This window comes from Arvicola amphibius, chromosome 6, assembly GCF_903992535.2.
Source record: "Arvicola amphibius chromosome 6, mArvAmp1.2, whole genome shotgun sequence".
Taxonomy (NCBI): domain Eukaryota; kingdom Metazoa; phylum Chordata; class Mammalia; order Rodentia; family Cricetidae; genus Arvicola; species Arvicola amphibius.
Genome location: NC_052052.2, coordinates 151730428 through 151799831, shown reverse-complemented (window position 1 = coordinate 151799831; position 69404 = coordinate 151730428). Strand labels below are relative to the sequence as shown.

Below are 69404 nucleotides of genomic sequence, written 5' to 3'. Positions count from 1 at the left end.
GATGAATTCTATGTACAATGTAATATTAAAAGAACATTAAAGGAAATCTTTTTGGCACATGCTGCAATGTGAGTGAACCTTGAGGACACAGTGCTGAGTAAAAGAAAGAATTTGTGATGAGTTATGGTGGCACATGACTTTAACCACGGCACGCAGGAGGAAGAGGGGGGTGGATCCCTGTGAGTCTGAGGCCAGCCTGGTCTACAGAGCAAGTTCCAGGAGAGCTAGAAATACACACAGAGAAACCCTGCTGTAAAATAATTCTTCTGCATACTGTGAATATGAATTACTCTCATTGGTGAATAAGGAACCTGATTGACTTCTAGCAAGGCGGGATAAAGTTAGGTGGGACAATCAAACTGAGGATACTGGGATGAAGAAGGGTAGAATCAGGGAAGATGCCAGCCAGCCACCAAGAAAGCAGGCTGTGTAGAAAAAAGAGGTAACAAGCCATGAGCCATGTGGCGAAGCATAAATAAGAAATATGGGAGCCAGGCGGTGGTGGCGCACGCCTTTAATCCCAGCACTCGGGAGGCAGAGGCAGGCGGATCTTTGTGAGTTCGAGGCCAGCCTGGTCTACAAGAGCTAGTTCCAGGACAGGCTTTTAAAAAGCTACAGAGAAACCCTGTCTCGAAAAACAAAAAAAAAAAAAAAAAAAAAAAAAAAAAAGAAATATGGGTTAATTTAAATATAAGAGTTAAATAGTAACAAGCCTGAGCTATCGGTCAAGCATTTATAAGTAATCTTAAGCCTCTGTATCAGTTACTTGGAAGCAGGAGGTTTGGACAGGAGAACTGTCTACAAAATCCTGTCTTGAAACATAAAAAAATTCACAAAAATACATATACTATATGCATATACATATACTTTTTGCATATCCATATACCATTTGCATATTCACATATATATACATCCTATATGTAAAATATAAGGAGCAGTCAAGTTCATAGTAACAGAAAATGGCATACTGGCTATCACGGCTCAGGGAAGCAGGGAAGATGCTCCCAGGGTTTAAGTGTGAGATGGCAAGAGTTCTGGAAATGCATTGCACAAACATGGATGTATTGGACTGGAGAGATGGCTCAGCGGTTAAGAGCATTCCCTGCTCTTCCAAAGGTCCTGAGTTCAATTCCCAGCAACCACATGGTGGCTCACAACCATCTGTAATGGGGTCTGGTGCCCTCTTCTGGCCTCACGCATACACACAGACAGAATATTGTATACATAATAAAAAAACAAACATGGATGTATCTAATATTACTGAAATATATACTATAAGGTTAATATACTGGATGCTGTGCCTATTTTACTAGTTGTATTTGTTTGTTTGTTTGTTTGTTTGTTTTGAGACAGGGTTTCTGTGTAACAGTTTGGTTGCCCTGAAATTTGCTCTATAGGCCAGGTTGGTCTTGAACTCAGAGATCTGCCTGCCTCTGCCGCCCAAGCACTGAGATTAAAGGTGTGAGCCATCACTACTCGGCTTACTAGTCGTCGTTAAATATTAAGAGAAAGGAAGGAAAAAAGGAAGGCAGCCAGATAGGCTAGGTGATCTAAAGGATAGGCACTTAGGGAAAAAAAAAACTCAAAATCTTGAAGCTCACAGTGCCCTAGGATGAGCAATAGTCAATCTCACAGTACGGATTTGAATTCACAATACAGACTCAAATGTCAACATAAAGCCTGCTGTGGAATAATCTCTTTTTGTTTGTTTATTTTTGTTTTTGAGACAGGGTTTCTCTGTAGCTTTGGGGTCTGTCCTGGAACTAGCTCTTGTAAACCAGGCTGGCCCTGAACTCACAGAGATCCACCTGCCTCTGCCTCCCATACTGGGATTAAAGGCATGTGCCACCACTGCCTGACTGAATAATCTTTTTGTACAATGTGAAGATGTTACTCTTATTGGTTTAATAAAGAGCTAACTGGCCAATCACTAGGCAGGAAGACGCTAGGTGGGAGAGCCAGACTGAGCAAGTGCTGAGAAGGAGGGTGGAGTCCAGGAGACACCAAGAGAAGGAAGATGAATATGCCATGTTTAAAAAAAGGTACAGAGACACATGGTAGAATGTAGATAAGAAATATGGGTTAAGTTGTAAGAGCTAGTTAGTAATAAACCTAAGTTATCAGTTGAGTATTATTCATAGTGAGTCTCTATGTTGGTTATTGGGAGCTGGCTGGTGGGACAGAAACTCCTTCCTACAAATGGCAGCCAATGTGTGGTCACATAACATCCACATAAAGTCTGAGGAAGTTAAAAAAAAAAGTTCAGAACATAGAGTCAAACACAGTTTCCTGGTGACCACCCTCTCTCAGGTAGGCTCACTGCTAGTAGCAAACAGAGGTGTAGTTCTTTAAGAGGTCCTGCTACCGAGCACTTGTATGGAGTTTATGAACAGGGACAGAACACTGCTCAATTACATGAGACTAGGGAGACATGCCTAAAACAGTGTGGAACCAAAAACTACCCAGAGCTGGAGTGATAAACATGGCTCCTGCTGGTACCTCTGCCATGGGGCTAGGCTCTCAGGGAACTGAAGGGGAGGGGTCAGTCACCAGCACATGAGTTTAACTGTGCAGCTCATGCAGACAGAAAAGGTTACAGATGTGCAATAAAGCAGATCCAGATGTGAACTCTATCTAAAAATGTTAGGATATGTTTAAAAATGAACATAGGCTTAAAAAAGAAAAGAAAGAATAAATACAGTCATAGAAAAAAAACAGTTTAGAATTACTGAAGTCTTTAAAGAAAAAAATAAATTAACATAAACGAGCCAAAAAATAAATTAACATAAAGATAAAAAATACACGGGAAGCCTAGATCCTGTATGTTATTGTGTTGCTTTGAATTTTTTGATTGCTGATGAACAAACAACAGCTGCTGAGAAACACTGGATTATGGAAACTGCAAAGTTAAAACAACCTATATATTTTAAAAGTGTCTTAACTTGAAAATGGAAGTCAAATTGTGATTTCCTTTTGGGAAAAGGTTATGCTTTTGTTCCCACAGAACATGAAAAGCTATGGTTTCGTTTAGGGTTGAAGATCAGGTTTGATCAAAGAAGACATCCTGGCTATAGACATAAAGAAGTAAACCCAGAAAAACTACAAGACATGTTTTGTATATTTTACCTAATCATAAAACAAAAAATAATCTTTGGCTAACTTGTGTATAACACACAGTGTATATTTATGTTGATACAGATATATATGTTACCTTTAAAAGTTTACATGTTTTCAGAACAAAGGGATCAAACAGCAGTGAAAATGAATGGCCCAGATGATCCAGCCTCTCTGAGTGCCTCTGCATCCAGAACAGCTACAAGGCTGCTGGTTGAGATGATGCAGCCTCACAGACTACTCCAGGCAGGACTTGACCATTATCCTGACTTCTTTAGGATCCCCAAACATGCCAGGACACCTAGAAAGCACCCCTAGAAAACAATGTCCATATTCCCAAAAGAAGGGTTATGGATATTCATCATCATTTTGGGGTGTTGTTTATAAGCTGTTATTGGTAATAGTTAGGAAAAGCTGAATAAAAGAGATCAGATTCAGGGATCTTTTCTGAAAAGAAAAAGGGGGAATATTAAAATGATACAATAAAAGGGTAGATTACTAAATCTGTTTTAATTCAAGAAGCAACTGGTTTTTGTTTTTGTTTGTTTGTTTGTTTTTTGTTTTTGGAGACATGGTTTTTCTTTAGCTTTAGAGTCTGTCCTGAGAGTAGCTCTTGTAGACCAGGCTGGCTACAAACTCAGAGAGATCTGCCTGCCTCTAACTCCTGAGTTCTGGGATTAAAGCAATGTGCCACCACCGCCTGGCAAGAAGCAACTATTAATCTCAAAATATTTTACAGTGGTATGGATTTTGATTTACTGAAACAAGTAGCAAGTTACTTTTGTTTTACTTTATGCATATTTCTACTCTTATTTGGGGTATTGTGCTTATGCAGCTCATTTAAAAATGAAATATATGGGGCAGGAGAGATGAATCAATGATTAAGAGCACTGACTGCTTTTCCAGAGGTTCTGAGTTCAATTCCCAGCAACCACGTGGTGTCTTACAACCATCTGTAATAAGATCTGGTACAACATATATGGTGTAAAAACATATATGTAGAGAGAACATTGAATATATAATAAATAAAAATATTTTTAAAAATTTAATACACAATCAAGAAATAGAGGTTCATAGCTGGTCATCTATAATAATCAAACTTACGTTATATCAGGTATGTTTTCAAGGTTAAACAGATATGTTTACATAGACAGAAGGTCTTCAAATACTTCAAAACCTACAGAATATGACATTTAAGATGTTTATTATCCTGAAGCTTTTCATAACAGTGAGATACATATGCTCCTGAGAGCACCAATCTACTTCAGAGAAGATGATGGGCATTGAAGAAATGCCATATGGAGTTTGCTTTCAATATGGCAAGGCTAGTCATTTAGGCAAGAAACTGCTCTTGCTTTGTTCAGCTGTACAGACTGGATATACAAGAAAAAGACTGTTAAACTTTCCCAAAATGAGGTAGGACAGTCTTTTGAGATTCCCACTTTACAGAAAGAAGAGTCTGCCAGATATTCTATGCCTATATGCCAAAGATGGATGCCCCAATGTTACAGAGGAATTTTGGGTGACCATTCTAATAAATGTGTAATTACAGAATCAGCCTTTTCAGAACTCAATGTAGTTGCTCATTGAAATCCTGAATATGTATCTATGGTATGGTGCACATACTTTAATTTTCTAAACTCCACAAAATCAAACACATCCATTTGCCAAACTTCATTTCTTTGAGTACCCTCAGGATTACTTTCTGTAGGTAGTGGACTTTGGTTATACAGGGAATAAGTAGGACATTTTCTTAAAAGTTCCTTGGCTTGTGGCCAAAAGAAAGAAAAATCTTTCTTTAAACCTTTGTTATTGGGCTGGAGAGATGGCTCAGAGGTTAAGAGCATTGCCTGCTCTTCCAGAGGTCCTGAGTTCAACTCCCAGCAACCACATGGTGGCTCACAACCATCTGTAATGAGGTCTGGTGCTCTCTTCTGGCCTACAGGCATATACACAGACAGAATACTGTATACATAATAAATAAATAAATATTAAAAAAACAAAACAAAACCCTTTGTTATTAACATGGTATTTAATATGGAATTCTGAGGATTACTTTCTTTCAGTAGTAGAGTTTGGTTATACAGGGAACAAGTAGGACATTTTCTTATAATTAATTTCCTTGGCTTATTGCCAAGTGATGGAAAAAATCTTTTTTAAACCCTTGCAATTGACATGGTGTTTTCCTATGAAATTCTGAGGCTTCTAGCACATTTCCTCTAAAGAGTTGATCAATTTCATCATTACCTTGTGCTAGAGGGCCTGGTATGATGTGGGATTCCCCTCTGTTTGCTGTGAATACCATTGGTGAATAAAGAAACTGCCTTGGCCTATTGATAGGGCAGAACTTAGGTAGGCTGAGAAAACTAAACTGAATGCTAGGAGAAAAAAGGGTGGAGAAAAGGAGAAACCATAGAACCACTGCTGGAGAAAGACGTGCTGAAAATTTCTGGTAGGCCACGACCTTGTGGTGATGTGCAGATTAATGGAGATGGGTTAAATTAAGATGTAAGAGTTTGCAAATAAGAAGCTATAGCTAATGGGCCAAGCAGTGATTTAATTAATATGGGTTCTGTGTGATTATTTTGGGGCTGAGCAGCTGAGAACCAAAAAAGAGGCCTCCTCCAACAAGTTGGTGCCCAACTTAAAAAGGAATCCTAGACACAAAAGAACAGAGTTAAGCATGATTTGGTAGCAGCATTTTCTTGGGTAGGCTCTGTTTTCTAAAAGCAAGCAGAGGCATGGCTCCTTTAAGAGAGGTTTTCCTGATTCAGTGTTAGCAGAAAAAAGCCATGCTGTTTTGAAATGCCAGCTTTCTGGGCCATGCTGCCAGCGTAACCTCTGGCTCCTTCAGGAGGCCGAGCATTTAATAACCTTTTAAAGGCCCTAATCCTGCTCTAGGAGGTCTACGACAGGATCAACCTCTCCCTTATTATCCTTGCCTAGACCTTGATTAGGTAATAATCCTTGTTGAAACATTTGATTAGTAAAAGCCATGCTGGGAGAATATAAATATACTCCCATTCTGGACATAATATCTCGGCCCCATAAATTCACAGGCAAATAAGGAATAATATACGGCTTAAAAGTTCCTTCATGGCCTTCCTCATCTTTCCAATGCAATTCATTCCTACTCTGTTCAGGATTTCTAGTCTGACCAATTCCTTGTAGATGTGTGATAGTCTCCCTTTTTGGCCACTTAGAAGGCCACTGGCTGTCGGTTATAGCTGAAATATCTGCGCCAGTATCTAGGAGGCCAGAAAATCTTCCATTTATAAACAAAGTGAGTTCTGGTCCTTAAGGGCCTATTGTCTGTACCCAAAATGCATCAGATGAATCAAATCCATCTTCTCCTCTCATTTCTTTCTCTGATTATTGGTTTGTACAGTTGGAAGGGATCATGGGGAAGAAACTTGTGCAGCAGGAGCTGCCTAAATGCAGAACCAACCAACTGATAGTGAGGATTTAACTCCAGCAGTGTTTGGAGCCCAGATGCCTGTGGAGTTTGCTACAGAGAGGCTACAACAGAAAAACACAGACCAGCTCAGAGGGTTTGGGTGGGAGGAAGGAGAACCTAGCCAGCAGGGTGGTGACTCAGGCCATGTGTAGCTCCGGCCTGTGTCAGCAGCTGCAAAGTCACAAGGAAGTAGCTTTTTCATAAATTTGTGCCCCTTGTCGGGTGCCAGAATTAGTCTTAGTAATAAAACCCTGGAGTCAGATATTGGGGTAAAAGCTAGGGGCTAGCTCCACCTGATGATCTTCAGGCAAGCTTTGCTTGTCAGAACACAAAGTATCAGCTTTCTAAATTCTGGGATTAAAAGCACACCCTGCTATGCCAGGCCAGACTTCTCTCTCTCTCTTTTTTTTAATGTAAGCTATCTAGCCTTAGGTATTTAACAGAACCAGTACAACACTGCAGACAATAGACCCATATCTATATATTAACCTATTTAATCACTTAATTAACTAATTAATTTTAGACAGGGCCTGTCTATATAGTCCTGGCTGTCCTAGAACTCACTATGTAGACTAGGCTGTCCTTGAACTCACAGAGATCTGCCTGCCTTTGTCCTGGATGCTGGGTTCAAAGGTGTGGCTACCATGCCTGGCTAATTTTAGGATTTATTGTCATCCTCTAGCACATACACACATCATGCCTTCCAACTACACCACCGGCCTGTCAGTCACTAAGTTGTCATCTCAGTTATCAGACTGACTGTCATGGTATTACAATACTTGTGCTCAAGTAATCTTTGTCTTAATTGTTGTGAAATAATCTCTTTGTACGCTGAAGATGTGCCTTAGCCAAGCTTCCCTCTGATTGGTTTACTAAAGAGCTGAATGGCCAATAGCTAGGCAGGAGAGGATAAGTGGGACTTCTGGAGAGAGAGAGGGAGAGGTGAAGGAATCTAGGCATGTGCACGGAGATGACATTAACGAGACTTGGAGCACGTCAGATATACAGTACAGAGAAGAGGCATCCGGGCCACGTGGAAAAACATAGATTAATAAATGCTGGTTAATTAAGCTGTAAGAGCTAGCTGGATAAAAGCCTAAGCTAAAGGCAAAGCTTTCATAATTAATATCAAGACTCTGTGTTGTTTGTGAGTTGTCGCCCCAACGACAAGTCTGACTACACTGAAGGGCTCCAAACACAGAAGAGCGATGCCTGTAACTTTACTACAATGCATAGTATAGTTAATTATAGTATAGTTAACTGTCTTTGGTCTTACTCTCCAACTTTTTTTGTTGCTGCTGTTTTGTTTTTTTTTTTGTTTTTGTTTTTATCCCCCTAAATTACACATGTGTATCTGTGTGAATGTATGGACAAATGAGGATGGGTGCCCTCTTTCTGGGGCCAGGAGGTTGTGAGGCATCCAGTGTGCATGATGGGACTTGAACACAGGTTGTCTGCAAAAGCAGCGTACAATCAAAACTACTGATCCATCTCTCCAGAAAGAAACATATACGTTACCATAGCATTTATCCCACAAAACAACATTTTATAGGGGCGGAGGGGTTACTACTATAGATTTCAGGCATCCGCTAAGGTCTAGGAATGGCAAAGCACGGCTGCACGGCTCCAGAGACTGCACTGTTCTAGATGGCAAAACCTGCCAGTCTGCCAGTCCGCTTTAACAGCAGCACGTGAAACTGGAGTCTATCAGAAGAAATTTGTCAGAATGTTCAGTCGATTCTATCTGAGCTCTGAAGCACTGAACTACCTCAGGGCTTCCTGCGTGATAGGCAAATACTCTGCCCTTGAACTATGTCCCCTTCCCTCAGTTTTTTGAGACAGGGTTATACTAGCAGCTCCTGCTAGCCTGGAACTAGAAACCGAAATCTGACTCTGAACTCACCAACCTCTCCCTAAGTTCCTACTACTGGTGGCTCTACCATTTTTTAAAAGCCACCTTATCTTGGCCGCACTAAAGACGTAATGGTTATATGGCAGTAATCAACCAGAGTCTTCTAATTATCTGATAGCGACACTAATGTCTGTCTGGGTAGCACCCTAGGGTAACGAACACACTTGGAAGCAGAAGTTAGAGAGGATCAATGTAAGTTGGAGGCCAGTCTGGTGTACAAAATGAATTTCAGGTCAAGGCAGCTACTTTAATGAGACAGTGTTTCAAAGAGCCAGAAATAGACCAGGAGAGATAGCTGGTGGATAAAAGCGCTTGCCATCAATGCTGATGGTCCTAAGAGCCACAGTGTGGAGGGAAAGAACTGATGTCCTCTGACCTCCACATATACCCAAGTGGTGTTCACACACACACACTTGAAACAATAAAATGAGATGAATAAAATATGATAATTTTTAAAATTTGATTTACTTCTTCGTAGTTAACGTTCCAGATTCAGTCCTGGCTGATGCTATCAATATAAATTCCGTATCTACCAGGAAGTTTCAAAGTTCCATTGGTCAAAGCCTAAAACAGACTTCACTTGAAACTTAAAAAAAAAAAAAAAAGTTTGTTCCATGTGCCTGTATGTTTCTCCCCCACAAAAATGGGTGGAGATGACATTTTAACAATTAAATGCTTAACTGTTAAATATTTCTAATTCTCCTTTTAGTTTCCTTAAAGTCCTCTGCTGCAATACCACTTTTTACGTGCCCTAATCGTTCCATTTCTTGTCACACCGGTCGTAATTATATATTTAAGTGACCACCGTTCCCACCAGACTCAAGAAGGAGCTGGGTCTGGGTCCTCCCAAGCAAGAACGCGGGGACTTCCAATGAATGACACATTACAAGACGCACGTTTCCCTTGGTGTCCTTCACTTCAAGCTGACCACGAGCAACCTTGGGTCGTCATTTTGCAGCCTCCACGTTGCTTCCTTGCAAAATGAGAATAATTCGTACCTGCCTCCAAGGGCTGCAGGGAGGAGCCAGGCGATGAGTGTGAAAGTATCGCAGCAGAGATTAGTTAATCCACTCATCATTTAACGGTCCATTAAGCTACTAGGCCCACTATCACAGAGCCACAAGTGTTTCTCCCTCAGGTCGTAGCCTAGGACGTGTTCCCCGGATAGGATCTCGCCCCTGGGCTGATCTCGGACGGAACGCCGGGTAGTGGCCTTATTAAAAATGGCGCAGGAGGCTTCAGTGGCGAGTGCGGCGGCGCGGACTCGGCGTGCCCTCTGACCTGCTGGCAGCGGGCGGGGAGGGGTGCCGGGTGCCGCCATATTGGCTGTTGTCCTGTGAGGGGAGCGGCGGCAGCGAAGGCGGCGGCGGCGGCGCGAGGGGAGCCAGCGAGCGGCGGAGCGGCGCGGGAGGTGGCATGACGCGGAGGCGGAGCAGGCCGAGCGGCGGCGCGGGCCGGCGGGAGCGGGCGCGGGCCGCGGGGCTGCAGAAGCCCCAGGCGCCGGAGCCGCAGCCACCGCCGAGCCTGGAAGCGGGAGCGGGTGCAGGGCCCCCGGAGGCGCCTGCCGAGCGGGATCGCGACAGCCCCAGGGAGGAGGACGAGCCCAAGCTGGCTCCAGGCCCTCAGGTAGGAACGAGCAAGACGACTCCGACTGCTCGGCTGCTTTCACCTCCCCGGAGCGGGAGCGGGAGCGGGGCGGGATTGGGCATGGACACGCTATCGGGCTGGGGCCAGATCCCAAGTCCGGAGCAGACGCTTTCGGTCCCCTTGCCGGGAATGGAGGCTGGACCCCTCTCCAGAATCAAAGCTCAGCCAACCCTCTTGCGACCCGTGTTCAGTCCCTACTCCGGAGCTAAACGTTCTGGCCATCCGGACCGCTGGGACTGGCGTAGGTCCTGAGACCACAGCCCGGTTGTCTGCCCCCCACTTCCCTTCGGACCCATCCGATTCCCCCGGCCCCTAAGAGGTCATTTCAGGGCGCTGGAATCTCGGGGCTGCAGCCTGGGTGCGTCCCCCACTCCTGCCCCCGCCCCCAGAAGCTTCGTTCCTCTCCCAGCTCTGTCTGCAGCCACTACCCTCAACAGCTGTACCTCTGCATCTGCCTTCTGGGACCTCCCCCCTTTCCCCACCAAGCAGAACAGTTGGAACAGACAGGCAGGCTGCCCCAAAGACTGTTAGAACAACTCCGCCAAGGAAGAAACCCTTGTTCTCCCTACCTCCTATCCCGTAGGGTGTCCCCCACTGTCCACCCCCGCCCCTCGCCAGGCCCCTAGTTTGGTGAATCCTGTGAGAGTTAAGAGTATACGGGAGGATTCTCAAGCTTCCAGCTTGCCACCTGAAAGGTCACTTTCTTTTGAGCGAAAGAGAGAACAGGAGAGGCGGGGGCGGCGGGGGCCACAGTTGCTCAGGGAGGGTTGTGGCACCCGGGGCTGGGTGGCTTGCCCTAAGCTTGCTCTGACAAAAGAGTTTTGAGTTGGTTTTTTGGCTGAGCCTGCCGAGGAAGGCAGGCCCCTGCAGGAGTCTTGGAGGGTCGGATGCAGCGCCCGGATGAGGATGAGGCGTGGCGGAAGATGCGTTTGGCTCTGCAGACACTGCATCGGGCAGCAGGGGACTCTGGGAGGCTGGTGCAGCCTGAAGGCATGGCTCTTGACAGCCTTCTAGTAGAATCTCTGGAATTGTGCATGTGAGTGGGGATGCCATTTGGGGTACCATTCCTGGAAAGCTTTCCCTGACCTCCCCAGTTACACCAAGTGCCCTCTGTGTCCACAGCCCTCTTTGCTCCCCTCTGGTGGCACCACTCCTTCTGGGATGAAACTTGTTGGTGTGTCTGTCCCACACACTGAACCGTAGTAAACACAAGGGCCTCGAGGATGGCATGTTTGTGATCCTCTGGCCCTATTCCAGGCTTTGCCTAAACACAGTAGCACTCAGTAGATGACTAGGAAAATCAGCCCAGAGTCTGTGCCTAGTGCAACCCAGTTTTGATGCTGGCCTCCTTTGTGTCTCGTATCATGGTGAGATTTTTAATTAGTGAAAATACCACAACTTCTTGAATGTCAGAGCCTCCCCATCACCCTGCCTTGTAGCCCTAGTCAAATAAGACTAAGAAGGTAGACTCCGCCTCTGCTGGGTCTCGCTTTCAGCCTCTTGTGACCACCCCCTTACCAAAAGTGTTGTTAGCTAGAAGAGAGGGCTGTGAAGCTGTCTGTTGTCCTCTTTCGTTCCCAACAGATAGACACTACTTCAGGCTACTGCCCCATAGAGAGGCCAGAAAGTTGGGATAGTGTCTTAACATTCAGTTTTATTGAAATACAGCTTTCCCTAAAATTACAGCCTTTATTAATTCTTCTGATCCAGGTTTTTGTAGATTCTTATCTACTCTACTGCTTGACCCAAGAATTCATTTCTTTATTCCTGCCAGGTGGTTGACCCGCCTTCCTTCTAACCTTCCCAGCTCTCCTGTTTCTCCTCAGCATCTAGCACTAATACGATGTATTAACCTCTAATACAGTTTTTTGTCTGTTTCCCTATGTAACTTGTGGGATGCAAGAGCCTTGTCAATCACTATCAGATCCCTGTTCCTAGTGATTAACAAATATTAGTAAACAAACTAGAGGTATGACTACAATTACTGTGTTATTCAGACAGAAAAAGAAACCCACAGCAATTAAATATTTACATAAATGATTCCCACTTGGAGATAGAAGGGAAAAATCCAACAAAAAATTCACTCTTACAGTCTCAAGGGAACTGGAACATCAGCAGACTGCTTTGATTTTGCCCCACTTTTTCCTGTGGTAGAGATGAGATTCAAGAAACAGTCTTTTGTGCCCTGTTCAAAAGTACCTAGTGTCAGGGTACGGGTTGGTCATTGCTTCTTTGTTAACTGACATGACTTTCTTAAGGATCTTGGCTCCTGACCCCACTCAGCTCTGTCTGGATGTAGTGGATAAGGAGTGAAGTTCAGTGTTAATATTAACTGCTGAACCAAATCCATGGGTGACAAATGAGACCACTTTCAGTCCATAGACTTATTCGAAGTCCCAAACTCATACACTGTTTTATTTTTGTTTTTAATCTTAATGTAAGCTGATATTCTGAAGCAAATGTGTGGCAAGGTGTGGCGATTTGTGCCTGGAATTCTAGCACTTGGGAGGCTGAGATAGGAGGATAGCTTTGACTCAAAGCTAGCCTGAGCTACACAGGAAGTTGCAGGCCAGCCTAGGCTACATCTCCTGTGTCAGTAGCAATAAGGAAAAGATTTTTCATGCTTGCATTTGTTACTCTTAAAACCCTAGAGTCTTGGTGAGTTGAACCCATATCTCTTCAAGCAGTCATCTATAGTGTCTAAGGGACGCATGCTTCCCTCAGGTAGCCTGTGCTCCAGCCTCTGGGCTCTTCCCATGCCTCTTTATTCATTTTCATAACCTGTACACTTCTGGATACAAGCCTTTAAGTTATTTGGGATCCCAAAAGTCCTTTCTGTTGTTCTAGCTCACTAAATCTGGCCTATTCACCCAAATTCCCCGACCCTTTTACTTCGCGATAAAGCTTAAACAGGTGCTGCCTTACCAGCAAAGCATGGTAGTAAGGTAGAGGCGGGTCACCTCCGAAAACCTAGAAGCAGTCCAAGTGGCAGTGAGAGCTGGTTTACTGACTTGAGTTCAACCCTGCTTTTCCTCCTGCTTCGTGTCTTAGAGCTGGTTTCTTCCCTGTTTGAGCCTCATCAACAACAGAATGTGAAGCAGCCTCTTGTGCAGTCTCTTCTGGGTGACAGGAGCTGCACTGAGTGGCCAAAGCCAGCTTTAGCGTTCCTTCTACCTGCTGATAGTAGTCTCACGCCATTCATCTGGTAGCCTGTTTGTGTGTTAGCACCCAGGAGGCTTGCTCAGGAGATTGGGTGGGTGGTAGTGAGCTCATCCTATCCTCTTCCCCTTGGCTTTCTGCAGCACCTTGGGACAGTCAGTTTAGTGGAAAGGGCCTCCAGAGACCTGGTTCTTCCACTGCTCAGAGTAAATCTGTTCCCTTGAGAAACTGGCCAAGTGATCAGTCAGTGTCTTTATTGAAACCATTTCTTTGTCTTTAATTCACTCAGCAAGCTTCAAAATGATCTCTGTAACCAGGGCCTTTGTTTGAGGCTCACAGAAGGCCAAGGTAGTTCCTATCCTTAGAACCTTCCCCTACTGGCTCAGGCCTATATCACGTTCATGACCAGTAGGAGGAAGTGATGTGAGGGCTAACCCTGCTATCTAGGTCTTTGTAAGCCAGAAAAGACTCTCAGTGCAAAAATGTCAATAACCTCTGAAGATAAAGGTTTGCCCATTCAGTTTTTTAAAAAAGTAATTTCCTTAAACTGTCTCAGAGTTATTAGTTTAGTGTCTGCTAATAGATGGATGATTAAGGTCATAACACCTTCACTTCCTGTTTCTACAGTTCTTTAGAGCAGAGACCATTTTAATTAAATCATGTTAGGGTATGTGTTATATCAGTGTGATCTTTATTGCTCAAAATATGATTGTTTCAACCTCACCATGCCATTTAGTCTGCCAACACTGAGTAACCCCACAATGGCAGACTCTGGACTAATTGCAAAATCAGAAGTGAGTGAAACCTGGCTCCTGTCTTCAAGGAGCTTATATTGTGTAGCATGTATGTATAGTAACTGCTGCGGTACCAGAGAAGGCGCCATGTCGGCTGCCTTTGAATAAAGGCTCAAGTCCTGCATCCCCTTAAGTGGCCTTTGGAAGCATTTCAGCCCCCGTGGTTTGTTTATCCCTTTATAAAAATGACAGTAAATCCAGGTTTACTGGGTTAATGTTAGGAACCAACAATTCCTATCTGTCAAGCACTTAGCACAATTGTAGCTATAATTGTAAGTACTTGCTATCTGGGATCCCAAAACATGGTAACCCAGGGAAAGCTGAGGCAGAGAAGCTCTTCAGAGCCTGTCTTCATGGTCAAATATTTCCAGAAAGTAAGGTGGAGAAACGAGGTTGCATCTACAACAGTGGTTCTCAGCCTTCCTAATGCTGCAGCCCTTTAATACAGGTCCTCATGTTGAAGTGACTTCCAACCATAGAAATATTTTTGTTGCTATTTTATAACTAATTTTGCTAGTTACAAATCATAATGTAAATATCTGCTATGCAGGATATCTGATATTCACACCCTACAAAAGGGGTTCCTCCCAAAGGAGTCACAATACATGGGTTGAGAATCACTGGTCTGCAGTGGCTGTGAGCACTGCTTGGGCTCATTTGGAGAGCAGGAAGAGTCAGACTGATGCTCCACTCAAGTGGTTTGCACATCGAGGAGTCAATGAAGTGTGTTAAGCAGGAGGGCAGACTTGATGTGATAAACCCTCTGTGATACTGCATGACAAAGTGATTCTCTCTCTAGTCCATGTCTCCCTCATGCTAGCCCTAACTAATGTCCAGATCCTATGTTCTTTGTTCAGCCCATCCCAGACCTCCCCAGCTAGGGCTGGAGCCCACCCAAGATCCATTTTTGGATTGTTCTAGGAGATGCTAACTTGAGGAAGCCTACATTGTGGGGTTTTTTGTTTTATTTTTTAAAGGGCTGGAGGCTTGAGGATATAGAACAATAGTAGAAAACTTGCCTAAGTTTAAGGCCTTGGGTTTGGTCCTTAACATCACTTACAAAAACTAAAACAGGGACTGGAGACTTGGTTTGGGGGTTAAAACAAACACTACTCTTCCAGAGAACCTGGATTCAGTTCTCAGCATTCGCATGGTGGCTCACAACCATCTGTAACACCAGTTCCTGGGCTCTAGCACTTTCTTTTGGCTTCCGTGGGCACCAGACACACATCTAGGCAAAACATATGTTGCAAGGAGAGTGAGGGTCCCTTTGTCTCGACTGCCCGTCTAGCTCAGTTGGTAGAGCATGAGACTCTTAATCTCAGGGTCGTGGGTTTGAGCCCCACGTTGGGCGCCAGGTGTGCTAGGAGTTATGGCGGTCAAACACTTAGAAGAAATCCCACACTAGCTTAGAAATAAGAAATGGGCATTTATTAAGGGGTAAACTCACAAATCAGAATTCTCCGCTTGACCGGTTGAATCATGCGACCCAAAGGAGCAGCCCACTGGCATGGCATGGAGCAAGGGGAATGAGCGAGAAGGGGTGCACGTGCTCGGCTTTCCTGTGAATAGTAAGAGAGGCCATGCCCCAGTAGGTGGGCTAATATAAGCTATAATATTCCCTGCAACCTTCATATGCTCATATACACACAGAAAGAAACTGCCTTCCTCCACTTCTTTGGTTGTTTACTTATTAATAATATTCAACTGCTAGTTTCTTATTGTATATTAGCCTACTGTGTGCCTCTGCTGAATAATTGGAATACAGTGATTCTTGGAACACATTGTCTGTCCTTGGAAATCCCGTGGTATTGTAGAGACGACGGGTATTATGAGCTACGGCCATGCATGGTGGTAAATGCCTGTAATCCCAGCACTTGAGGCAGAGGCAGGTGGATTTCTGTTGAGTTTGAGGCCAGCCAGGGCTACATAATGAGACCCTGTTTTTTGTTTTGTTTGTTTAAGATAAGAGATCACCTCTGTTTTAAAGAAATACGAAAGCATAGGGTAGTCCAGAACAGAGCCCCGTTCATTCTGACCATGTACTTGGAGGGTTTGAGAAAAAAAGAGGCGGTGCATTGTGTAACTGGGGAGGGGAGTATTTAATGATCCTTCACAGGCAGGTAAGAACTAAGGAAAGGCAAGCTTGTGTACTAGGAAGGGTTGAAGTTGTCACTTCTATATCATTCTTATTGTTTACACTAGGTGGCTGTTAGCTGAGTAGCAAGAGGGACATGCTGCAGTTTCATAAGCCGCCTATCTTCCTTTATCCTCCAGCCAAAGCTTTTGCTCCCTTTTTGACCATCCCCCTTAGAATGAAAGAAGTAGGTATTTCTATTCTGAAAAGGGGTGTGGGGAAACTAAGGCAGGAAAAAGGGCCAGAGGAACTGCAAACACTGAAGGTCTTTATTAGGAAACAAGGGCCATGTTGTATAACATGGGGGTTCAAAATGTCTTGAAGGTCACTGTTTAGTCCTCTGTCCTATGCTTCAAGTAATCCATTTGGTTTGGGCAAGTCTCACTTAGTAAGTTTCCCTGTCATTTCTTCCAGGGCAGAAGAGGAAAGAAACTAACGGGTATTGAGCACCTACTGTGTGCCAGACCCAGGCCAGGTACTTTACATAATTTATTTCCTTCTGTCCTCACAACTCTGTGAAGTGTGGTGTTATTCCCATTTCATAAATCGAGAAACCTGAGACTCAGAGAATTTGAATTGTGCTCCGAAATACTGAAAATGGCGAAACAGCGATTTGAACTTAGAACCATGTCTCCAAAGTTCATGCTCTTCCCTGTGAGAGACCTATCCTGGAGTTAAGGGTAGTAAAGCAGCATTGACCCAAGGATTCAGTTGAGCCTTCTCTTGGCTACTTGTTTTGAAGCAGCTCGAGTGGATCGGATAGGCTTGTAGGGTCGCTAGGACCGCAGACGCAGCCCCACCGCTCTGTCCTTATTCAGCTTGTACAACCAAGGAAGGTTTTGTACCAGTTGACCGCACAGCATGAAGCTGTTTTCTGTCTCCTGGAAGGGCCACACCTGAGTAAGAATTGCAGTAAAAGTTCCAAACCACTGAGGTGGGGTTTGCTCAGCTTCCAGAGCATGAACTGCAACTCTGATTTCTAGAATTCTGAGTCTTAGCTCTGGTTACCTTCTTATCAGAGCCATGCCTTCAGCATAACATTTCAGTAAAGGGACTAGAGTTGCCGTTTTAAATTCCATTCTTGATCTTACGTAGTTGAGACATTGAGCTGAAAGGGCATTAAAATTCCATTTATTTAACACCTGCTATGTAACAGGCAGCAAGTCATATGTGGTTTCTGAACATATGTAAATGGTCAATAGTAGTCCGTACCGCAGGAATATGGCACATTGTGACAGGTGCCATCCTAGAATTCCCTTAACTTAGCTTAGTACACAGTTCCCTTGACCTTTGATTTGGGTCTTACGGGATGCTAGGAATTTACCAAGGGCTTTTCCAGTGTGTAGCACAGTGGCTGACGTAGAAATTTCAGCTGCTATTGTCATCTACTTTACCTTGGTGTCAGGGAAGCTCTTGAAGTTTGGTATCTTGAGAGGAGAGTACTCTCATGGGCTATTTCAGAATAGAATTTGGAAGCTGTTGCAGGGCAGCTGGATAGATACAGCTGTGTCTTGGGAAATCTGGTGCAAACATATATGAACTCCTGGGACTGGGAGGAGCTCTTAGGAGAGTGAGACTAGGCTAATGTTGAAAATCAGTCTAGCTTCATAACAGATTATGGCACCCACTGGTCTGTTGATCAGGGTTATTTTCTGACACTTGCCAAACTTTGGGCAGAAAGGCCAACGTGAAAAACTGAGTCATGCCCCAAAAGCTGTCCGGATACACCACAAGCCATATAATATTTGACAAGGATTATTGCCTAGTACATAGTAGGTCCTGGGTCCTGGGTTTGATCTCCAGTACTGGAAAAAAAATAATAATTTAAGTTACCACATTAACATGAATTGCAGCTTTTATTAAAAATAATTATTTGGGGGACAGTGAGATGGCCCGGCAAGTAAAGGCGTTTACTGCTAAGCCTGAGGACCTGAGCTCAATCCCGGGACCTACACAGTGGAAGGAGAGGAGGACTCATGGAGGTTATCCTCTGATGTCCACACACATGGTACGGTGTATGTGACTCTGTGCATGTATACTCATATATACAATAATAAGTGTGCTATTTTTAAAAATAATAATTATATTTATTTTTATACATTGAATAGAAAATGTTCCTGTTCTAATTTTTGCAAACTTTTTAATAAAGTAAACCTGGGGAAGGAGGCTTGCTGTGTAAGTGTGAGAATCTGAATTTGAATCCTCAGCACTCAAATGAAAAGCTACTATAGTCATACGTACTTGTAACCCCAACAAGAGCTGGAGATGGCAATATGTGAAGACAAAAGGATTGCCAAAGCTTCCTGGTCCACCAGCCAGTTTAGCCAAAAATGACTAGCTTCAGGTTCAGTAAGAGACCCAAGCTCAAGGATATAGGCAGAGAGTGGTAGTGGTTACATATCCACACTCTCCTACACACACACACACACACACACACACACAGACAGAGAGAGAGAGAGAGAGAGAGAGAGAGAGAGCGCCGTGAGTTGGTTTTTGTATTCATTTTACATTAAAAATCCATTGTCTGGGGCTGGAGAGATGGCTCAGAGGTTAAGAGCACTGACTGTTCTTCCAAAGGTCCTGAGTTCAATTCCCAGCAACTACATGCTGGCTCCCACCCGTCTGTAATGAGATCTGGTGCTCTCTTCTGGCAGGCGTGCATGCAGGAGAACACTGTATACATAATAAATAAATCTTTTTTAAAAATCCATGGTTGTACATAACTTTAATTGAAGAGGCAGGTAAATCTTTGATTTTGAGGACAGCCTGGTTTACATAGTGAGTCCCAGACCAGCCAAAGATGCATGGTAAAACCCTGTCTCCAAACAAAAGTAAAAAAATAATATGAGCTGGGTGATGATGGTGCATACCTTTAATCCTAGCACTCAGGAAGCAGAGGCAGATGGATCTCTGTGAGTTCTAGGCCAGCCTGATCTACAGAGTGAGTTCCAGGACAGCCGGGGTGGTTACACAGAGAAACCTTACCTTGTCTCAGAAAAAAATAAAATAAAATCTGTTGTGCATCTACATTTCAGATAGATCCTTTACCAATAATAATTCTGTGAAATCATGCTTTAGTCATTTGAAAAGTGAATTTCATTTATCATGCCAAAAAAGTAACATTTATTAATGACACACTGATTTCCTCAGACAAGTATTGAAACACTCTAAAACTCATAGTGATACAAGTTTTCCGGAATTCTAAGTTGTTTTGTTTTTTGTTCTTGAGATAGATTCTCACTCTGTAGCCCAGGCTGGCCACAAATTCATGGTGATCCACCTGCCTCACCTTTCTGAAGTGCTGGAACTAGATGTATGAGCCACCATGCCTAACTTTCAAACTTGAATTTTTGCTTGATAGCTTGAAGTTTTATTATTGGCCACAAATACTTGACTGTATTTCTTGAAGTAATAGACTTGTTTTGTTTATATATTTATTTTTTGAGACAGTATTTGCTAATACTCATGTCTGAATAACAAAGACATTCTTTCAGGTTAAAACTGGCATTAGATGAAGAGAAGCAACAGCTTTCCCTGGGATCTGCTTATCCAGGAAATGCTGGTTGCCTCAGTTTACTGCTTCTTGAACGAAGCTGGTAAGGGAGCAGAGACACTGGTTCCAGTGGTTCCACATCCCAGCTTTCTCTGCTTTTTCTCTGCACATCTGGGGATGTGCGTACTATAGCAGGATTCCCTGTGAGCAGCCCCACTCTACAGAGACTCTGGCTTCACTTGAAGAGTGAGACCATTACCCTGAAGTCTTTTGACAAGACATAAAACCAACAGAACCACTAGAATTTTCCCTTCTTCATATTTTGCTTAAGACTAAACAAACCTATACCCCAGAGACTCTAAAATTTAATCTAAGGTGAGTGGGAACAATTAGTTTCTGCCCAGGGATTCTGGGTCTAAGAATTAGTTCCATGAGCCTTTGCGAAGAAAAAAATGCTGAGTGTTTTCGTCCACTTGATGACCATGTTTTGTTCAGGGATAACAATAGAAGCTTTGAGAACAGCAAGTTGAAAGCCTAGGTTCACTGATTCAAGGCAAAAGGAGCCATGTTTGCCAGGAGATTGCAGTCAGAAGAACCCCAAACCAAGAGCTTTTCTCAGCCATAGCATTAATTAGAAGAACCTGTAGCATTTCTAGGTCTTGGGATTCTTACCACCCTTAGCAGTTAAAGCAGAGTTGTGGGGCCAGCAAGAGGGCTCAGCGGAAAAGATTTGTGGATTCTTGGACCCACATAGTAGAAAGAAAGTCTGACCCTGAAAGTTGGTCTCCAGCCTTCAGCCATGTGCATGCATGCGCGCGCACACACACACACACACTGAATGTAATTTAAAATTTAAAGTTGGAAAGATGGCTTGGTGGTTAAAAGTGTGTACTGTTCTTGAAGAGGACCTGAGTTTGATTCCCAGCACCCATGTTAGGGTGACTCACAACTGCCTATAATTACTCCAATACCTTTGGCTTCCAAAAGCACTTGTAAACAATCATATAATTAAAGATAATAAAATAAATATTTAAAAAATAAATAAAAATTAAAGCAGAGATGAAAATATCAGAGACAGTCAGGTATGGTGGCACACACCTGTAGTTGTAGCACTCAGGAGGCTGAGACAAGAAGATTGTGAATTCCATGGCAGCCTGGACTATATAATGAGACACCCACCTTGGGTTTTTCTAGACAAGGATTTCTCTGTGTAGACCTGGCTGTCTTAGAACTTGCTTTGTAGACCAGCCAGGCCTCAAATTCAGAGATCTGTCTACTTTGGCCTCTCAAGTGCTGGGATTAAAGGTGTGTGCCACCACATCCGGCTGAGATCTTTTCTTAAAACAAGAAAAGAAACAGAAAATCTCCTCACCCCATAGCACATTGGGGCTTTCAGGGCAGCCACTCCAAATTGCATGGTCCTGAAAAGTATACTAAACTTAAGAGAGCACCGTGGATAGCCAGTCCCTAATGTATTCTCCTTAGGAACGAAACAGCCAAAGAGCCTAGTTTATAAATTGAGTACTTATTGTCCTGATCCCTTTAGCTGAATGTTTTTTTCTGTTGTCACTTAGCCCTCTGGGCAACTCTGGGCAATGCAGATGGTGTCCCTGCTTCAGTTAAAGCTTAATTAGCTTTCCATGTCCGCTTCTTCCTTTACTAGGAAAGACAGCCTGCCCTATAGAGTGACTTTTATTAATGGCTAGTTCATTTATTTTGTGGCTTAATTTAGTACTATAAAGAGTCACATTGTTTCCTTTCCTGGGAGCACACTGTAATCCTCGAAGACTGCAGGCTCCCATTTTTTCCCTGTTTGAAATTGGAACCACACAGGTAGAAGGGTGGGATAGAGAGGTGAGGACCTACCTGCTCTATAGCAAGCAGTTCTCGGGGATGGTCTCACCAAGACATGCTATGATGCTGTGAGGATACTTCACAGATCTGCTGCACTGTTTGTGCCCAAAATGAAGCTGGGCGTGGTGGCACAAGCTTTTAATCGTAGCATTTGGGAAGGCAGGAGGATCTGTGAGTTTGAGGGCAGCCTGGTCTGCATAGTGAGCTACATAGAGAGACCCTGTCTCCAGATTGAAAAAAAAAAAAAAAAAAAGACAAAACAGGAAAATAAATGAAATAACTAGCACAGTGTCCTGGATGGGCATAGGGCAGAGAGGAAATAAATGAAATAGCAGGATGTCCTGGATGGACACAGGGCAGAGAGGTAGTTACAAGAGAACTCTCTTAGATTGTCTAGAGCGTGTGGATTTGTGTGGGGCCTTTAAGGGAAATGGGGATAAAAGGCTCTTAAGTAGAAGACACTCTTTAGCAAAGGGAGAAGTAGGTAAGTGCAGAGTATTTCGGGGACTTAAGCATTTGATGTTGTGGAGTTAAAAGCAGAAGTTAAGCTGTTTAACAGAAACCAGACATAGAAGTTTATGACTAATCCTAGCACTTAGACGGCTGAAGCAGGAGGATTGTTACAAGGGCAGCCTTGACTACAGTGTCAGATCTGTTGGTCCCCAACCCTCCCCACACACACTAAAAAGCAATACCAAACAAGTCATCTTGCATTCATTGTATATGACAAGTTCTTATTCGTGTAAAATTCATTGACTATATACTGTTTCCTTAGTCCTTGTCATGGAGCTAGTGCTACCTGTTTAGCGCTGGTGGCGACTCTTTATCACATTTTGTTCTCAAAGCTGACCCTGTAAGTTAGGACTTAATCCCATGTTAGATGAGCAGAAGGGTAAGTAGGACCGGCCAGTATCGTCCAGCTTTAAGTGATGGTAGCTCAGGATGACTAGCAAAGCCAGTGTCCCCTGCACCACAGCACACCCACAGTTACTCTGAGAACAGTCACATTTGTCACATGCTCAAATTATAAGAATTCCATGTTTGGTTTTGAAAGAATATAGAAAACATTTTTTAAAAATGTATGTGTATGAATATTTTACCTGCATGTATGACTGTGCACCATGTGCATGCCTGGTGAGAGCAGAGGCCAGAAGAGGACATTGGACACCCTGGAAATGGAGTTAAGAGATGATTGTGAGCATCCATGTTGGTGTTGGGAATCAATCCCAAGTGCCCCAGAAGAGCAGCCAGTGCTCTTAGCCGTTGCCATCTCTTCAGCCCTGAGTGATCTCTGAGAAGGGCAGTTTTTGTACTGTGGGGTATTCATTATGCAATTGAATTATTATTCAAAACCATTAATTAGCCAGCATGATAACACATGCGTTTAGTCTCAGCATTTGGAAAGAAGAGGCGTGTGGATCTCTGAGTTCAAGACCAGTCTGACCTACATAGTGACTTCCAGACCACCCTTGGGCTACATAGACCCTATCTCCAAAAAAGAAAAAGAAAAGAAAACCTCACAAAAACCCAACATTTTTTAAAAACCCTGTTTGTTCTACTTTATAGACTGTAAAAAGATTTAAATACATAGGACCTGATTTTGATCTCTAGCACTGAGAGAGAAAAGATTTATTTAAAGAAGATTTTCACTCTTTTCAAAGTATTTTTCATGGCCAGATATGCTGGCTCATGCCCATAATCCCAGCACTTAGGAAGCGCTTAGCAGGAAGATGAAGACTTCAAAATCACCCTTTGATACATGATGAGTTCAAAGCCAGCCTGAGCTTCATGAGACCCTGTCTCTAAAACTAAAACAAGGAAGAAAACCCAGCAACAACAACCCATGTAATGATTTTAGGATGCTCGCGCCCAGGTGAGACAAGAGCTGTTGTGAAGCTCCCCATACTGGTGCTGCTTGTGGCACTCTTGCTGTTCACTGGGAACAAAGTCCTGCTTCTACCTGCACTGACTACAACTCACCTGACAGCTTTGAGAAATGCCCTAAGTACTGTTCTCAGAAAGTCCCCCTTTGGGGACTGTGAGACGGCTTAAAAACTACAGGAGCCTGCTGCCACATGGTGGAAGGAGAGCAACTTCAACAACTTGTTCTCTGACCTCTACACGGGTGCCCAAATGTGCACACACAGACACAACATATAAATATTTGCATTAAAAAGTCCTCCTTTGCCTTAATTTCTCAAATTGTTTTCCTCCTCCATCCTTCCCTGCTTGTGGGATGACAAATGAGCTAACATTAAGCAGCTGCCCTGTACACCAAGACAGCCCCTTGACAAAGTGTTTCAGCTTTGTCTTTTATAGATTCTACTTGTAAAATGTCTTCTCCGCCCCTCTTTCCATATCCCCTGTACTTCGCCAGTGTTTCATTATGCTCCTGGTGTCACTTCTGGTTCCTTTCTTTTTTAAGAAACCAGGGACCCAGGTTAGTATGATGGCAGCATGGCAGACTTAAGGATCTTCTGATGCCAACTCCTTGTGAGAAGGTGATGTCACATGAAACAACAATGGCACCCATTACAAATGCATTACCTAGTGGAGGGTAAATCTGAAAGTTATCCAGAGTTGTGGAGCAAACCACCATGCAACCTAGTGGCTTAAAACAGTACCATTTACTATTCCTCCTGAGTCTACTGCTTGGTGGGTATTGCTGCTGCTCTTAGCAGACCTGATTGGAGCTGGGCTTGCTCACAGATCTCATCAGCTGACTCCCTTTTCTCCAAGTTCTTCCTCTGGGACAGGAGTCTGGCCATTCCCTCATGGTATGGTAGAGGCACAAACAAGATCATGGTAGGCCTTCCATGCAAAGATACAAGAAGTACATAGACTATTCAGATTGGTGCTGTCAGCATAGCTGCTAACATCCTGTTAGCTCAAAGGAAGTGACGGAGCCATGTGCAGTGTCAGTGGAAGGAGACTAGAGTTGGAAAATAGAGGAAAACCATTAATTGGGGCTATAAATATAATTAGGTTCCCAGTTAGGACCCCAATATGAAAAGAAACTTTCAAACTTAGATGACTGAATCACATTTGTGTAGGGGAAGAAATAGGCCAAGTAATGATCTGAGCTATGGCCTATAGCATTCTACACAGCTCTGCAAGGTGGGTAGGAAGCAGAGCTCAGAGAAGTTAAATAATTTGCTCAAGGTCGTCGGCTGATCCAGGGTGAGGCTGAGATGAGGTTGCGTCTGTCTGGCCTGGAGTCTCGGTTCTTTTCAGCACCCTTACTCAGGAGAGAAGAGCACCAGGGTCTGTCTTCCTGCTTGTTTACCATGTCTACAAGCCCATCTCTAAAATCCCACTGCAGTCCAGAAACCACATGTCTGTTGTCCTTCCAGGTGAGGCCTGGTCTATAGCCTGCAGAGACCTGTGGCCCTTCCTAGGTAATTCAGAGAAGGAGAAGCCTCTTCTCTTTATTCTTTGATATTGAGGACATCTGAGCATGAGTTTTGGAGTCAGATTTACTGGGATTCAACCATGCACTAGCTTTGTAACCTTGGGCAACTCATTTAACTTCTTGAAATCTGTTTCTTCATCTTAAAAAAAATGGGAATAAGAACACCTTGTTTGCAGAGCTGTTACAAGGACTAAAGCTAAATTATGTTTATAAAATGCCTATCCCAGTGCCTGGCACGTAATAAGTGGTGTTATGAATACTGTTAGCATCATTTCTAAGGACAGCCTTTCCCCCTCCTGGGAACCCCTGTGTCTGTGTGTTGGACAGGTTCCCCCCACCTCCAGTCAGTCTGTGCAGACTTGTTGCCTGCTGTGTCACCGAGAGCGCAAAGGCTGGGAAGAAGGCCCTTCACAAAATGGACTGGTGTTGCAGGGTGAGAAGCTGCCCCCTGACTTCATGCCAAAGCTCGTGAAGAACCTCCTAGGCGAGATGCCTCTATGGGTCTGCCAGAGTTGCCGAAAGAGCATGGAGGAGGATGAAAGGCAGACAGGTCGAGAACATGCAGTGGCGGTAGGTAACAGCTGACAGGTGACCCCTGAATGGAGGGCTGCTTCCTTCCAGGAAGTCAGGCTGTTTCCCTGACCTCAGGAAGCTCTGTCCAAGCTGCTGTGAGAAACCATCCGGCTGCACTTAGCATTTGCAAGTTGGTTTAGACCTGAGGGAAGAAGACGTGGGCCTGTTAGTGAGGTGGATCTTGATCCTATCCTGTCACCTGATGCTGACACCTTCAGCCCTAAGGCTGTCTGGAAGGCCACCACTATGACAGAGATCAGTCAGAGGGTCTGAGATGTGCCTCAGTCCGAAGACATCAGTAATAGCTAGGAGCTGTGGAAGACTGGCATTTGTGAGCCATGTCAACCAGACTTCTTGCTTTTCTTCCCTGTAGACTTTCATTTACTCAGAATCAGTTCATTTTCAAGGCTTCTTGCTTGTGGCTGGAAATGTAGATCAGTGGTAGAATGTCTTGTGTGTGCAAAGCTCTGGACTCACTCCTTAGTGCTGGGAATAAAAAAGAAAGGAGGGTCAGAGAGATGTCGATGGAGCAGGGCCAGAGAGATGTCAGTGCTAATGCATCAGACACCTGCCACACAAGCTTGAGGACCTGAGTGTGAGTCCTCAGAACCCAGAGAAGGTCACATGTGGTAGTGCATGTCTTTAATCCCCATGCTCCTGCAGTAAAGTCAGAAGTGGAGACAGAATACTCTTTGGAAGTTGGTTGGCCAGCTTCTTGGTTACACAATGACAAACCAACAAGGAGACCCTGTTTGAAATAAGGTGAAAGGTGAGGACCTGCATCCAAGGTTGCCCTCTAACCTCCACTTGTACACTGTGACACATGTGCACATGCACTTACACCTGTATGAACACACATCATACACATACATAGGTATTCATCATAAACAGAAGAAAGGGCTGGGTGTGGCGGCACTCACCTTTAGTTCTGGTGCTTGGAAGGCAGGGGCAGGCAGATCCCTACAGAGTGGGTTCCAGGACAACCAGGGCTACATAAGACTAGAAATAAAAATAAAAAATAAATGAAAGACTCAGGCTAAAGATGGTTAAGAGCTCTGGGGTTTGATTCTCAGCACCCACGTGCTCTCATAAACTGCTATAATTCCAGTCTTAGGGGATCGGATGCCTTCTGGCCTCTGTCTGCATATGGTGTACAGACGTACATTCAGGCAAACACATAAAATAAAAATAAAGTCTCAAAAATTTTAAAAACAAATGGAAGGAGAAGGGATGGGGGAGCATGAGTGCTAAATCACACTTGTGATTCATGACCTTTCGTCTCGTTGGCAGCCCTCACACTCAGAAACGGCCCATGTTCATAGACAGGCTTTGCCCCACGAGAAGCTCTTTACCCACTATTCACACAGCCACAGAACTGAGAACACGGTAGTCCCTTCCAAGTACTTGCTTGGCCCTTGATTATAACCCAGTGTGACTTGTGCTTATTGGTTCAGTCATAACCTGAGGGCCTTAAGGAGCAGGTCAGTTCCACAGTTTGACCATGAGCCTTTTTCTTTCTCCTTTCCAGATTTCCTTGTCACATACACCCTGCAAATCACAGTCTTGTGGGGGTGACTCTCATTCATCCTCGTCCTCTTCTTCATCATCCTCATCTTCCTCCTCTTCCTGCCATGGCAACTCAGGGGACTGGGATCCCAGCTCGTTCCTGTCAGCACATAAGCTCTCAGGCCTCTGGAATTCCCCACACTCCAGCGGGGCTGTGCCAGGTGGCTCACTTGGGAGCCCTCCTGCCATCCCTGGTGAGTCTTTAAGCTTCGGAAAGTACTGGGCCCCCTCTGTAGATAGCCATTTGCCTCTACTTTGACCCAGTCAGTAAGTAAACATGGACCTGTTCTGATGGCAACAGGGACAGTCTAGACCTTGACTATCTCTGGAAGACCTGCAAGACTGTGAAGTTATGAAATGCTGCCCACAGGGGGAAAAAATGCCCTCATTGCCGTCATTGGCTTAACATTGGGTACAGGAGAAGTCCTCATACTGTCTGAGGAGCAAGTGGCCTAGGAAAGCCCTAGGAAGTGAGATTTAGATCATCTACATCTGCCCTCTGTACCATTGACAACCTGAGCCACCCCTGCTTCCTTGGCTTCCCACACCTTGTCTACCTTAGGTATAGCTGTAGAGCACTGTATTTAACCACAGGAGACTGGCAGGTGGCATGCAGGCTACAGGAGTCTTATAAACTTAATACTAATGCTCAGAGACCCAGAGGGAAAAGCCTTTGGATTGTTACTGTCATAATTCTTAATGGAGGATGGAGTTCTTCAAAATGGTGCTGTTCTAAAGTTACGTAAATTGAATGCATAACTCCAGTTATCTTGGTCCATGATGGAGTCACCAGAGCTTTTTCCTACTTCAGTCAGAGATCTGTAGCCTCCCAGGAGTCAGGTGTACATACCTTGGCTGCTCTGGTCCACGTGGCCCAGAGGCAGATCCCAAGGTTGCTGTGGCTTCCTTTCGCAGGCCTAAGGAATGCCTGAGGAGGTAGCTCCTAGAGGAACCCAGAGAAACAGCAGAAATATCCTCTGTTCACTCTACAGCTGAGCCACAGCCTCCTTGGCTTGGGATTCTCAAACTTGTCCAACAGACCTGATATCCATGTCCTCTTCAGGGGCCTTATGCTGAGAGACTATGCCCTCTGGTCACAGTAAACAGGATGATGTGGCAGTGAGCCTATGGGCTTCCCTTCCCAGGTCTGACCCCTTTTTCTCCCCTCCACCTACAGGTGAGGCTTTCCCTGTCTCGGAGCACCACCAGCACTCAGACCTCACTGCTCCCCCTAACAGCCCTACCGGCCATCCCCCACATCCAGCATCTCTGATTCCTTCTCACCCCGGCTCCTTCAGCTCACCGCCCCACCCACATGTGTTGCCCTCCACCCCGGCAGCACCTTTCCCTGCCCAGGCTTCAGAGTGCCCTGTGGCTACTGCCACTGCCACCCACCCCCCAGGGCCTTGTCAGAGCCCCCATCTGCCCTCCACCAGCATGCCACTCCTGAAGATGCCTCCACCATTCTCTGGGTGCAACCACCCCTGCAGCGGGCACTGCGGTGGGCACTGCGGTGGGCCTCTCCTCCCACCACCGAGCTCGCAGCCACTCCCTAGCACTCACAGGTAAGTGAGTGTCGTGAAAGGCACCACTCTGTACCCACTGGAGCCAGGAGCTATGGAAAACTTGCCAAGAACACTGTTAGGATGGAAATCCAAGTGCAGATTGGGCTGGAAGAAGTAGCTCAGCGCTAGAGCACATTCTTAGCATGCATGAGGTCCTGTGCGCAACCTTGGTGCCAAATTACATAAATTCTAAATTAAGGGTTTTTTTCATTATAATTTAAGTTTTGAACAAATCAGGTGTAGAAAAGAAAAGGGTCTTCACAACCTAAAGAGAAACTTCTATAACTGGCCTGTTTTCTTGAAAATACTTTGGTATATAAATGACATAATTAGTTCTATATTTGATAAATACTTTATGTAGCAATTTTTATTTTCTTCATTTTGAGACAGGTTCTTTCTCTTTCCTCCCCCTCCCCCCCAGACAGGTTTCTCTGTCCTAGTTGTCCTGGAACTTGATTTGTAGACCAGGCTGGATGGCCTCAAACTAGAGATCTTCCTGCCTCTGCCTCCAGAGTGTTGGGATTAAAGGTGTGCGCCGCCACCACCTGGCCATGAGACAGTTTCTTGCTGTGCAGCCCAAGATAGCCTTTAACTTGTGATTCTCCCGCCCTAGCCTTCTGCTGCTGGGATTACAGGTGTTTCTTACCACCTCTGGCCTACATAGCAACACTTCTTAAATATCATGATTATTTCCCTAACTAAGACTTAAGTATCTGTGGTTTTGGGGTTTTGTTTGTTTGTGGGTTTTTTATTTCTTTGTTGTTTTGGGGGGTGTTTTGTTTTTTGGGGTTTTCTTTGTGTGTGTGTGTGTGTGTGTGTGTGTTTCAAGACAGGGTCTCTCTATAAACCTGGCTGTCCAGGAATTGCTCCATAGATCAGACTGACCTCACACTCAGAGCTCCACCTGTCTCTGCCTCCTGAGTCTGGGACTGAAGGCATGCACAACCATGCCTGACTCATCCAGACTTTTTCCCCCTCTGAGACAGAGTTTCTCTGTGTAGTCCTGACTGCGCTGCAACTCACCTTGTAGACCAGGCTGGCCTCAAACTCAGATCCACCTGCCTCTGCCTCCTGAGTGCTGGGATTAAAGGTGTGTGCCGCCGCCACCTGGCTTTCATTTCCAAATTTTTAACCAAGAAAAATACTGTTGTGATAAGCGTCCTAAGCCTGTGTTTGAATAGATTTGGGCCCTGTAGAGCCCTAGGAGCTCTGTGATTCTGTTGTCTGTATCTGGATGTGAATTACTGAAGCAGATGACTTCTAGGCTGACACTGTCTATTATATATCTGTCTTCCAAGTCTGGGGTTTTGCTGCCCCACTGCCACCACTCTTGGCTTGTCATCTCACATGTCCGTCTCATGCTGTTGATGATGTCAGTGTTGACTTGGATCTTGCAGTTTTCACTTAGTAGTACTACTGGGTTCCTATGTTTTGTTCTTAATGCTCAGTATTTGGGGCTGGAGAATATTAACTGTAGTTCATTTTACTGGTCTCCAGTTGCAGAACATTTAGGTAATTCTATCATTTTAACATAATCAACATCTAAAGATATCCTGGCCTAAAGCTTTTTCCTCTTTTAAACTTTTTCGTCGCTGTTTCTTGGGAGGGTTCTTAACACACATTGGCAAACTGCTTTCTGCCATGCACACCTATAAGCCAAGCAACTGGAAAGCAGAGGCAGGAGGATCTAGAGTTCAAGGCCAGCCTCAACTGTATAGAAAGACCTAGAGTGAAGGGGGTGGGAGGAGAGAGCACACAAGAGCCTGTGAGTGTTGAGGGTAGATGCAGCCGGCCCTGAGTTTGAGCCCTAGCCAAAAAGAGAATAGGTGGGGGGACTGCTTTTTATAGGATTCTCTGAATCCATGTAACCACCAATAAAGAGTAGTGGTCTGTCTGTATCTTCAGAAACACTGGATATTTTAATTTTCCTAAAAGGTATTTTGCTTACTGTAATAGAATTGTGAACTTGGAATAAACTATAGGCACCATTGGCAACAACTTTTGCTGCCTTTTTCTAACCTCTACCGTGTGTTTGCTGACTTTTCTAACAGCAGAGTTGGGCTACACTGGCCTGTCCTAGACTGTCACCTTATTCTTATTTCCTCTAAAACATGGGACCAGCTTCTGCAGTGCTCCAGCTGCTGCTCACCCATCATAGGGCTCTGGTTCTTCCCAGCTCTGATTCTGGGACCTCTCAGCCTGTCTCATCTTTACCCTAGGAAAATGATGTTTGTAAGTTGCCCCAGCTTATTGCCAGAGTCCAGAGACAGAATGTAAGTGGAGAAAGCATGGACTCTGTACACAGGGAAGCATAGGTTTGTGTTTTACTACCTGTTGGACTGTGCTCTGAGCCTCAGTCTCCACAGCTGTTAAATGGGGAGTGGCACTGACTTTTGCAGGACTTCAAGGATGACGTGCTGAGTACGTTTCTGGGTCCAGGCAGTGGTTCTTGTAGTTTATAGTCCCCAGGAGGCACATCTGCTATTTCTCATCACAGAGCTCTTGGTTCAGGAAGCTCTCTACCTACTGAAACAGATGCCAGATGCAAATGTGTTGTGAGGACCCTGGGAAAGTAGGAGTAAAACTGTTTTCATTGATTATTTGGGACTGTACCAGAGCCATCAGCCCATGAGTTTGTTCAGATTCCTGTTCCCTAAGCCCTTGGGGTGTAGGATTGCCCTGCTGTGTGATGGAACTCCTTCAGAATTTTAAGTAGCGTACTGTCTATCTACCTATTTGAAAGAAATAATGAATAGCCTATTATCACAAGGCTTGATAAAACAGCAAGCTAGAGAGGTATCCACACAGTGCCCTCAAAGAGGTGTATGCAGGAAGCTTACACAGAGTCAGTCTTTGTACTGTGACGGCCTAAGAGGCAGTAGAGACTCTTCTCAGGCTCTGTTGTTTGCAAGAGGCCCTGATGTGGCCAGTGAAGGGCAGTGGAATGAATGGTGGCTGGGGATTGGGACACTTTTCTAGGCTCCTGCTGTATTCTGTGCCTGCACCACTTACTCTCACCTCTGGGCCCTTCTCCGTTGCAGCAGGGACCCTGGGTGCAAGGGGCACAAATTTGCACACAGTGGCCTGGCCTGTGAGGCAGATGAGGGTCTGGGCGAGGAAGAGGATAGCAGCTCTGAGCGCAGCTCTTGCACCTCGTCCTCCACCCACCCACGCGATGGGAAGTTCTGTGACTGCTGCTACTGTGAGTTCTTCGGCCACAATGCGGTGAGTGAGCCTGCCTGGGCAGAGAGGGCTGGGCAGCCAGGGGCAGAGGAAAGACCCCTTGCTCACGGCAGTGACTACTGCACTGGGACTGAGAGTCCTTGCACCTACAGCTGCTTGCTTCCGCCTCGAGGCACACTTGTGAGGTCGGGTTTGCTTAACGTTTTGTTGGCTGTGTTCTTCTCGTGGTTTCTCTTAAGACTGACTTTTTTTCTTTAGGCAAAAGGAAAGGAAGTGGCAGAGAGAAAGCTATGACTCTGATGAGTATGTACACGTGTGTAATCCCAGAGAAGTGAACGCTGGTACATGGTGAAGGCAGAGTGAAAGCAAAATGTTCCCCAAGTGTGACAGCCAGTCGAGGTACAGGCCGTGAGCATAGATGGCGCCAAGAAAGAGGCTCAGATCAGGGTACATGCTGTCTCTAGACAGGGGAGCGATTCAGAAGTCTCAGAAGGAGAAAAGGAAAAGGTTGCTGGCTAGGGAAGAGCAGTTGAGGATAAGAGAGGTGGAAATAATTCAAAGTTACTAGTCACCTGTGAGCTAGGCATTGTTATCTTCATTTTAGAGGTGACAAAATTGAGGTTCACAAAGACTCAGTGACTTACCCAAGGTCATACAGCTTCCTAGTGATAAAGCCTGGGCTCAAACCTCCTTCCCTGGCTCCCCAGTCCTTGGTCACCGAGCTCTACCCTCGTCTTCCTACCTACCACTGCTTCAGCTCAGAGCCTATTGAGGATGAAGTCATTTGGTGGCTGATGCTAGAAAGAATAATGGTCTGGCTTCTCACCACGTACTTGGTGCCAGCGGGTGGGAGTGCTATGGGCCTCCCAGGCCTAGGGTGTAATGTCAGCAACTCCCCTCCCCCAGCCACCCGCTGCCCCGACGAGTCGGAATTATACTGAGATCCGGGAGAAACTCCGCTCGAGGCTGACCAGGCGGAAAGAGGAGCTGCCCATGAAGGGGGGCGCCCTGGGCGGGATCCCTGGGGAGCCTGCGGTGGACCACCGAGATGTGGATGAGCTGCTGGAATTCATCAACAGCACGGAGCCCAAAGTCCCCAACAGCGCCAGGGCTGCCAAGCGGGCCCGGCACAAGCTGAAAAAGAAGGTGGGTGTGGGGGGGGGAGCTCAACTCTACTGCTTCTCCTCCCCAAGGAATCTCTCACCAAGCCCTAAGACCTCTGGGGCATGATTGGTGCTGGCTGCCAAAAAAAAAAAAAAAAAAAAAAGTTGGTATGATTCAATTGCTATGGGAAGGTCTAGATGAATCCGGGAGGCATCAGGGACAAAACTTGGGGCAAGTAATTGGACAAGGAAATGTCTCAGACAGAAGCTGCTTGCTCAGGTCCTCCAAGCTAAGGACTTGCTACAGTTGGTCATTTATTCATTCATCAAGTACATCCACAAATACTGGGAGCCAAAATGTAACACTTAAGTTTTTACCTGAGAGCTTAGTTCAGTGAGGAGACTGACACAAAACGGGACAAGCACAATAGAGGGTGACAAGTACCAAGAGTAAGGGACATACCCTCTCCTGCCCATAAGTGGCTTTACAAGAGGTTGACTGACCCTCTGAGTCCCAGGCAGTAAGGACAGACTCATCAGGAGGGCCTTGCTCCTGGCAGCAGGCTCAGCACGTCTCACGGGCAGGGTGGTAAAGCTGAAGCTGAAAATAGAGAAGTGGGGCAGGCAGTGGAAGAAGAAGATAGCCTCAGAGGCCTATCGAAGAGCAGCTTTGACTTTAGCCTCCAGATTGACATCAAATAGAGCACTTGTCAGGTCTGTATTTTGATTTCAGTGTGGTAGTACAGAAGGCATGTGGGAAGATGAGGGCAAGAAAACTAGGTTTGATACCCCAGGTGAGGGGGACATGCCTGAAAGTAGGACTGCAGAGAGATGTGAGGACAGCAGAAGTTACAGGCTTGGGTATTCTAATGACAGCACGATGGCACAGTTGGGTGTCTCAGCCAGTATGCTGATGGAGCCAACATGGCAGTTGCGGAAGACTGGATGCAGTAGGGGCACTTTGACTCAGGTTCCTATGAGCCATTCAAGAGCAAGTGGGGCCATAACACTAGGCGTTGCAAGCACAGAGGTGTAATTGAAGCCATGGGAATGAAGCAGTCCTCAGTGGAGGATTAAACCCAGAGAGCTATTCCTGGACAGCCCTGCTGCTAGATGAGCCCTGGGGTTGATGGCTTGTCACCTGCGGCTTCTTTACTTCTTCGCCTGCCTATTCCCAGCTGCGTCTGCACAGTGCCTCATGCAGGAGCCACCATCTGAAGAGATTTGGTTTGACAGCCAGCTAGTTTTATTTCTTGGGTGGTCAAACAACCCTAGAGCTCTGGAAGGCAGAAGTGATTCTCCGTTTTTCCAGCCCAAGGACAACCAAGATCCTTCTGCAGCCTGAAGTAGTGAACCTGTTGTTACTGTCAAAGAATGTTCAACCTTCCCACCCACTTGCTCTGCAGAGGTGTTCAGTAGGTTACAGTGGTCTTTGGCCTCATTAAGCATGTCCCCAGAGGGCATGCTCGGTAGTCCCTAGGTCTGGTGCCTTTTATAAACCTGTGCACCTTTCCTGAATGATGTCTCTCCAGGGCTCAGTTCAGATGTTCCCGGCTTTGCAACCACCCTGGGGGAGTCGGTTGCTCTACTTCCCCTGCAACTTATTTATCTCTCTAGGCTGCCGTTCATCTCACCCTTCTGATCTTAAGCTCCCTGCACAGTCACTGTCTACTAGACCTAGCCTGTAGGTAAGGACAAACATACATAGGTGGTCTCAGTGCCAGATCAGCCTCCCCGCTGAGGTCCCTCTGCTGGTTTTAACTAGTTTGGCTGCCATCAAAAATCCAACTTCCCCATAGGAATGTAGTGATGACTGCTTGCTCAACCACCTCGGGAGATGGGTCAAAACATCTGTTCACTTTCAGACATTACTTTCTTTTTCTTGCCTTTAGGGACTAGTCCCTGATCCTTTGAAGCTGCACCCTTTTCTGTGCCATCTGCAACCTCACAGCCATTCTTCTTTATCTACTTAATGTTGTCACCTGACCCTTTCTTTTCTTCCCAGGCCAATCTAGCACTCACTCACTTGAGCTGAGTATTGGTAAAGAGAAAGTGATCTGACCCCATCACTCAGTCACTCTCTTCCTTACCAGTTCTCGTCACTTCCTTGCCTGTTGCCCATCTGTCACATCTGCTCAGAAAAACTGCATCCCAGCCTATCTATCCTCTCTCCCCTTCTACACCCAGAGGTAGCATGTGACTGTGTTTATGTGACACTCAGCTGGGTGCTCTCCCACTTGTCGCCTGGCTGACCTGTAGTCCCCAGTCCTGTTCCTTGTCATGCACATTCATCATTCATTCACATGGCCCTTTGTCAGACCTGTTTCTCCAGCTCGAGGCTCTTAACTGCCTTCCCTTGTTTTTTAGCAAGTACGTTCACATCTGTTTTCATCAAAGAAAAGACCATTGGACACACCTCCTCATCTAAAGGAAGTGTTGTCCTCCCACCCCAGCCCATATAGGTTTTTTTTTCTTCCCCACCTTAGGCTGCCTGCTCTATTTTCAAAGCTTTTGATTGGCAAACGTCTCAGGCTCCAACCCAGACTCTAGCAAAGAGATCTGCAGTCTCTCCTCTGGTCTGGTTCCCCTCCCGTGTCTTTGTGCCCACTGTTGAGTTCAAAGGCAGACAGTTCCTGAAATCTGGAGCCTTTCCCACTCTCTCCCTGTTTGCTTCCTTCATCATAGTGGTAATTTTTGAAAGCCTTACGTCCATGTTCATTGTTCTCACTCCCCACTTGTCACCTAACCAAAGACTGTTGTCCACACTCTCAGTCACCACTTTTGCCAAGTCCAAGTTATGTCTTGGTTATGTGCCTGTCATAGTTGTCCACTAAGTGACCTTTGCCCTTTTGTCTGTGCGCTCCTTTAAACCTTGTCTTTGACTCCTTGGCTTTCAGGCATGCAGGGCCTAGAAAGGGGCAGTGGGGTCACCATCTTCTCCATATTTCTCACCTACCTCTCTAAACTCTTTCTCCTTTGTGAGTTCTTGTCCCTCATTCAGACTTTGCAGAGCACATTTCTCTGGGAAAGAGAAGCCATCTAATTAGTATTTTTACCCTGTACTTGACATTGGCATCTCTGCTAACTAGTGGTCCTCTTTAGGGACATCCTGCAGGTACCTCAAACTCAGTATGTCACAAAAGAGGCCTGCCTTTTCTTCTCCATTCAGTAAAAGGGACCACTTCACACTGTTGCCTGACCTTGAACACTGGCCACTGTCATGGGAAAGTGCATTGTGACTGAAAGCAGTGAGCCTTGGAATTGAACTTCAGTTTGAAGCTCAGCTTGATCACACTTGCTGTATGACCTTGGGCAAATCACTTAATCTCTAAGCCTCAGTTTTTCCATCTGAAATGAGAATGACAGGAACCTAGGTCATAGGCTATTGTGAGGATGAGATGAAATGATGCACGGAAGGCTGGGCAGAAGCCTGGCATGTGGGTGCTTGGCTTATGGGGCCTCTGTAGCAACTGTAGCAGTGGGTAATGTTTTCTGGACATGTGTCATTTTACCCTCCTGCCTAACCCCAAAAAATCCTTCTCCATGATAATCGCTCACCCCCAGCTCAAACCAGTCCACTTTTCTCCACCCACAGCATCTGCTTTTTAGAGCCTTCGGTTGGTAAGCACCGACTGCCTCAGACGAGCTCCTTAGGATCCAGCCGCTGCTTAGCGTACCAGCTTTGTCTTCCAGCCTTACTTTCTAACCTATCTTCCTTTCTCCTAAGGTCTCTAGACACCACACCTCCTCTGGTAAAAACAAAACTGTACCTCTGAATAGTTTTTGCTTCCTGTTGATGTGCTTTTCCATTTTCCCTGATTTTACTAGTTCCTTCCACCTAGAATGCATTTATCACATTTTTTCCCAGGATAATTGCACACACCCTTCAGTAGCAATCCAGGAACTCTCGGATGACCCGGGCTGAGTTAAAAGCACCTTGTACTCTCTGCCCTGTAGCATCTGACACTGTCACTCTGAATTAAGCAGTCCATTTATGTTTCTTTTTCTTGGCTGACTGAAGCTGGGAAGCAGAGACCATGTATGTGTCTTGTATCCAGCTGCACCTGCAGAGCTTAGCCCACTGCCGTATAGTCAATGAGCAAATGAAACTAAAAAGTCTGGAACTTCTCAGTCATCCCTGTTGCCCTGTCCTGATTTTGCCTCTTACTAGCCACCTAACCTTGAATCAGTTTTGTATTCTTACCCAAGGTAAGAATCTGTAATTTTGACAATATGATGCAACAAGGACAATGGTGGGGGTTAAAAAATGACTTGCTGCACAGAGCCAGGTTTGTGCATGGAACCGCTGTGCATTTCTGTGCTTTCTCCTTTCGATGCCAGTGTTTGTAATGAGGAGGTGCTGCTCACACCAGTACTTTTCAGACTTTCTGGACATAATAGCAAACATTCTGTGAGTGAGTAAAATCTTCCTTATCCATAACAACCAGAAGCCAGGCTGTGCTGACTCAGGAGACAGGGAGAGCCCATCCCTACAGTCTCCAGTACACTGTTCCAGGCCATGTCTGCTCACCTGAGTTGGCAGAGTTCTGGCACATGGGAAGGAGACTTGGCACCAACCCTTATAGCCCTCTTCAGAGCAACTTTTTCTCCTAAATTACAAACTTGGAAGGTAGGGTTCAAAGAGAGGAAGTGATTGGTCCAAGGAACACTAAGGAAAGCTGAGTTTAGGTATTTAGTCAGTGTTCAGAAGAGTTAAGAATACACGCTTGCCCACTGGGCCGAGGATCACAATGTTTACCTTGATTCTGAGATGATGGGAAGTTTTCTCTCCGGTTCATTTCCCTCTGCCTCCCCCTCAGTTTGCAAGGCAGCTGGAAATATGTGAGGTGGTGCCCTGCCACAGCCCTCCCATCTGACTCCTAGCTCCCTGTAGAGGCCTTCTTAGCCTCTGGTGCCTTGGGTTTAGGCAGACAAATGTGGATAACTAAGCCCACAGACTGATTTCCGCTCTGATTTAAGTCTGCCAAAGATGATTTACAGGACCCAGCTTCTTGGGACTGAGGCCTCCCAGTGTTCACCCAAGCTCAGGGGCTGCTTTAATCTTGTGAGGGCCCTGTCACTGAGCATGGTATGCTATAGGACACTTTAGATGTGGACTTGGCCATATGGTACTGACTGTGCAGTGAGAGACTTTTTTTTAAAGACTTATTTTATGTATATGAGTGCTCTGTCTGCATGTACACCTTTATGACAGAAGAGGACATCAGGCCCTACTACAGATGGTTGTGAGCCACCATGTGGTTGCTGGGAATTGAACTCAGGACCTCTGAAAGAATAGCCAGTGCTCTTATCCACTGAGTCATCTCTCGAGCCCAGTGAGAGACCTTTTTAAGAGATGTCCCTCTTCATTAATACAGCACTAGTCAGCTACTCAGAGCCTCTCAGTTCCTACATCTTATTTCCTTTAAGACTGCATAATAATAACACATTTTCCCTGCTACCTACAGAATTGAAGAGACTGCCTGTCCATAGGCATGCATCCCCACTTTGTTCTTTATTCCAGAATTATTGTCTCAACTTTGCAGATGAGTCTACTGGGGCCTAACTGGGGAGTGAGTGAATTACTCCAGCTCATGTTCACTCTTGCCTAGGAAGCAGATTCTATCCTTTTTAGGTCCAGAACTGACACAGGCTCATGATGAATAAACTGTCAAAACCCTATCCTTGGGAGCTTATTTGTACTTCACCCCAAAACTTGATATTGTCTGGTTTCATTGCCCCTCATTCCTGCAGGGTTGGGGACCATGTGGAGATCACAAGTCTCTGCCTTCAGCGAGTGATTGGCAAAGCTAGGTCCCAGGCTGATGTGTCAGGTGTCACATTGTACCTGATCACTAGCAGACCTCTGTTGAAACTGCCTCTTCTATTGGCAGGAAAAAGAGAAGGCCCGGTTGGCAACAGAAGCTCTGAAGCAGGTGAATCGTGTTTCTGGAAGCCAGGAGCTAAGGCCTGCCAGGGAGAGGCTCCTAGAGTGGCCTGATCAGGAACTTGACCGGGTCAATAACTTCTTGAGTAGCCGCTTGCAGGAGATCAAGAGCACCGTCAAAGACTCCCTCTGTGCCAGTTTCAGCATGTGTGAGCTCAACCTGGATAGCAGTGGCTTTAAGGAGGGGACTGTGGAACCTCAGTCCCAGACTCTAACCCCTTCAGACCTCAATGGCTCCTCTGAGCAACAGCCTGATATCAACCTTGACCTGTCCCCTTTGACTTTAGGCTCCCTTCAGAGCCACACATTACAAGCTCCAAGTGAGCCAGTCATACCATGGGCAGAAAGAAGAGCCCCTCACCCAGCATGGACAGAGGTACGGGGTCCCCCTCCTGGTACCCCTGAGAATGGGCTCGTGAGACGACTCAACACTGTGCCCAACTTGTCCCGGGTGATCTGGGTCAAGACGCCCAAGCCAGGCAACCTAAGCTCTGAGGAAAGTTCGAAGGAAGTTCCCAGTTGCAAGCAGGAGCCGGCTGAGCCTGTGGCCACGGGTGGGAAGCAAAAAAAGAGCAAGAGACAGGGAAGTCAAGCAAAGAAGAGTGAGGCTGGTCCGGCCTCCTGGCCTCCAGGCAACCTAGAGGCGCCCAGTGCCAAGAGCCAGACATCTAGCTCCAAGCAGCCAGGCAAGGGCCTAGAGCCTGCCAAAGTGGGTGATTGCGCAGAACCCGGAGAGGGCAGCCGGGGGAGCCGGCCAGGACCAAGTTGGGCTGACAACCCCAAAACTGAGAAGAAGGGTAGTTCCTGGCAGAACTGGCCAGGTGAGGCCAAGGCACGGACTCTGGAGCAGGAATCTGTGCAGACCCCAGGCCCAGCAAGGCCACAGAGCTTGTCCCAGGGCAAAGGCCGCAGCCGCCGGAGCCGCAAACAGGAGAAGTCAGCCTCCTCCTTGGGTGAGTGCACCAGGAACCAAGTGGCTGAACCCCCACCCCAACCAAGCCACGGGGTGGAGGGCAGTCCCCGTGTATGGGCAGCACTGCCCCCAGCATGACCCCAGAGGCCTGGCCATGGGCACTGAGCCCTCCTGGCTGTGTCTTCCTAGACGATGTGTTCCTGCCCAAGGACATGGATGGGGTGGAGATGGATGAGACAGACCGCGAGGTGGAGTACTTCAAGAGGTAGGTATATGCTGCCCGCTTCTCCCCGATGTCCATGCCCGAGCCCCATGTTGTGTCTCAGACCTAAGAAAGTCCATGGGGGTCCTCACTACCCTTCCAGGCCCTCCATGTAGCCTGAACCCAGGTAGCCACTTGGCAAGATCTAGCATCTGAGAAGGTGCAAGGCATAAGGAGAAGGAGCCATGTTGGGATGGAAAACTAGCACTTTTTCCAGCTTTATATATTTTTATTTCTTGCTTATTTCAGACAGGGTTTTAGTGTAGCCCTAGCTGCCCTAGAACTCATTATGTAAACTAGGCAGGCCTCAAATTCCCAGAGATCCTCTTCTCTGATTCCCAAGTGCTGGGGTTTTATTTGTACTTCTCTTCTAGTGGATCAGAATCTAGGAACAGTCTAGACAAGGAGAGATTCAGACATAACAGCTCACTGATTGGTACCGGTGGAGGCATAAAGGCATGACGGGGAACACTGTTTGGGGGGGGGGGTACCTTCACACCAACCTGGAAATTGAGGTCTTTCCGGGAAAGGTGAATAAGACTGAGCTGAGCTCACCAGGTAAAATGACAGCCATAGGGCAGTGTGTACAAAAGTCTGAGGGTAAAAACCATCTCAGTCCAGTGAGGGTAAGGTAGAGATGATAGACAGGCTGTGCTCAGTCCAGCGAGGGTAAGGTAGAGATGATAGACAGGCTGTGTCTCACAGCACTTGTCTTCATGCATTGTCCCCTGGCCTTGTGCACAGTTCTCAAGCCAATGAGATTCTCATGCCTGTCAAACCCGAACACCTGGAAGCTGCTGTGCCTGTTTAGAGCCAGGCCTCAAATTCATGGCAGTCCCACGTGCTGGGATTATAGTATACATTAGCATTCTGAACTTGCAGCTGGTTTCTTAGTGAATGGGACATATTTTGTGTAGTGGCAGGGTCCAGTGAGAACAGGAGAGAACTTCTTACTGTGTTTTATCCATATTTCCTAAACCAAATAGGTTCTGTTTGGATTCTGCAAAGCAAACTCGTCAGAAAGTTGCTGTGAACTGGACCAACTTCAGCCTCAAGAAAACCACTCCTAGCACAGCTCAGTGAGGCAGAGACCTCAGCTGGTACTTGCACCCTGTTCTTCCCTCATGTGCCCCTCTAAGTCATTCTGATTTCTGTGTCTGGGGAGGAGCACTTGAGGCTTGCTGTCCCACTTTCTTCACCCCTGTAGCAACCATATATCCAGGCTCAGTGACTGATGATCTGCACCCTGTGTTTTTCTGTGTCTACTCACCCAAGGCCTCTGTTCTCCATCACGCCTCCCTGGTGGGCCCTCCCTGAATCTTGCTGCTGCTTCTCCTGAAGGTCTGCTTCTTAGGATGGCATCACTGGGGCTCAGCCTCCCTCCCAGTAGACTTAACAGAGTTGCACTATGCTTGGGCATTGGGCGTAAGTCCCATTTGCTTCCTCAGTGCAGACTGTCTGAATGCCAGCCACTTTAAGCAGTAGAAGAGACCATCCCCAAGGGAACAGTGAGGGGCAAGTGAGCTAGAGCAAAGACCTTCTAGGTCACTGCTAATCATGGAGGTGTTAGGGAGGGTTCTTCCCCAGTAGGGCATGTTCCCTGAGGAACTAGTATCTAAACTGCTTTTGGGAAGAAACTGGCCTTCCATTCAGATACCTGCACAAATCCATTTATCTGAACTGTTGATACAGTGGATAATGTTTTCGGGCTATGTGCCCAAAACTGGAACTTTACTGCAGAAGATCTAGGCAGTTTGTACACTGTATTAAGGCCCAAGGCTATTCGGGTCTGTGTCTTTTTTTTTCCTTAAAGATTTGTTTATTTATTTGTATAGTGTTCTGCATGTATGACTGCAGGACAGAAGAGGGCGCCAGATCTCATTACAGATGGCTGTGAGCCACCATGTGGTTGCTGGGAATCAAATTTAGGACCTCTGGAAGAGCAGCCAGTGCTCTTAATCTCTAAGCCATCTCTCCAGCCTGCCTTTTTTAAAAATAATTTATTTTTATGTGCATTGGTATTTTGCCTTTATGTATGTCTATGAGAAGGTGTCATATCCCAGTTACAGATAGTTACAAGCTGCCATGTGTGTGTTAGGAATTGAACACGGTTCCTTTGGGATAGCAGCCTGCTTTTTATGTCTGAGCCCCACAGTTCTATGTATTAATCTTGTGCTGTGTCCTTGTATCCGGTCTTTTTGTCTGACAACAGTGAGAGGCTTGGACAGGTGGACTGATTCCTGTATGGGGACTCTTGAGGTCCCCATCTGTCTCTGTGCTCCTTTGTGCTTTAAAACTTCTTCTTGGGGGTGAAGTGGTGAGCTTCCTGGACCCTGAACAACTCCCCAGTGCAGTACAGGGGCCTGAAGTCTACAGAGTTGAGGCCCCTGTGTCATGCACAGGCTGCCAAGTTACACTGTTCTCTTCAGAATCACCTCAGGCTCCCTGTGCCACACCAGGATTACCACACCCCAAGGGCATCTTCTAAGGCTAAAGCACCCTCTTACCTTTCTTCCCCACTACCACAAGAACAAGGAATAGCAAAGACCCCAGGCATTTATCTGTTGCCCCTATGGAAAGAAAAAGGTCACACTGCCTCACAAAACCCACATTTCACTGGTTTTCTAGGAAACCTAATCCAGCCATCTTCTGCTTTGGCTGATCTCTTCCAAGATAGGAAGGCCATCGCCCTCCTCCCCACCCTCATGAGTGCACTTCCTTGAGCCTCCCCATCATCTTCAGGCAGTATAGGAGCCTGCAGTGCTGGCAGGCTCGGGGCCCAGCCCAGGCTGTCTTCTGGGAACCTGAGGAGTCTGAACTCGCCTTCACCAGTGTCTGTCAGTGAGAAAAACAGCAACCAAGCTCTCACTCAGCCCTGACCTGGACAGATGTGCTGTAGGTTTGGTTTCTCAAAGATTGTCCCATATGTTGACAGAAACTCCGGACAGTTTTAAATTTCATTTTCCACTGGAAATTTTCAAATCTCCATTCGGGAAGTCTATTGTTTGTTTTCAGTCCAAGAACAAAAGTAAAACTTATCACCACCTCCACAGGAGCCCAGAGCTGGCAGGGCAGGCCGGGCCAGGGTGGGGAGAGGTGGGGCTGGAGCTGGTTCTCACTGTGATTCTGCCATTTTTTCCCCCTTAGCCCTGCCAGGTCGACTTCAGGTCATCTCAAGGCCCCAACTCAAGCTGCAGATGTAGTTTCTCCTCCTCCTTCCACCTGATTTGACCCTCCCTGCTCCCACCACCCTGACCAACCAAAAGCGGAACGGATGCCATGCTGTGCGGGGCCTTTCAGGACCTCAGCAGAGCCGCTTCCTGGTGCTATGCAGCCTTGACACTCAGAGCCCAGGGATGGGCTGGCCTGTGAGCCAAGGGCTGATGGGACTGCTGGCCCAACACTGCTCTCTTTGTGTTTGATTTTGTTTTGTTTTGTTTTGTTTGTTTTTTTAATTCTTTACTTTTGATACTGTGAATATCTTCCATGCGGAAAGATAAAGCAACATTTGGACACAGAATTTAGTGTGATGGTGATTTGCTGGTCTGAATGGGGAGTGGTGGGATGTGTGTACTCAGACACAGAGAGTCTGTCCTGGCCACCGTTACGGAGCAATCCTCTGTATAGACAAGTTAGTCATATTTTCACTTAACCCTTAAGAGTCCTCCAAACATCCTCAATGGGACTGATAATCCCATTGATAATTAAAGAGGAGGAAGCTAAGGCTAAGGCAGTAAGTAAGTATTCAACAGTCTAGTTAAGTGTGCTAAGTACAAGGCTGTGGTTCCCGTGTCCCGGCCCTTCCAGGTACGTGAGCCTGGAACACTGTATGGGCTGAATAGTTCAATACTGACTGCCTCTCTAGACATTGGAGAGGCTGAGAACCCAGTACCTGTTCAGTCCATGAAGCAATTCCAGTCTAGTGCTGAAGGCCTAGAGGATTCCTAGAGAGCCACTGATCTTTAATTCTTTTTACTAATTTTTATTTATGTGTATGGGTGTTTTGTCCACATGGATGTTTGTGTGCCACATGCATACAGTGCCTGTGAAGGTCAGAGGAAGGTACTGAGTCCCCTGCGACTGAAGTTACAGTTGGTTGTGAGCTGCCGTGTGGACACTGGGAATTGAACCTGGGTCCTCTGAAGAGTAGACAGTGCTTTTAACTGCTGAGTCATCTCTGCAGCCCCCGGGAAAGACCTGATCTTTGGTCCACGTTGGAAGGCAGAAGCGAGGCTTTGACTAGCCTGTGAGGTGAAAACCAACAGGCAGAAAGCTTTCCCTTGGATCTCCTTGTGTCCAGATCTCACCTAGGAAATGGAGGGGGTCCTCACCCCTCAGTGAATCCTTCCTGGAAATGTCCGGAGGTATGTCTGTTAGTTGATTCCAATATTAAGCCTTACACTTAGTTTTCCCCTTTCAAGATGGTCATGTGGATGCAGGTTGGATATGGTCTTCCTACTTTAACAGATAATGAACATCTATAAAGTCAAGGAATCCACTTCTATCTTCCCAATTCTTATTTAAACATAATAGGTTTGATTAAAAAAATACCTCACATATGCTATATCCAAACTGCTCTAGAGAAGTTATTTTCTATTAAATGCAAACTCGGAGAGATTCTCCTGCCTCTGCCTCTGGAGAGCTGTAATTAAGGTGTGTTCCACCACACCAGGCCTAAATGTCTTTTTTTTCTCCTTTAAGATTTATGTGTAATCTTGAGTGTTTTTCTTACACCATTAATTAGCCTAGTGTCCAAGGTCAGTAGAGGGCATTTTTATTCCATGGAACTGGAGGTATAAATGTGTGGGGTGCTATGTTGGTGCTGAGAATCAAACCTGGGCTCTCTGCTTAACCCCTGAGCCATCCCTCCCTAAATGCCATTCTTAACTGAGCTTCTGTGGGTAGCACAGTATCTTGAGGTGTACTCTGCAGGCAAAGAGCCCTTCATAAATGGGCCCTTCCTAGTTCCCCAGGCCCCATCATGGGACTGAGTGTCAGTTTCCTTCTAAAGAAAGAGAACAGAATACAGACCACAGGCTCACAAATCCTGCCTCTTGGCCAATACAATCCCAAGGGAAAGCAGGTGAAGCCTTTCTCTACTATATTTGTTAGCTGTGTTTCTCACACTTCCAACGGCCACACACCTTTAGTCCCAGAGGCAGGTGGAGCTCAAGGCCAGCCTGGTCTACAAAGCAAGTTCCAGGACAGTCAGGACTGTTACACAGAAGAAACCCTGTCTTGAAAAAGAAAAGGGGAAAAAAATTCACTGTGTTGTCCCAGCTGGCCTCATATTTAGAAATCTGGCTTGCCAAAAGTGTTGGAATTAAAGGCGTGTGCCACCACATCTGGCTTTTTTCTTTAATCCCTGCTCATCCTTTACCTCCTACAAGAGAAGCCATTTGCCTTGAATATCTTGAAAATCAATTTGTATTGCCTTTGTGGGATTCCATGCTAGGCATTGTGGCACACACACAACCCTGCACTCCTGAGTTGAGGCAGGAAGACCACAAGTTTGAGGGCAGCCTTCGCTAGAAAAACAAATCCTGATAGTCTTCACACCGTGTCCTGTCCCTCTGCTCCCTCTCTGGCACCACTGTATGGTGATCAATGCACCCATTGCAGATACAGGCTTAGGAAGGGGCAGCCAGCTCTAACTCTATCCTTCCTCCTTAGAGTGAAGGTGGACTCATGACATCCTGAGCCCAGTCTCCTTAACCCCCTACCTCACTCCAGCCTTGGAGATCTCTGTGCCCTGAGGAATTTGTGTACTTCCTCTACATGCTCAGCCCCCTTCCTGCTCTCTTGGTGGTGATTCCTTCATTTCCGGGGAAGCCCTGAGCCAGTCACTCTGAGATTTATGTCATTGACAATAGGGATTCGGTAACACTGACTGCCAGGTCTTTAACCCCTGCACTCAGGAGGCAGAGGCAGGTGGATCTGTGAGTTCCACGACAGCCAGGGCTTCACAGAGAAGCCCTCTCAAAAACAAACTCACCGTGACCGTTATTTCTGACCCCTAGGGTGAGAAGTTTCACCTACTTTGGCAGCCCCGGGAACCCCTCTTGCAGGGCTGGGACTCCTGGCCACTAGAGGGAGGAGCATTCTCCCCGGATGCATGCGGGGAAGAACGCCTTGCTCTGCTTGCTGTTCAGCGGGTTATTTCACAACACAATTTGAGTCTTCTGCGCATGCCTCAAGTCCTACCGTTACCCACAAAGCTTTGCCAGACACACTTAATAGGCTCTTGCGCCCGCCCACAAAAGCGCAGGAGGAAGTTTGACCCTGTACGCGATCCGGCGCTCATGGCGTTGCTAGGCGACAGCTACAGTTTTTTCCCGTCTGATTGGCGCTCACATGAGGCGTGTTTTTTTTTTTTCCCCCCCTGGCATTGCGCATGTGTGCGACCAACGATGGAGGAGTCGGAACCCGAGCGGAAGGTGGGGGATGAGTCTGGGTCCACGCGAGGGGGATCGGTCAAGGGGAGGGGCCGCGGGCTGACTCGGGTCTCTGCAGCGGGCTCGCGCGGACGAGGCGGCAGCGGGAGGGAGCCGCTCCGAAGATGAGGATGAAGACGACGAGGACTACGTACCCTACGTGCCTTTGCGGCAGCGCCGGCAGCAACTGGTGAGGGGCCGCATTCCAGGGACAACGGGGGGCGTGTCAGCGGGAGGGGGGAGACCTTGGGACACGGTTCTGAGACAGACAAGGGACTGGGGAACCTGTCTGAGTTCTGGAAGATGTGTGCTTCCGTGCACACGATCCCCTTCCCGGAAAGAGCCAGGGACCTGGCGCCCACCCTCCCTGTGCTATGTTCCCCACCTACCGAGTCTGGGGCTTGACTCTGAGGGACACTGGTGGGACCTCAGCTCCAGAAGCTGCTGCAACGAAGACGCAAGGGAGCTGCGGAGGAAGAGCAGCAGGACAGTGGCAGTGAGCCCCGAGGAGATGAGGACGACATCCCGTTGGGCCCTCAGTCCAACGTCAGCCTCCTGGATCAGCACCAGCACCTCAAAGAGAAGGCTGAAGGTGGGCTGAGCAGGAAGGAGAGGGACTGAGCCTGAGGCACAGTGCTTCTGACTCTCTGACAGCCTTGCCTTCTTTTGTCAGCGCGCAAAGAGTCGGCAAAGGAAAAGCAACTGAAGGAAGAAGAAAAGATTCTGGAGAGCGTGGCTGAAGGCCGAGGTAAGATTATAGCTGTGCAAAGAGGAAGTGGACTGAGCCACAACCTCAAGGGGTCTGGCCTTTGGGGAGCAGTCACCCATTGAGCTTTGTTTGTCTCCCCAGCTTTGATGTCAGTGAAGGAAATGGCCAAAGGCATCACATACGATGATCCAATCAAAACCAGGTATGTCTTTGTGGCTGAAGACTGGCAGCGATACCTTGAGGCACAGCTATACTAACAGCCTTTGCTGACCTCTCCTGTGCACTGCCTACCTATAGTTGGACACCCCCACGTTACGTCCTGAGCATGTCGGAAGAGCGGCATGAGCGTGTTCGGAAGAAGTACCACATCCTGGTAGAGGGAGATGGTATCCCACCACCCATCAAGAGTTTTAAGGAGATGAAGTTTCCTGCCGGTATGCGCGGAAAGGGAGTTGCCATGCTTTTACAGTAATGCCCCTGAGATTGTGTCCCAGCCCCAGCTGAGCTCAGCAGTGGGAATTTCCCTCGGTGGTTGGTGGTGGTGGTGCATTTAAGGGGAGAAGTCCTTTTGTGACAGAATCTCACTCTGTAGCCCAGACCGACCTCAGATTCAAAGCCGTCCTCCTACTTCATCCCTAACGAACGCTAGTGCTCACATTGTAGGCATGACCTGTCATGCCCTGTGTGGAGGTGACAGGTGGGTCTGTCTGAAGCCAGGTGTCATCGTGGAGTCCTAGTTGTCTCAGAACTTGGTCCAAGCAGGCTCTCTTGAGAGATCCACTTTGCTGTGCCTCCTGCTTTCATTGTTACAGGTGTGGACTCCGCTCCTGGCTAGAGAAAGGGTTTCTTTAGACTTGTGTGCAGAGGCCTCAGCTGTATGTGTTCACTGTCTTCTGCTTAGACAGAGCTCTAGTGAGAATGCTGTTAGGCTCAGGTAGATGCGGCTCCAGGAAGCCAGTGGGCATTGCACCAGCTGTTTCATGATCTCAAGCCTCTGTTTCATGACTTGCAACTTAGAGGAAGAGCTAATTTTACAGGATTCGGGACTCTAGTAAAACACACATTATTGTTTTTACAGCCATCCTTCGAGGCCTGAAAAAAAAGGGCATCCTCCACCCAACACCGATTCAGATCCAGGGCATCCCTACCATGTGAGTATGCGCTGTGGGCGTGGGGTCTTTGGGGCCTACAGCAGAGAAGCAGTGCCCGTTTGTCCACTGTCTTCACTGGGCCCAATCCTGAAGCTGTCCTTTCCCAACAGTCTGTCCGGCCGGGACATGATTGGCATTGCCTTCACGGGGTCAGGCAAGACACTGGTGTTCACACTTCCCGTCATCATGTTCTGCCTGGAACAAGAGAAGCGGTTGCCTTTTTCCAAGCGTGAAGGGCCTTACGGACTCATTATCTGCCCCTCGGTAAGCTAGGCTAGCCTGGGGGCCAGGAGAAGGACTGAGGCTGACTTCTGGTACCAGCTTTGTCCCTGCATCTTTAGCGAGAGCTGGCCCGGCAGACCCATGGCATCCTGGAGTATTATTGCCGCCTGCTGCAGGAGGACAGCTCACCCCTGCTGCGCTGTGCTCTCTGCATTGGGGGAATGTCGGTGAAAGAGCAGATGGAGACCATCCGACAGTATGTACAGACACCCTGTCCCACAGGCATCCCCAAAGTGCCCAGAGATGCAAAAGAACCTTTAGTTTAGCTACCGTATGATCCCCCACAGAGTCCTGTGAGTCCAGCCCTTGAGGGAAAACGGGTTGGGGTGGGATGGAAGGATGTGGCTAGGTATTGTGGGAATGTGGTAGATGGGTTGTCCCATTCTCTGGAATATAAGAAGCCGAAGACAACTTCGCAGGGAAGGTACTATTTAAATTTCTCAGAGGGTAGTTCATGCAGAAGCTCAGATACTGAAACTTAGGGCGTCCAGAAAAATCAGAGCTATTCACTATGATTAACCAAGGAGACTAAGGTACCGATAGGGACCAAACCCCAGCAGCACTTCTGTTCCATTCAAGCAGTGCTGTCCCCATCAGATATCTCCAGCACTCTGTACAAGGCCCTGAGATCATGGTCATACCAGAACCCATCCCTGTGTCTGAGGTATCCACAGGCTGAGGGAAGATGCAAGCACAGAAAAGATAACGTCAACTTACCGGGAAAGCGAGCCCAGCGAGGCCAACAAAGGGATGCAGGAGTCAGGGGTCTTGGAGGCTCAAGACAGCCCTCTTGGGTGGGGAAGGTGTTTCAGGGTAGGTGCAGGCCAGAAAAGTGCAGCCCCTACCAAATCAGTTCACGCACACGTGCTGAGAGGCAGGGAAGGAAACAGCGCTGTGCATAGGCTAGCACTGGGGACGTGCTGAGAGGCAGAGAAGAAACAGCATCAGCAGAAGGCAAGGTGGGCCTCTTAGCAGGTGATATGGAGAGCCAGGCAGCCCGAAATGCAGGGTTTCTCCATTCTCAGTGGTGTCCACATGATGGTAGCCACGCCTGGACGCCTCATGGATTTGCTCCAGAAGAAAATGGTCAGCCTGGACATCTGTCGCTACCTGGCCCTGGATGAGGCTGACCGCATGATCGACATGGGCTTTGAGGGTGACATCCGTACCATCTTCTCCTACTTCAAGGTGCCTGACCCCTGTCTCACCCAGGCACTCCTGCACAGACATGTGCACACTTGACCTGCAGAGGTTCTGTGCTTTTCAGGGTCTGTGTCTCAGCTGTTCAGCATCCTCAGACCCCATCCCCTGTGTGCCCTCCATCTACCCCTGCATGCCCTTAGCTCAGTGGCTCTCAACCTTCCTAACGCTGCAGCCCCTTAATACAGTTCCTCATGTCACAGTGACGCCCAACCATTAAATTATTTTTTTAAAGATTTTATTTAATTTTATTTTATGTGCATTGGTGTTTTGTCTGCATTCATATCTGCGTGAGGGTGTTCGATCCCCTGGAACTGTAGTTACAGATGTTTGTGAGCTGCCATGTGGGTGCTGGGAATTGAACCCCAGCCCCCAATAAAATTATTTTTGTTGTTACTTCATAACTGTAATTTTGCTACTGTAATGAATTGTAATGTAAATATCTGATATGTAGGATGTCTGATAAACAACCCCCAAAAGGGTCATGTCCCACAGGTTGAGAACCACTGCCTATTCCCCGTCTGTCCCCACACTCCCTCAGGGCCAGCGGCAGACCCTGCTCTTTAGTGCCACCATGCCGAAGAAGATTCAGAACTTTGCCAAGAGTGCCCTGGTAAAGCCTGTCACCATCAATGTGGGACGTGCTGGAGCAGCCAGCTTGGATGTCATCCAGGTAGGCAGGCACTCCCGAGGAGCAGAGTCTTACCAGTACAAACTGAAGCTAGCCATGCTCCCCTGATGTTAACTGAAGAGTCCACCTTCTGACCTTTAGCCAAGGCCATTCTTAGGCTGCCCAGCCCCTCAATGGCAAGAGGCTTCTGGTCACCTAGCCTAGACTGGGGACCCAGCTGCAGTGTGAGGGCCATGACTGGTGAGCCTAACCTTGGGATCACCTGACCTGGCCCCTATGGTGGCAGGAGGTGGAATACGTGAAGGAGGAAGCCAAGATGGTATACCTGCTCGAGTGTTTGCAGAAGACACCCCCACCTGTGAGTACAGCTGGACTAGGCTGTTCCCAGAGTTCCCAGGATGAGAGATGATGGTAGGGATCTATGCTGGAGGAGGACTCGGGGTGATACCCTCTGACTATTTTTTTTTGGGGGGGCAGGTGCTCATCTTTGCAGAGAAGAAAGCAGATGTGGATGCCATTCACGAATACCTCCTGCTCAAGGGGGTTGAGGCGGTGGCCATTCATGGGGGCAAAGGTCAGGATGATTACTTCACTGGCATAGACCTGCTGTCATAACTCTGTGCCTTCCCATTCCCTGCCCCTGCCCAGCCAGCCTTTGCTACTCCCAACATTGCTGCTATAGTTCTGACACATAGCTTACCCACCCTAGACCAGGAAGAGCGGACCAAGGCCATTGAGGCATTCCGGGAAGGCAAGAAGGATGTCTTAGTGGCCACAGATGTGGCCTCCAAAGGCCTGGACTTTCCTGCCATCCAGCACGTCATCAATTATGACATGCCTGAAGAAATCGAGAACTATGGTAGGAGCCCAGGATATTCGTGGGCTGGACAGGATGAGGGCCAGGCGTCCAGGTAGTGGGCTCGAGGCTGTTCCTTTCCTTGCAGTGCACCGGATTGGCCGCACTGGGCGTTCAGGAAACACAGGCATTGCTACCACCTTCATCAACAAAGCCTGTGGTGAGTCTGTCTGCACAGCTACCGTGGTTCTACTTTGGGTCCTCCAGTTCTAGCCCCAGTTTGGAACCTGATGGTGCCTGTTATCCCTTTTCATAGATGAGTCAGTGCTCATGGACCTCAAAGCCTTGTTGCTGGAGGCCAAGCAGAAGGTGCCGCCTGTTTTACAAGTGCTGCACTGTGGGGACGAGTCCATGCTGGACATTGGAGGTAAGTGTAGAGCAGGAGGCCCGGTCTCCAGTGTGAGGCTGGGTAGCCTGGGGCTGGGAAGGCAAGCAGACTGAAGTACCAGGAAACCGGTCCAGGCTGGTAGGGTCAGTCTGTAGTCAAGATCAAGATCCTGTGACCTTCCTAACCTTTCTCTCCATTCCCAGGAGAGCGGGGCTGTGCCTTCTGTGGAGGCCTTGGCCATCGGATCACTGACTGCCCCAAGCTTGAAGCTATGCAGACCAAGCAGGTCAGCAATATTGGCCGCAAGGACTACCTGGCCCACAGTTCTATGGACTTCTGAGCCGCCTCTTCCCTCCTCTCCCCAAGAGGCATCAGTCACAGAACTCCAGCCAGGCATACACCAGCCCTCAAGACAAGAAGCCAGCTCCCTTGGCCCAGCTGGCCTGGGCAACCCCAGTGCCCCAGAATTACTATTTTTGTTCTCCTTTCCCGACTGCCATTAAAGCACAATCCCTTCTATCTTATACCAGCGCTTCCTCTTTCTCACCCATTGCCCCCTAGTTCCTGGACAAGCCTCACCCTCTGCTCCAGTGCCATCCTGAGGCAAGACATCAACATTTTCCAGAGTTGCCAGACTCCTAGAGAAGGGACTGCCTGGCTGCTGTCCCATCTGGGGGCTCAGGGTAATTGGTCAGGAATGCCCAAAATCTCAGAGGAGCCACAGCTGGGGGTCATGGGGAAATGGTGGTGTCCTTGGTCTCTCTACCACCCGACACTGCTACTGGTGTCTCCTGTGATCGCTCCAGGGCCTCTGAAGCCTCTGGCTACCCCTCCCTGCCGTGCAGGCTCCCAGCCAGAAATCCTCTGTTCCATCTGCAGAGGAAGTGGTAGATGCCACAGAACTGCTGTTCTGGCCGCAGACACCCCCTGCCTCTGTTCTGCCCCACTCTTTACTGGGCTATAAGGACAGAAATGAACCAGGCAGGTGCTGCCATAACTGGGGAGCCTCCGGTAGGACTCAGATGTGCAGATGCCTGTTGCAAGACTAGCACACCAGCCCCGACTTTAGACTTGCAGCAAGAGGGGGCAAAGAAATGGCACAGCAGTAGCCAGGTACCTCAGTTCCTCTGCGCCAACATTGTATAGACGGCATATGCCGAATCAGCAAAGACGTCAGTTGCTCAACCCATGTTTGTCACTTAGTGTGTGGCCTCTGGCAAGTTACTTAACCTATCTGAGCCTTAATTTCCTCCTTGTTGAAATGTCGATGAGAATGCAAAGGCTAAGACGGGCCGTGTGAGCTCAGCCACCCGACCATTGTGGGCCAGGAGCCAGGAGCCAAAGGCTCCTGTGTGACCCCTAAAGAGTGTTCCTCAGTCTGGTCACAGCGTCCTTTCCCAAGGTGACATTGCTTAAGTGACAAGACACTTCCATAATTCATATTCATGCACAGCCCGAATAGAGGGCTCCAGCAAGGCAAGTGGGGCGGTGTGGGGGAAAGACACTGGGCAGGAAGCAAAGCTTTGAGGAGCATGTGACCTCCCCGGGGAGCACACTGGGGGCCTGCCACCCACGGTCAACATGACAAGCAGTGACCCTGGATGTAGAGCCCTTGTGGACTGCTGCCTGGTGCGCTGTGGGGCACTTCGCTCTCCAACCTTGGAAAGTAGTCAGGGAAGGCCTCTGGGAAGAAGCAGCCACCTCTGGCAGGAAGAGCAGTGGTAAGGGGTGCCCAGAAGGGACTGGTGTGAAAAAATACAACTCAGGAAGTAAAGGCAAGAACATATGGGACGGAGTGGCTCAGACTAGGCTGAAAGGAAATAAGAGGGTTGGTGGACGCAGCCAAGGTGGGCCCGGGTCAGGTGAGGATGGAGAGGAGAAACTGAACTTCAGAAATCTTTCTGATTAGGCTGGGAATGTAACTCGGTGGAAGAGCAATGGCCTTAGTATACCCAAGGCCCTGATCACGCCAATACTGCTAGAGAGGCATGTCGACCTCAGAATGGCTCAGCAGTCTGGAGAGAGGAGGGTCCAAGGATGGGCCAGGGCTGTGTATTTCCCACCCTCGGGGTGCACAGCTTCCTGGGATGGGGGAGGGCTCAGAACTTGTGACTCAGGGCATCCATCCTGTGGTCAGACACTCACGGCCAGCTGATGCAGGTGCATGCGCAAGAGGCAGTGGCCCCCAGTGGCCTCATGCTCCCAGTAGGCAGGTGTGGTCTCGGAACATGAGAACCCCAAGGGAGAGATTGGTTCTGACGGCTACCCCTTCAGTGAAGACCAGGATCCCCTCCCCCTGTCCCTGCAGCTGTCACTGGACAGAGGGAGGGGGAAGTGGCCAGAAGGGGAAGTAAGAGGGTTCCCGTCCAGCCAGTCACCAATCTCCTCGGGTCTTCAGAGCAGCCGTGGCCATGGAGTCTGTGGAGACCCCTGTCAAGGACGGCGTCCTTTACCAGCAGCACATGAAGTTTGGCAAGGTGGGAACCCCAGGCTGCCTGACAGCCATGGGCAGAGGATGAAACCTCTGCTTACCTAGACAGCCTGTCTAGACTTGCGAGGACCGGGAAGGGAGTCTGGGTGGGCTGAAAGCTGGGAATTTGGGAGTGGAGGTTCTTCGCCTGAGATTAGGGCTGAGGCATCCTTTCTAAGATGGCCTCAGAGATGCCAAGACCATGGTCCTAAGAATGGAAACCTATGGGTACGATGGCTCCAGAGCTCCTGGAGAGTCTTCCAAGGATGGAGCAGCACCCTGCAGACCAACACTGGGTCTCCAGATACTGGGGAGGAGAGGGGTTGGGGTTCACTGTGCTCCTTGAGCATCAGACTCTACACCCACAGTTCAGCTGCAACTGCTCCCTGGGTAGAAAAACTGTTTCCTTTGCTAGGTATCATTTGCATGTTTCCTTCCTTAGCAGCACGAAGCTGAGGCCTCCTTCCCACCACACCCAGCCCATGGCCTAAGTGCCCTTTTCAGTTGGGGCTGGCAATAGATAGCTTAACGGCGGTATCAGCTGACCTGCCCCGACCACTAGATATTTTACAGACAGTCCAGTAGAAGTCCAGGCTTATATGCTCATGACCTTGAGAGGCAAGCTATGAAGGTCATTTGGAAAAGGGCAGGGAGGGTGGGATTTGAACTCGGGCCTGACCAACCCTAAATACAGACTTCTTCCTGCTTACCTTTGCCCTAGCAAGGCCTCCTCCTTCCTTTGTACCCTAAAGTCTTAGGAGGCAGAAGTCAGGCGGCCAGTTGCTCAACAGCTTGTACACAGCCAAGTGGCAGGGAAACCTTCTTCCCAAGGGTCTCTCTCTTTACAGAGATGCTGGCGGAAAGTGTGGGCCTTGCTGTATGCAGGAGGCCCCTCAGGTGTAGCTCGGCTGGAAAGCTGGGATGTCCGTGACGGTGGCCTGGGGCCAGCAGGTGACAGATCTGTAGGGCCTGGCCGTCGAGGCGAACGTCGGGTCATACGTTTGGCTGACTGTGTGTCTGTTCTGCCGGCCGATGGTGAGAATTGTCCCAGGGACACTGGTGCCTTCCTGATTACTACCACTGAGCGAAGCCACCTGCTGGCTGCACAGCACCGCCAATCATGGATGGGCCCCATTTGCCAGCTGGCTTTCCCGGTGAGTGTCAAGTGAACTGGCCTGCGGGGACCACCTCACCCCTCCTACTCATGCCTTTGCTTAGCCAGATTCTGCCACTTGCTAAGCATTGCCAAAGTCTGGCAAATCTGGGCAACAGTTCAGAAACCCACAAAATGATCTCAGATCCCCATGTATGCTATAGGGAAAACCAAACATTAGATCAGGAGACCTAAGGTGGAGACAGTGGGCTGAGCCCTGCATGACAGGTGAGAACTCACCCAGACAGAGGCTTGAGAAAGGTGTCTAAGACACACTGACAAATATTGTAATGCTGGTGTCATGGGCAAAGGCCCTGGGGCAGGGAAACATGGTGTGTTTGAGAAGTAGAAAGTAGGCCAGCCAGTAGATGAGGCACATGAGAGTCAGTACATTTGGGAAGTTCAGTGAGCGCCTGTTGACCACCTTGGGCCATGTGTGAGTTGGAGGTTTTATACTGAATCAGAGGAATGGCTTTGGAGTAGTAAAGCCAGAGGCTAGTGGTTCTGAAGATTCAGGGTTCATGATAGAAAGACAAGCCGGGCGGCGGTGGCACACGCCTTTAATCCCAGCACTCAGGAGGCAGAGGCAGGTGGATCTCTGTGAGTTTGAGACCAGCCTGGTCTACAAACAAGCCTAGCAGTTCCTCAGAAAGCTAATCATAATCATAGAGCAGCTGGAGAGATGGCTCAGTGGTTAGCGCACTGGCCCCTCTTGCAGAGGGCCTGGGTTTAATTCCTAGCACCCACATGGCAGCTCACAACTGTTAAGTCTCAAGGGATCAGATCCCCTCCTCTAGCCTCAATGGCTACTGTACACTTGTAGTCAACAGACACATATGTAGGCAAAAACCATACACTTAGCAACAGTAATAAATGTTTTTTTTTAAACCAATCATGGAGTTATCATATGGCTGCAGTTCTCCCAATTCATATGTAACCGACAGAATGAAAAGAGATGTGTTCAGGCAAAGTGTGCCCACCAATGCTCATGGCAGCACTAGTCACCACGGCCATCCCCTGATGAAGACTTAAACAAAACCTTCAGCTGGGCAAGGTGGCCCAGGCCTGTGACCCCAGCGTTTGGAAGGTGGAAGTAGAAGGTTCAGCAGTTCAAGGTCATCCTTGGCTACGTGGCCAGTTCCAGGCCAGTCTGGGATACTTGAGACCCTGCCTCAAAAACAAGACAAAAAAAAAATGAGCCTGGGAAAAATATGACATGAAAGAAGCTAAACACAAAGGGTAGCACGTAAGAGCTTTAAAAAATGCGTATGATATATCCAGAACAACCAAATGCATGCAGACAGTGCAGGTGCACGGTTGCCAGGCACCGGGGAGGGAAGCGGGTAGTGACGACTGATGGGTACTGGACTGTCATTGCAATGATGATGAGCTCTGGAATTTGGTGCTGCTATGGCTACACAACCTTGTGACTATACTAAAAACCACTGTATTGGTACCTTAAAATAGTGATGTTGATTTGTACCAATTGTTTCTAAATTTAAAAATGCACAGGATGAAAGGAGGTGGGGTTTGGCTTTGGCCGTGCTCATGGATCAAGATAGCTATGGTGGACGATTAGAACCTGAAAGAACTGTGGGACCGGCCGTGTAATGGCAGTCAGGGAAGGTCAGGGGTGACCTGCAGATGGCGATAGTGAGATGATTGGCGAAGGCTGGACTTTTTACTTGCCGCTGCCCGCCCCCCATTTCCCCCGCCTCTTCACTGAAGCGTGCTGTCAAAGCCATATGGAGTCCAGCCCAGCCCCTGGCCACACACAGAAACGTCCCCTTGGTACGTCAGAGCACTGGAAACACCCTTGCAGTACAGAGATGGCTGTGCTCCAAGACCAGCACCCTCAGGGGAGCCCAGTGGGGATTGCTGCCCCATAGTGCAGATGGGAAATGACGCAGGAGAGTCCAGAGCCCTGCAGAGTGTGAGGCAGAGTGCATGGGAGCTGTTGCCCGATGACCCCGTGGGAGAGGTGACGTCGGGGAACAGTGGGGCTCTAACTGACAATGCAACTCTGTTCCTCAGGGCACGGGAGAATCTGCTGGATCAGGACAGGCTGAGACTCCAAAAAGAGGCTTTGTTCCCATGGAGGAAAACTCTATCTACTCCTCCTGGCAAGAAGGTGATTCAGGGGAGACCCCCAGGGCAGCCTCACACCCACCCCACGGTGGTCTCCAAGAACTGATGAAATGTCCTTGCTTTCGTACAGTGGCCGAGTTTCCAGTGGCCGTACAGAAGACAGAAGCCACCACCCGCTGCCAGCTGAAAGGCCCCTACCTCCTGGTGCTAGGCCAAGATGACATTCAGCTTCGGGAGACTTCTAACCCCCAGGCCTGCTACAGCTGGCCCTACCGTTTCCTGCGCAAGTTTGGCTCCGACAAGGTGAGGTGCTGGCCAACCAGACGGGTCCCTGTAGGGAAAGGTGGTCAGTGTCCTGGCTCCTCAGCCACTGACCCCTGCCTGTGTCGCTTGCATGCAGGGCGTGTTCTCTTTTGAGGCCGGTCGCCGCTGTGACTCGGGCGAGGGCCTTTTTGCCTTCAGCAGTCCACGTGCCCCAGACATATGTGGAGCTGTGGCTGCTGCCATTGCCCGCCAGCGGGAACGGCTTCCAGAGGCAGCCATGTCCCCGCCCTGCCCCCTGCCTCGGGCCCTCTCCCTGCCCTCCCTAGAGCCCCCTGGAGAGCTTCGGGAAGTGGCCCCAGGGTTTGAGCTGGCCACTTCCAGAAAGCTGCCTGTGGCCGATCATGGCCCTCAAAGCCTGCCGCTGCTGCTGAGTCCTACACAAGAAGAAACAGTATCTGGTCTCTATGCATCCGTGTGTAAGCAGACCAGCAAGCCCACAGCCAATAGAGAGCACCTCTATGAGAACCTGTGTATGCTGGAGGCCAGTCCTGGGCTGTCCAATGGGGGCCCTAAGTCCCAAGAGGGCCCTCAGGGTCACAGCCCCCTATCCAGCCCCATCTATCACAACAGTGAGGACCTGAGTTGGCCTGGCTCGGCCCAGGACAGCAGCTTGGAAGCCCAGTACCGGAGGCTGCTAGAGCTGGAGCTAGGTGAGGCTGGAGGAACTGGCCGCTCCGGTACACAGGCAGGCATCAAGGCCAAGCTGGTGACCCTGCTGACCCGTGAACGGAAGAAGGGCCTTGCTCCCTGTGACCGGCCCTGAAGGCCTGTGCAGTGACTGCAAGACAGAGGTGATCTCCTAGGAATCCGAGGGAGCAACTTCAAAGAGAGCCTCTGTCTGCTCTGACCTGCAGGGATAAGCCAGGCAGTGGGGAGGAGTCACCTGCTGCCCCACCCACTCCCGGTGGACAGTGTACAGATTGATGAATAAAGCTTGCCTACCAACCTCCCCTCCCTTCTGCTTATGGCCCGCAATCCATGCTACCTTGCTTTCACCTGGGTCCCTACTGAAACACCATACGCTAGTGTTCTTTGTAGCAAACCCCAGGCCTTATGCTGGGCCCGGAGACTGAGTGTCCTGAGCCTGACTTCAGCCACCGCTGAGCTAAAATCTACTTGAGCAGACAGACAAGAGGTAGTTTGGGCTCTGTGTGGTTCTGTGTAGCAGGAACGACAGCCAAACAGAGGGAGACATGGGCTCTGTTAACAGAAGCACCCCTAAACCGAATCAGAAGGGTAAGCATAACCCATCCAGGCAAGCTGCGGGCCTGGCATCTCCAGGCTCAGGAGGGTCATTTATGGAGCAGAGTCACTACTTGGTTGCTGTCCTCAGTGAACTGGGTGTCATCCTTGGGAAAGATAACAGTTAGGCTTGTCGAGGAACGGTAAGAAGATTGAGCCTGGGGGAGTAGAGGACCGCAAGGCAGCTAAGCTGTGGGGCCTGGGAACAGAGGACCACAAGGCAGCTAAGCTGTGGAGGGGGTGGCGGGCACGGGGAGGAGTGGTGTAGTGGGGAAGGACAGGAAGAAGGACTGTAGATTGTACACACCTAAAACACTCGTGCCCAATAGAACTCAAGCAGTGTGCAGACACATCTGGCGAACCTCTGGCCTGTTTCATCAACTGTAAATAAACAATAAAAACTAAAAAATAAAATGGGACTAGAGGCAGAGCTCAGTGGTACAGGACATACCTAGGATGAGGTAGACCCTGGGTTCAATCTTCAACAAATGCACACACACACATGCACGCATGCACACAAGTAAAACAAAAAGATTACATTATCCAGGAAGCAGAGACAAAGATCTCTGTAAGCTTGAGGCCAGCCTCGACTCCACAGTAAGTTCCAAGACAGCCAAAGCTACAAACGAGAGTATACCAAAAACAAACCAAATGAACACACACACAAAAACCCCACCACCAAGAGCAACAACATCAAAAGATTGAATCATATATTAAATTATATATTAGACTTAAGATTTCTACTTTGGGTGGGCGGGGCGCTAGAGGGGTGGCTCAGCAGTTAAGAGCACTGGCTGTTTGCTCTTCCAGAGGATCCGAGCTCATAACCACTCTCTGACTCTGGTTCTAGAGAACTCAATGTCCTCTTCAGCTTCCACAGGCAATGCATGCATGCATACCCTGCACAAACATACATGTAGTTAAAGCATCCAATACACACACAAACACACCAATCTTTTTTAAAAAACAGTTTTATTGAAATTGTGGGTAGGGAGATAACTCCCATTGGAGTTGGAATTCCCAGAACCCACATAAAAGCTGAGGTGTGTTGCTACCTATAATCCCAGAACCTGGGAGGCAGAGACAAGATTCCAGTGGCAAACGGGCTGGGTAGACTAGCCAGTCAGCGAGCTCCAGCTTCAGTGAGACTCTTAGCAAAGTGGGAGGCAATGGGGAAAGACATGCAGCGTCAACTTCTGACTTACAACACACACAGACATACGCATGTGAAACCCACATATGCACACATACCACACACACACACAAACCCCAGGGCCTACACTGTTCCCAGATACCAGGGAGCATTCTGTGTCCAAGACAGCTTCAGCTGTGCTCGCAAGGAGCCAGCATTCCACAGCAAAATGAGCAAATTAATTTTAAGACTCCAGTGCCTGTTTTCCCCTTGCTGTCACTTCCAGGCTCTCTGCCTGTGCATAAGGCACTGCGCCCACTTCCCAGTTCTGGCTTCTCAATCTCTGGACTTGCTGCGTTAGCTGCCCACATGTTATAGACAAGGTCTACAGAGCCTATGCTTGCCTTAAACCCATGCCTCAGTCCTCTCACTACTGAGATTCTAGACATCCATGCTCAAGTTGTCTACACCGTTGACACTCCCAAGCCTCGTCCTCACGATAGTGACAGCCAGTCTTGGTCACCTCTTCCTTTACACTCTCCTCCCCCACTCCTCACTCTTGGAGTCCCTCCTCTCCTCCTCTCTGGTTTGACTGTCAAAACCCTCAGCTTCTGGTGAATTCACTGGCAGCTGCCCAGCTGGAGAAATCCACTTAGGAAAGCTTGACTGTTCTTTCACGTAGGCAGGCTCCCTTCTGTGCTGGTTTGACTGAGAATGGCCCCTGTAGGCGCACATGTTTGAATTCTCGTCCAGTTAGTGGCACTCTTTAGGAAGGATTGGGGGTGTGGCCATGTAGGAGTGGAAATGATCTTATTGGAGGAGGTATATGCGGTGGGCTTAAAGGTTTCAGGCAGAGTCTTTCTCTTTGTTTCCTGCTTGTGGATCAGATGTAAGCTCTCAGCTACTTCTCCAATACCGTGCCTACCTGCCACCCTGCCATGCTTCTCATTATGATGAACATAGAGTAACCTACTCTGAACTATAAGCAAGTCCCCAAGTAAATGCTTTCTTTTATAAGCTGCCTTGGGCATGGTGTCTCATTAAAGCAACAGAACGGTAACTAAGACATCTTCAAATCTTTCCATTTCTACCCACTCACCTCCTAGACACTGTCGGAAATCGGCAGTCAGCAGATGTGGCCCTTCCACCTCCCCTGCTGCGCTGACAAAGGAGCCAGCATCTTAATCTTCTTCCAGTCTCTAGAAGGAGCTCTCACCAGAGACATCCAGTGAGTTTCTCTTTTGGGCTTTTCTCATTCAGTCAGTCCCCAGCATCAGCATCTTGCTGTCCCCACGTCCAGCCATACAGGAGCTGATTGATGCTCTCTGATTCTACATCGGCAGAGAGACCTTCCTTTCACCCCACGCTCTCCTTCCGCCACCTCCCCAGCGAAACTCCTCAAAAGAGTTGAATTACTCTCATTTCCAGTTTCCCACCCCCACTCTCCCCCTGACTTGTTTCCTCTTTATCTACTGCCCCATTACTTAACTTTTCAAAGTCAGCAACTATCTACCAGACCAGGCTGCATATGGAGACACTGGAACCCCTCTGCTTCTTGGCAGCATTCCTCGCCCCTGTCTGAATGCTTTACGGAACGTTCCCGCCCTTTTCCAGTGCCTCCTTCACAGAGAGTGACTTTTCCTTAGTGCTCAGGATTGAAGCTAATGCCATTTGTCCATGTTACCCGTGTTCTCCCACTGAGCTGCGGAACCGGCCCCCAGCCTCTTTTGCTTCTCGTCTTTGATCCTCTCAGAGTTCTTTCAGATAAAAGTGAGTTCAGCCTGGCTTTGTGTGAGATCACGTGGAGGCCTTTGAAAGATGCCCATGGCTAGGCTCACACACAGCTTGATTTTTATCTGTTGAATACATGGAACCTTGGCATCAGGGTTTTGTTTTTCAAATTCTGGCACTATCCTAACATACAAACTGAGCTGAACCACTGGCATAAGCGAGTTAGTTAATCACCCGGTTCATTTTCTTAAGATTTATATTTATTGTGAGCCGGGCAGTGGTGGCACACATCTTCAATCCTAGCACTCGGGAGGCAGAGGCAGGAGGATCTCTGTGAGTTCGAGACCAGCCTGGTCTACAAGAGCTAGTTTTAGGACAGGGTCCAAAGCTACAGAGAAACCCTGTCTCAACCAAAGAAAAACATTATATTTATTTTATACGTCTGTGTGCTTTGTGTGTATGTGTGCACCAATTGTATGCAGTGCCCATGACAGCAGAAGAGGTGAAGGGTTTGGATACTCTGGAACCAGAGTTATAGACTCCAGTTCTGTTAGTCATTGTGTGGATGTCAGGAACCAAACCTGGGTCCTCTGCAAGACCAAAAAGTGTTCTTAAGGGCTGGAGAGATGGCTCAGAGATTAAGAGCATTGCCTGTTCTTCCAAAGGTCCTGAGTTCAATTCCCAGCAACCACATGGGGGCTCACAACCATCTGTAATGAGATCTGGTGCCCTCTTCTGGCCTGCAGGCATACACACAGAATATTGTATACATAATAAATAAATAAATAAAAAAAAGTGTTCTTAACTGCTCAGTCATCACTCCAGCCCCATACATCACTAAAATTTAAAGGCCATCTAAATGTTGATAACTTCCAAAGGCATGTCCACCTTCAACATAGACTTTCTGGGCTTAAATGGCTAAAATTTAATTTAATGGCTTTAATTTAACACTTAATGGCTAAAAGTGCTTACTGCCCTATCAGAGGACCAGTGTATGTATGACAGAAGCCACGTGAGGTGTCCCGCCTATCTCTCCTGCATAGCTATTGGCCACTCAGCTCTTTATTAAACCAATCACAGCATTACATCTTCACACAGTGTACGAATATCCCACAACACATTTCTATAATCTTTATGCCTCCCAAGGCTTGTTTACCTTGTTTACATACTGTTTATCCTGCTTTCCTGCTTCTCCTAAGTCTGGCTCTGTCTGCCAGTTTTGCTTATTTTGCCTCTGCTTAGCTATTAGCTGTTCAGCTCTTTATTAGACCAATCGGGTATCCTAGGGAGGAAAGGTGGAACAGCAACACATTTCCCTAGTTAAACAACTGGAGCATAAACAAAAGTACCACATCTTTACATAGTTAAAAGTAACACACCTCTACATAAACAAAAGTACCACATCTTTACATAGTTAAAAGTAACACCTCTACATAAACAAAAGTACCACAGCTTTACATAGTTAAAAGTAACACCTCTACATAAACAAAAGTACCACAGCTTTACATAGTTAAAAGTAACACACCTTTACATAGTTAAAAGTACCACAGCTTTACATAGTTAAAAGTAACACACCTCTACATAAACAAAAGTACCACACCTCTACATAAACAAAAGCAACACATCTTTACATAGTTAAAAGTAACACACCTCTACATAAACAAAAATACATCTTTACATAGTTAAAAGTAACACACCTCTACAAAAAACAAAAGTACCACATCTTTACATAGTTAAAGTAACACACCTCTACATAAACAAAAGTACCACATCTTTACATAGTTAAAAGTAACACACCTCTACATAAACAAAAGTAACACATCTTTACATAGTTAAAAGTAACATCTTTACATAGTTAAAAGTAACACACCTCTACATAAACAAAAGTAACACAGCTTTACATAGTTAAAAGTACCACACCTCTACATAAACAAAAGTAACACAGCTTTACATAGTTAAAAGTAACACACCTCTACATAAACAAAAGTACCACATCTTTACATAGTTAAAAGTAACACACCTCTACATAAACAAAAGTAACACAGCTTTACATAGTTAAAAGTAACACACCTCTACATAAACAAAAGTAACACAGCTTTACATAGTTAAAAGTAACACACCTCTACATAAACAAAAGTAACACAGCTTTACATAGTTAAAAGTAACACACCTCTACATAAACAAAAGTAACACAGCTTTACATAGTTAAAAGTAACACACCTCTACATAAACAAAAGTAACACAGCTTTACATAGTTAAAAGTACCACACCTCTACATAAACAAAAGTAACACAGCTTTACATAGTTAAAAGTAACACACCTCTACATAAACAAAAGTACCACATCTTTACATAGTTAAAAGTAACACACCTCTACATAAACAAAAGTAACACAGCTTTACATAGTTAAAAGTAACACACCTCTACATAAACAAAAGTAACACAGCTTTACATAGTTAAAAGTAACACACCTCTACATAAACAAAAGTAACACAGCTTTACATAGTTAAAAGTAACACACCTCTACATAAACAAAAGTAACACAGCTTTACATAGTTAAAAGTAACACAGCTTTACATAGTTAAAAGTACCACAGCTTTACATAGTTAAAAGTAACACACCTCTACATAAACAAAAGTACCACAGCTTTACATAGTTAAAAGTAACACACCTCTACATAAACAAAAGTAACACATCTTTACATAGTTAAAAGTAACACACCTCTACATAAACAAAAGTAACACATCTTTACATAGTTAAAAGTAACACATCTTTACATAGTTAAAAGTAACACACCTCTACATAAACAAAAGTAACACATCTTTACATAGTTAAACAAAAGTAACACACCTTTACATAGTTCAATATTCTATTCCACATTACTCCAGATTTAAGAATCCAACTGCACCCTGTACATCTGTATATCTAAAAGACATTTCTAGGTTTAGGGCTGTAGCTCAAGGATACAACACTTATCTAATATTCTTGAGGCCCTTGATCACCAACACTGCCAAAAGAAAAAGTGTCTCCAAGCTTAATGTGGGAAGATAAGTAAGAAAATCAGGGCTCTGTGCAGTACTGTTTCAAGGTGTGTTTCAGAGCAGAGAGAAAAGTCTAGAAGGATGTTAGAACCATGAGAGGCAGGTTTGCACGCCACTCACCAAACACTGACCAATAACGTCATCCCGGACTGATCAGAATGCCGTAGAGCAGATGAGGCCAGGAAACTCCTGTCAGATTAGCTGCAGGACATCTTCTCCCGAAGTGGCTAGTCCTAGCCCTGGCTAGCTCATTAAGTACTAGACACACGGGTCATAGTCACGACCAAAACTGGAATCCAGAACTCTTGAATCCTCAGTCTGGTGACCTTTTCCTTAACTGAAACTCCAAGTCTCAGGGCTGGGGATGTGGCTCAGTGGTAGAGATGTTCCAGGATGTTCAGGACCCTGTGATGGTCCCCAACACTGCAAGAGAAAAAAAAAATCTAAGCCTTAGCTGGGGGTCATGGCCCACTGTAATTCCGATCTAAAGGCTGAGACATGTTAAAGAGTTCTGGGCCAGCCTGGATATTCCATCATGTTCCAACCATGTTGGAAAAGATAGTCCTTGGATACCTTCAAGGCTAAGCTGGTGGATGGTGGTGCTTTTAATCCCAGCCACTGGAGCGGCAGAGACAGGTGGATTACTGAGTTCGTGGTGAGCCTGGTTTACAGAGTGAGTTCCAGGACAGCCAGGACTTCACAGAGAAACCCTATCTGGAAATAAATAAATAAATATATATATATATAAAATTATAATATGTATAATATAAAATATATATGAGTGATGGCCACGAAGGTGCAGGGATTCAGGTCACCAGGGGGCGCTGTATCCTTTCAAGTCCATTGCCTGTTCCAAACCTGAGGCTGTGTGTTCATGGGAAGATCTCAACATACCACCTAGTCCCAAACCTTTGTGTGGATCAAGAAAGGGCCTGGAGGTCTTTCCTGTTTGCTGTATAAGCAGGAGCCACCAGACTGCCAGTTCCTCTTTTGTTCATTTCTTGCTTCACTTTTGCAAACCCTCCTTCCTTCCTTCTGTTCACTCACCTCTACTCTGTGCAGGCACTGCAGACAGGAGAGAGGAGTCCCGGATCTCATGGGACAATAAAGACAGTGGGTCAGAGAGCAGAAAGTGCTGTGGGAAAATAAAGTAGGTTAAGGAGCTAGGGTGTGACACAGGTGTCGTGTCAGGAGACAACTGTTTTAATTTTTTGGCGTTGTGTGTTGTGTCCCCCCCCCACCGTTTCCCCTCTTCCCCTCCCCATCTCCCTATCCCTTACCCCCCCACACACACAGGGTTTCTATGTGTAGCCCTTGCTGGCCTGAACCGGGCCTGGAACTCAGATATCTGTCTGCCTCTGCCTCCCAAGTGCTGGGATTAAAGGCATGCACCACCACCACCCGGCTAAATTTTTAAAATTTATATTTTTATTATTTTATGTGTATAAGTGTTTGTCTGCATGTGTATCTGTGCACCGTGTACATACCTGATGCACATGGAGTTACAGACGCCCATGAGCCTCCTTGTGGGTGCTGGGAATCAAATATGGGTCCTCTGGAAGAGCAGTCAGTGCTGTTAACTACTGAGCCATCTCTCCAGCTGGGACTGATGTTTTAGACAGGAAGGTTAGAGAAGTCCCCATGGAGGAGGCAGTGTTCAAACAGAGAAGATTTTTCTAAAAGTCTATTTTTCGATATCCAGGGGGGAAAAAAGTGTTTTAAGCAAAAGGAATTGAAAGATGCAAAGGGACCCTGAGGCAAGAGTGTGCTTGGAGGTGTGGAGGGAAGGCCAGGAAGGTGTAAATGGAATGTGCCTGGGAAGAAGGCTGCCCCCGTTCCCCCCCCCCCCAATTAGGGACTCAGACCTCCTGTCTCGTGCAACTTCCTCCCCTCCATTGTTTGTATTTTATTTATTTATTTTGAAGCAGGGTCTCCCTGCATTGCCCAGGCTGGCCTTGAACATGCAACCCTCCCCACAGTAGCTGGGATTACACAGGCCTGTGCCGCCAGGCTTAACACTTGACCCAGTTTCTTAGTCTTGCGTAGGTCTTGAGGATTTCAGTTTTATTTTAAAAGTATTGTGAGCCCACTGGAATGCTAAAAGATGAGGTGTGATCTCTGCTTTAAGAATATCACATAGGCGACTCATGAAGCCTGCAGGGGTAAGGGAGAGAGCAGGGCGATCAGCTCGGGGACTGAGACTGTTAGGTGTGGAAGCATAAGATGGCAGGGGAACAGCGGCAATGATTAGCTGTGAAGAATCTTAAAGGTGGCATTTGCAGATTTGGGGGATGACGGAGATGAGAAAAGACATGTAACTTCACAGGCTCTACTGAGCCGATTGGGTGAATAATGTCACTGACTGGGACCAGGAAGGAGTTAGAAGAATTTGGACTGGGACACAGGATTTGAGACACTGGCCTAGCAGACATCCGGACAAGGTATTAATTATTGACGCCTGTGGTTCCTCAGGGAGAAGCATGGGTTGGTCATTTTCGGTGTTACTGAAAACCAAAGGACAATATGGGCTCCTAAGATGTGAGAATAGACATCAGATGGCGCAGACAGGAGGCAGATGAGGAGCTAGTGGGGTTAGAAAGCCTTAGAGCCAGGGAGAAAGGTCATTTTAGATGAAGAAGCTCTGGGCTTGGTGGTGTGAACTCAGCACTCAGGAGGTAGAGGCTAGAAGATCTGGAATCCACGTGTGTTCAAGGACAGCCGGTCTACACCAGCGTTCCTCAGCGGGGCAGGATGAAACCTGAAAGGCTGCAGCTGACTTGATGGAGGCCGTGGAGACCTCGGGAAAGCGGCAGAGTCGGGAGCAAGGGATCACCAGAGGAAAGAACAATTGGGAGACTACCGAGGAGGATTTCTTCAAAGGTGACAGCTCCCGGGAGGGAGGTTGAGTAGTCAGGACCATGATGGAGAAAGGGGATGGTCCTGGGAGGGGAAAAGGGAGGTTGTGCACCCACCACTCAGTCAAACACTCAGCATAACCCAGCTTTCCCTTCGCCCTTCTGCCTTGGCTAACGCCAAGGGTAAAGTAGGGGCTCTGAGAACACACCATGGCAGCCCCTTCCACCCCAACCCCATAGGAGGGACTGTGAACTCTGGTGGGGGTATAAAGGGTATATAATCCTTGCCAATAGTGGTGCTGGGAGCTTAGGTGGAAGTCGCAGGACCGTGGATTGCTGGTTCTGTCTGGATGGATTCACACTGCCAGGCCCCAAGTGGAGCAAGGGGCCCTCTCCAACTCTGTTGTTGGGGCAACAGAGACTCTGTCAGCTCTTACTATTTACTTACTTCTTTATTGGCTTCCAGATTGTCCTGCGAGCCTCACTCACTTTGGTTGATTGGTTTTGGGGATTGAACCAAGGGCTTCCGACAAGTTAAGCATGCCCTCTACCACTGAGCTACATCCCCAACCCCCGGAAAGCTAACTTGAAACTACCCTGTCTCGCTCCATTCCCTGGAATTTAGGCAGTCAGAAATCTCTGACGGTGCCGTCCATATTGACCTCTACATTATCCTGACAGAAGAGTATTATGAGGTCATTTTCCCCCACAAGGGGAGAAAAAGGAGAGAGACCACTAAAACCTAGGTGTTTTAAAAGGCTACTTTTTCTTCTCTTTCGCCAGTGGGAGGCGCAAGGGGCTTGGGTGAGAGCCTGGAGCAGGGCGCAGGCTGGGTGGCGATCGGGCTCGAGAGAGTAAGTGCCCGGGTAAATGCCCGATCTCTCCTTGCCTCTCCCGGAGACTCAGGGCTTATAGACCGGGTGGGTCCTCCCACCGACCCCGGGATGTCCACTCGCGTGGCCTGGGGAAGGCGTGGCCTAGGACTCCGCCCCCTTCCGCGGGCTCAAATTGCGTGGCGTCCGCGGAGGCGGGGTCAGAGCGCAGCGGCGGATCCCAGCGCGGCTCCGGGAGGCTGCGGAGCAGCGGCCCAGCTGGGCACTCAGGTACGGGCGGCCGCGAGGGGACTTCGTGGGCTGCAGCCCGTGGGGTCCTGTGGCCTTCCGAGATGTTGGTGAGGGCGTGGGCGGTCGTGGCCTGTGCCAGATTCCCTCGGTTAGCTTCGGCCGCAGCCTCCGCCCCCGCCTTCCTGCGGCGAAGTGGTGCTGATTGGCGCCTGCGCCACCGTGTGCGGTGGGGACGCGGCCAAGCGCCCGGCTGGGGCGGGAGACGAGGGGAAACAGAGTCACGTTGGGAAGGGAGGGAGCTTCGTGCGTGGGTGGCACTACTTTCTCTGCCTTCCAGAAAGAATTCCCGTCCCTAGCCACGCGTTAGGGACTTGGCCCCGTCACTCTCCACAGAGCCAGTACCCCTCTTCTTCCCCCCTTGCTGTGCCCAGGGGTCCCGCCCTGGCTGCCTGCAGCCTCGACCTGTCCCAAAATGGCTAGAACCCACTCCAGCGGTCTCCTTCCTCACCCCTCCCCCTCACATCCCGAGCCCCTAAAGTGCTCCCTCCACGGACTCTCTCCAGTGTCAGCTTACAAGCCTTATATAGTCCGAGCAGACTCCAGCGGCCTGCTGGGACCCGGGG

At 47.7% G+C, this 69404-nt stretch overlaps 4 protein-coding genes and 1 non-coding gene across 19 annotated transcripts in view; all 5 read left to right on the top strand.

Annotated features, from left to right (window-relative positions):
- The first annotated feature begins 9874 nt into the window (after positions 1-9874).
- Positions 9875-43611, top strand: Fam193b (family with sequence similarity 193 member B). Of its 11 annotated transcripts, none has more exons than XM_038335330.1 (11): positions 11029-11166; positions 16635-16695; positions 25307-25412; positions 27081-27312; positions 28296-28683; positions 31725-31908; positions 32773-33012; positions 38864-39869; positions 40019-40094; positions 41078-41191; positions 43239-43611. In XM_038335330.1, exons 3-10 carry the CDS (start codon positions 25395-25397, stop codon positions 41172-41174), a joined length of 2241 nt encoding a protein of 746 aa, XP_038191258.1. In that variant the 5' UTR covers positions 11029-11166; positions 16635-16695; positions 25307-25394; the 3' UTR covers positions 41175-41191; positions 43239-43611. The 11 variants fall into 11 exon arrangements, with proteins under 11 accessions (XP_038191266.1, XP_038191259.1, XP_038191255.1 ...); XM_038335328.1 differs by having other exon boundaries at positions 25307-25549; XM_038335329.1 differs by having other exon boundaries at positions 11110-11166; positions 16640-16695; positions 25307-25549.
- On the top strand, positions 15365-15437 carry Trnak-cuu. Its single transcript has one exon. It is a non-coding gene; the product is annotated as a tRNA-Lys (tRNA).
- A 2847-nt stretch (positions 43612-46458) lies between the features above and the next one.
- On the top strand, positions 46459-52206 carry Ddx41 (DEAD-box helicase 41). The gene is made up of 17 exons (XM_038333423.1): positions 46459-46528; positions 46605-46715; positions 46958-47117; positions 47199-47273; positions 47376-47436; positions 47532-47668; positions 48313-48385; positions 48496-48649; positions 48727-48863; positions 49693-49855; positions 50409-50540; positions 50785-50856; positions 50976-51072; positions 51208-51357; positions 51443-51514; positions 51611-51721; positions 51886-52206. Exons 1-17 carry the CDS (start codon positions 46502-46504, stop codon positions 52020-52022), a joined length of 1869 nt encoding a protein of 622 aa, XP_038189351.1. The 5' UTR covers positions 46459-46501; the 3' UTR covers positions 52023-52206.
- A 1052-nt stretch (positions 52207-53258) lies between these two features.
- Dok3 (docking protein 3) lies at positions 53259-58662 on the top strand. Of its 2 annotated transcripts, XM_038334079.1 has the most exons (6): positions 53259-53403; positions 54081-54159; positions 55001-55306; positions 57340-57436; positions 57524-57696; positions 57794-58662. In XM_038334079.1, exons 2-6 carry the CDS (start codon positions 54094-54096, stop codon positions 58478-58480), a joined length of 1329 nt encoding a protein of 442 aa, XP_038190007.1. In that variant the 5' UTR covers positions 53259-53403; positions 54081-54093; the 3' UTR covers positions 58481-58662. The 2 variants fall into 2 exon arrangements, with proteins under 2 accessions (XP_038190007.1, XP_041911206.1); XM_042055272.1 differs by lacking the exon at positions 53259-53403 and having other exon boundaries at positions 53799-54159.
- Positions 58663-68762: 10100 nt separating this feature from the next.
- Pdlim7 (PDZ and LIM domain 7) overlaps positions 68763-69404 on the top strand; it is a 15614-nt gene continuing 14972 nt past the window's right edge. For all 4 annotated transcript variants that reach the window (XM_038333232.1, XM_038333231.1, XM_038333234.1 and 1 more), the window contains exon 1: positions 68763-68820. The gene's annotated coding sequence lies outside the window, so the exon portion shown is untranslated. The remainder of the gene's footprint in view (positions 68821-69404) is intronic.

Bases quoted from the DNA above. Each gene is read 5' to 3' on its own strand.
- Fam193b (XM_038335338.1), top strand. From the start codon at position 9,900: ATGACGCGGAGGCGGAGCAGGCCGAGCGGCGGCGCGGGCCGGCGGGAG. The intron at 10,110-25,306 runs GTAGGAACGAGC...TGTGTTGGACAG, and splicing joins AGCTGGCTCCAGGCCCTCAG to GTTCCCCCCACCTCCAGTCA. The intron at 25,550-27,080 runs GTAGGTAACAGC...TCTCCTTTCCAG, and splicing joins GTCGAGAACATGCAGTGGCG to ATTTCCTTGTCACATACACC.
- Ddx41 (XM_038333423.1), top strand. From the start codon at position 46,502: ATGGAGGAGTCGGAACCCGAGCGGAAG. The intron at 47,437-47,531 runs GTATGTCTTTGT...GCCTACCTATAG, and splicing joins GATGATCCAATCAAAACCAG to TTGGACACCCCCACGTTACG. The intron at 51,358-51,442 runs GTAGGAGCCCAG...CTTTCCTTGCAG, and splicing joins TGAAGAAATCGAGAACTATG to TGCACCGGATTGGCCGCACT.
- Dok3 (XM_038334079.1), top strand. From the start codon at position 54,094: ATGGAGTCTGTGGAGACCCCTGTCAAGGACGGCGTCCTTTACCAGCAG. The intron at 54,160-55,000 runs GTGGGAACCCCA...CTCTCTTTACAG, and splicing joins AGCACATGAAGTTTGGCAAG to AGATGCTGGCGGAAAGTGTG. The intron at 57,697-57,793 runs GTGAGGTGCTGG...GCTTGCATGCAG, and splicing joins GCAAGTTTGGCTCCGACAAG to GGCGTGTTCTCTTTTGAGGC.